The following is a 72,089-nucleotide window of genomic DNA, read 5'->3' on the forward strand; positions in this document are numbered from 1 at the left end:
CTTCCCAGCAACCACATGGTGCCTCGCAACCGTCTGTAATGGGATCTGATGCCCTCTTCTGGTGTATCTGAAGACAGCTACAGTGAACTCACATACATATAATAAATAAATAATTCTTTAAAAAAACAGATACACTAAATCTAATAGAATAGAAAGTGGGGAATAGCCTCGAACTTACTGGTACAGGAGACAACTTCCTGAACAGAAGATCCGTGGCTCAGGCACCATGACTGACAATTGATAAATGGGACCTCTTGGAACTGCAAAGCTTCTGTAAGTCAAAGGACACCGTCAATAGGAAAAACCTCAATGTAAAGATTGGGAAAGATCCCCACCAACCCTTCATGTGACAGAGGGCTGATATCCAAAATACATAAAGAACTTAAACACCAACAACCCAAATAACCCAGTACAAAATGGGGATACAGAGCTCAATAGAATTATCAACAGAGGAATCTCAAATGGCTTAAAGAAATGTCCAATGTCCTTTATTAGGGAAATGGAAATCAAAAGGACCCTAAGATTCCACCTTACATCCATAAGAATGGCTTATCCATAAGATCAAATTTCAGGCAAATGGATGAAACTAGAACATATCACCCTGGGTGATGTAACCCAGATCTGAAAGGACATGCATGGTATGTTCTCACTTATAAGTGGATATTAGCCATAAAATACAGGATAACCACATTGTAATCTATAGAACTGAAGAAGCCTAATAACAAGGATGGCCCAAGGGAGGATGCTTGAATCTTTCTCAAAAGGGAAAATAAAATAGATATCAGAGGTGGAGGGAGGGAGGGAACTCCCTGGATGGGAGAGGGAATGGGGAGGGTGTTAGGAGTGGGGAAGGGTGGCCATCAGATGCAGGGAGAGAAGGGGAGAAAGAACAGAAATCAGAGGTGGGAGACAGTCTCTAGGACATACCAAAGACCTGGGATGGTGGGAGGCCCCAGGCTATCTATGGGGATGACTCTAGCTGAGACTCCTATCAGTGGATCCTAAAGTGGCCACTTCCTATATAGCCAGACAGGACTCCTACTGGATAAGGACAGCAATCCACAAATGTTTGATTCAAAATATGACCTGCCTACAAGATTTGCAGGAACAGAGATAGAGCATAGATGGAGGGAGTAGCCAACTAATGACTGGTCCAAAACTGAGACCCATCCCGTGGGCAAGAACCAATCCCTGCTAGTCATATTCTGTTATGCATGCAGACAGGAGCCTACCATAACTGTCCTCTGAGAGACTCGAATGGAGCCAACGCAAAAAGATGCAGAGACCCATAGCCAAACATTAGATGGAGCTCGGGGAGTCTTATGGAATAGTTGTTGGGAAGATTGAGGGACCTGAAGAGGACAGGGACTCCACAGGAAGACCAACAGGGTCAACTAACCTGAACCCTTGGGGGCTTCCAGAGACTGATCCACCAACCAAAGAGTGAGCACAGACTGGATACATGTAGCAGATAAACAACTTGGTCTTTCTGAGGGTCCCCTAACAATTGAAGTGGGGGCTGTCCCTGAATCTGTTGCTTGCCTGTGGGTCCATTCTCTAACTGGGCATCCTTGCCTGGCCTCAGTGGGAGAGGATGCACCAATCCTGCAGTGACTGGATACGTGTGTGGGGACACACAGAGGGGGTCCTCCCTTCTTAGAAGATAAGGGGAGGGGGTGGGAGAGAATCTACATGAGGGGTGCTGGGAGGAGAGGGGGACTGCTATTGGAATGTAAAGTGAATAAATTAATTAATTAATTAAAAAAAGAAAGAAAAGAGAGTGAGAGAGGTCTCATACTAGTAACTTAACAGCAAAACTGAAAGCTCTAGAACAAAAAAGAAAAAAAAATCACACCCCAAAAACAGTAGACGGCAAGAAACAACCAAACTCAGGCATGAACTCAATAAAATAGAAACAACAGAAACAGTATAAAGAATCAATGAAACAAAGAGCTGGTTCTTTGAGAAAATTAACAAGACTGACAAACCATTATCCAAATTAGTTAAGAGGTGGTGGAGAGAAAAGATCTAAATTTGTGTAATTAGAGATGAAGATGGGTCTATAACAGGCATGGAGGAAATCTCGAAAGCATTCTTTAAAAAACGTGTACTCCACCAAATTGGAAAAATCTAAAAGAAAAGGATTAATTTTCTTGGCACATACTACGTACCAAAGTTAAATCAAGATCAAATAAGTAATTTAAACAGATCTATAACCCCCACTGAAATACAAGCAGTTATTAAAAACCTCACAACAATAACAACAGCAACAACAGCAGCAACAACAACAGCAACAACAGCAGCAACAACAAAAAGAATAAAGCCGAGGGCCAGATGGCTTTACCATAGAACTCTACCAGACTTTCAAGAACAGTCAATGCCTCAAATCATTTCACAAAATGGAAAGAGAAGGAACATTGTTCAATACATTTTAAGAGGCTACAGCTACCTGATACTTCAACCACATAGAGATACAAAAAAAAAAAAAGAAAGAGAATTACAGACCAATTTTCCTTATCAACATAGATGCAATTTTTTTCTATAAAATACTTGCAAGCAGAATCCAAGAACACACACACATACAAAAAAAAAATCATCCCACAGTAATCAAGTAGACTTCATCCCAGAAGTATGTAGGGATGGTTCGATACATGCAAATCGTTAAATGTAATCCACTTCAAACAAACTGAAGGACAAAAACCACATGAACATCTCATAAAAGGCCTTTGGCAAAATCAACCTGCTACTCATGATAAAAGTCCTGGGGAGCTAAGCGACATAAGGGTCATATGCCAACATAGGAGCAGTTTACAGAAAGCCCATAGCAAACATCGACTTATGAGAAACTCAAAGCAACCCCACCTAATCTGGAACCAGACAAGGCTGCTGTAGATGTTTAAATAGAAATGACCCACAGAAACTCGTGCATCTGAATGCTTGGCCCATAGGGAGTGGCACTATTAGGAGGCGTGGCCTTGTTGGAGGAAGTGTGTCACTGTGGAGACAGGCTTTGAGGTCTCCTATGCTCAAGCTGTGCCCAGTGTGGCTCCAGTCTCCTCCTGCTTGTAAATCACAATATAGAGCTCTCAGCCCCTTCTCTAGCACCATATCTGCCTCTGCTGCTATGTTTTCTCTCCATTATGATAATGGACTAAACCTCTAAAACCGTAAACCAACGCCCATTAAATGTTTCTCTTCCTAAGAGTTGCTGTGGTCCTGGTGTCTCTTCACAGCAATAGAAGCCATAACTAAGACCGTTGCTCATTCTCCCCAAACTTAGTCAAATAGAACTTGAAGTGCTAGCTAGAGCAATAAGACAACCAGAGGAGATCAAGGGATACAAATTGGAAGGAAAGAAGCCAAAGCATCTTTATTACAGATGACAGCAGTATGCGATCTTAAAAATTCCACTGGGAAACTCCTGTATTGACATTAAAAACAACTTCAGCCAAGTAACTGGATGAGAAACTAACTCGCAAAATCAGTAGCTTCCTATATGCAAATAAGGAATGGATGGACTAAGAAAGAAACCAAAGAAATAACCCTTCTCAAAAAATAAAAAATGTCTTGGTTAACTCTAAACAAGCAAGTGAATTATTTATATGATAAAAACTTTAAGACATTGAAGAAATGAATTGAAGAAGAAATGAGAATATTGAAAAAAAATCTCCCATGGTCATGGGATTAACATAGTAAAAATGGCCATCCTAGCAAAAGCAGTCAAGAGATTCAATGCAAACGCCCCATCAAAATTCCAACTCACTTCTTCACAAAGTCAATTTTCAAAAGGACAATTTTCAGCTTCATATGGAAAAAAACTAACAAACAAACAAAAACTCAGTACTACTAAAATAATCCTGAATAATACAAGAACTACTTCAGGAATCACCATCCCTGACCTCAAATTGTACTACAGAGTTACAGTAACAATGACCACATGGTATTGGCATAAAAATAGGCACATTCCTCAGTGGAATCAAACTGAAGACCAAGGCATCAATTCACATACCTCTGGACACCCGATTTCTTAAATTAAGAAGCCAGAAATACACACTGGATAAAAAAGACAGTGTCTTCAACAAATGGTGTTGGTCAAACTGGATTTCTGGGTGTACAGGAGTCCAAAATGATCCATATTTACTTAGCACCCTGCACAAAACTTACCTCCAGATGAATCAAGGACCTCAAAATAAAACCAGATACCCTCAATCTGATAGAAGAGAAATGGGGGAGCAGCCTTGAAGTCATTGGCACAGACGATGACGTTATCAACAGACTATTAGCACAGGCAGTGAGAACAACACTCAATAAATGGGACCTCATGAAACAGAAGCGTCTTGGGCATATATCCAAAGGATGCTTCGTACACCTAGAACGTCCTACCAGGACACTTGCTCAACCATGTTCATTGCCGCTCTAGTCATAATAACTGGAAATTGAAAACCTGGCTGTCTCACGAGATGGATGGATGAAGAAAATGGTATATTTACACAACGGAATGTTACTCTTCCGTTAAGCAAATGAAATCATCAAGTTTGCAGGTACGGAACTAGGAAAAAAAGAACCCCATTCCGAGTGCTGTAACTCAGACCCTGAAAGACAAATACGTTGTGTATTTGATGGTATGTGGATATGAACTGTAAGGTAAGTAAGGTATAATACATAGGACCACAGACACTGTGTATAAAGTAAGGGGCTAGGTTGGAGGGACAGGTCTCTTGAAGAAGGGGAGCTGGAATATGTAGTTATGGATGGATGGGGTAAGGGACTGGAACAGATAATCAAATGAGGGTGGGGAGGAAGAGGATGATGGAGGGAATTTGGGGGAGAACAGTTAAAGTTAAGGGCCATTTGAAGGATGGTGTGGCAACCTGGTACAGTAGAAACTTACTAAATTATATACCTATGTGAAGGTGATTTAAATGACATCACCAGATAACCCAGGACACAGAGACTCAAATGGACATCTCTCATCACCAAAGAAGCTTCAGTACCAGGAATGGGTCCCGTCTAAGCGAGTTGTTAGCAAAGTCGTCCCAAGGAAATCCCCAGACAAGCCAGGCTGTTTCAAAGGCTATAGATTGCTCTCAGCAAGCTGACGACAAGGATCCATTGCGGAAAATAACGCCTGCGCAGTTCGCTGAACACAGAGAAGTAGAGGCAGTGCCGGCCTAGAGCTTTCACCCATGCTAGAAAGTGTTCTCGGTTGTGGAAGGTACTCGGTGAGCTACCAGAGGGGAAATATAACTAACACCCTAGCTACAAACCCTTCAATCTATAATGCTGCCCTGCCTGCAAGATAGGCTAGTGCAATGGTGGCCGGGAGCTCGTGGGAGTGACCAACATTGGTTTGATTTAAGGCCCGCTCCATGAGATGGAACCCATGCCTGCTGCTGCTTGGGTGACCAAGAACCTGAGATTAGATAGCCCAGGGACCTACAGAACAACCAGACATTAGCGTTCTACAAAAGGAATGTAGCGATAAAATGAGACATTCTGCTGCACTCATAGATCATTGTCCTGCTCAGTCATCTTCAGAGAAGCTTCCGGCTGCAGCCGATGGGAACAGAGACAGGGACCCACAGCCCAGCATTATGCAGAATGAGTGACCTTGGAACATTCAGCCCTAAATGGGATCAGGGAACCCTGTGAAAGAGTGTGTGAACCAGAGGGGACAGAGGACACTGAGAAATCCAAACCTTCCGAATACAGCAGGACCCTCACGGGTACGAGCTCACAGAGACTGGGGCAGCATGCGCAAGGCCTGCACCGGTCTGTAACAGATGGGGCCCTAGGCAGAAAGAAGTTAACATTCCTAACCCAGAAGCTATCTCCAACTGATAACCACTTGTAAATGAAAAATTAGTTTCCTCCAAGGCAGTCTCACTGGGGAAACAAAGTACGGTCAAGGGTAGACAGCAGCCCGGCAGGAGATGCCGACAAAAAATGAACTCAACGCCCTCTTTGGAGCTGCCTTGTCCCACAATGTCATGTCAGAGAGTTTACGCTTTTTCGTATTCTTCTTCTTCTTCTTTTTTTTAACCCTACAAGCTTTGCGTGCACATTATGGCTTTCAGGTTTGTGTTCTTATGGGATTCCTGAATGTGCAAATGAACATTTTTGGCCGTTTTCCCTTTCCTTCCTCTTGTCCTATTGCGATTTATTCATTTTTGTTATCTTTTTATATTTTTATATCTTAGAAACCTGTTTGTTTTCTAACAGGAGACAGAAGTGGGTGAGGGGCAGGGAGGAGGAGCTGGAAAGAGAGGAAGGAGGAGAAACTGTAACCAGAATTATTATATGAAAAAATTATCTATTTTCAATAAGAGAATCAAAAATCAATCAAAAGAAAAAATACATTTAAGAGCTTTTAAAGTCATTAGTATAAGTTTTTTAAGTGCATAAACAAAGATAGAACTACACTGGCCTACTTGTTTTGAGATTTGGGCAGACATTAGCCTGCATGGACCAGATGTATCAACTTTACAGGGGATCATCTCTCTCTGATTTTATATCCTTAGAATGCCAAATCTCAAGTATGAAGTTTCAGGTGAATACTACATAGGCAAGATGGGGGTTTGGGTCTGGATAGTTTCTATTTTTAGGGGCAAAAACATGACCCCTAAACCCTAGAGGTTTTTTTATTTACATGATACTAAATACCCATGTATTAAAAATATTTTAAGGGCTGGAGAGATGGCTCATTGGTTAAGAGCACTGACTGCTCTTCCAGAGGTCCTGAGTTCAATTCCCAGCAACCACATGGTGGCTCACAGCCATCTGTAATAGGATCCGATGCCCTCTTCTGGTGTGGCTGAAGACAGTGACAGTGTACTCACATATATAAAAATAAATAATCTTAAAAAATTATATTTCGGTTGGGGATTTAGCTCAGTGGTAGAGCGCTTGCCTAGCAAGCGCAAGGCCCTGGGTTCGGTCCCCAGCTCCGGAAAAAAAAAGAAAAAAGAAAAAGAAAAGAAAAAAATTATATTTCAAATATTTTTCTCTTTCCAATGTTACCTGAATACAAAATGCTTCCTTCAGCCTGATGAACTTTAGAGTATGATAAACAATGAATAAAAATCATTTTGGGGGTTGGGGATTTAGCTCAGCGGTAGAGCGCTTGCCTAGCGAGCGCAAGGCCCTGGGTTCGGTCCCCAGCTCCGAAAAAAAAAATCATGTTGATTTGGGGATGTTTTAAGTTCCCTCTGTTTCCCCGTCATGGGTCTTAGACGTTGAGATGCACAAAGTGTATTCTAGTCCTCAGGGAACTAGGAGATCAGTAAAGCCGGAACTTAACCTGACTGGAGACGATGGCTGACTGTAAAGTAGGACCTCTCAGAAGATCATGGAAATTATTGGGGGGCAGTAGGATGAGAGGTTGTTCCTAACCACTTACTGTTTTGTTAATTGTGGTTATGATGATCACACAGCAGTATGATCATCTAATGCATATTTGTGTTTTAAAATATGACAGCCAATAAATATGAAGTAACCTGGGGGGGAGGAATCCCAAAATAAAAGCAGACAAGGAGGTTAGAAGAAGATACAGGCTGCGTCAGGTGGGAAGGGAAGAGAGAACATTCAGGTGGGCGGAGACAGTGTCAGCCAATGGGAGAGGCAGGCTGCTTCTTCCACCAACCGGCTTTGTGGGATTTGACCGTCAGATTCTGAAATAAATCTTTCTGAGGATGCCTGCTCTTCACTTAGATGGGAATATGCCACCCGGAAACATATGACTGCAGGAGATTGCACTACCCTGCTCCAAAATAAGCCGCATTTGCGTAGAGAATATTTTGAGCTAATTATTCTGGGAAACGGTAATCACAACGGATGCTCTTAAAACAGCAGTTATCTCTGTATAAGAGAAATTCACATTAATACAGGAAATATTCGTGTGTAAGAGAGTGTCTGCAGCCAGGAGAAAGGATGCGTAAAGCAACTAACCAGAATCTCTTCCTGACCCACGCCTAGGAAAACATTGCATTTCTTGGGCTTCTTCCCATAGCCAAGTCCTCATAACCAGCCTTCTTGGGATCTAAACTATCTATCTGAGATTTACTCACTTTCCCAGGTACCTCCTTGTACAGAGGGATTAGTGCATAATGTATTAGTGCATTGGTAGTGCTATAACAAAATACCCAGGAACAAGGAAACTAATAAGGAAGGGAAATATTTTTCACACATTGTCTGGCAAGGCCAGCTCTCTGCATTAGCACCTTTACGCTTCTAGAGGTGGGAAGCCCTGCGTCTTTACATGGATGACAGGGCAAGAGACAATTCTCCATGAACCACAAGCCCTTCAGTAAAGAGGCTAATCCAAACCCACCATTTAATACTTTTGTTACATGGATTTTGTTTGAATATGAACTAAGCTGTTCGAATATGAATTTTTAAAAAGTGACACCGTCATTAAAATCATAATGCCATGTCACAAAACTTCGACTTGCTTTTCTTTGGTTGATTTGTCAATCTTTCTTCATAGGTGTCTTTCTGTCCTAACTAGGCGAAATTATTTTTTCTTTTTCCTCTCTTAATTACTTTACTTTGAACCAAAGGTAACTTAGCAAGTTACCTCAAGAACTCAGCAAGTTATACTTTGAACGCAGAAACTTATCATTGATTTACGAGTTAAAATTTTTACATCCTGCAGATTAAAGCCATTTCTTGAAAGCCTTTTGAGTTTTAATATTACAAACATTTATGAAGGAATCCAGTTTAATGTGAATCTTTCTTCCTTTAAGTTGTTTTAGTCGGATACTTTGTCATAGAGACAGGACTGAATCTCACATAACTAGTGGGGTACAATTGTGACTCCATGAGTTCCAGATATGCCAGAAGAACCACTCCCCTTGGAGCCCAATCCATGTAAGGACTGCCCTCAGAGTCCCACCCATGTTGTAAGGCCTGCCCCATGGAGCCTAGCCCATGTTGTAAGGACCGCCCCCTGGAGTCCCAGCTCTTGCTGTAAGGACCGCCCCCTTGGAGCCCAGCCCATACGATAAGGACCGCCCCCTGGAGTCCCACCCATACTGTAAGGACGGCTCCTGGAATCCCAGCCCATGTTGTAAGGACCGCCCCCTGGAGCCCAGCCCAAGTTGCTGACACGATTATTTAGATGGCTTGCTTCTGTTTGTATCAGAAGCTGATACCAGAGCGTGTAGAGTGCAGTTTTTAAAATAATTTGTCTTTATTAGTTATGCTATTAAGGACTTACTCCATTAATGCATACAGAACCTACTTAGTCTCTTAAAGAGCTGCACATGTCAATTAATTTATGATTTTGTCTGTGATGTGCAATTCATCCTCCATGTGATTATCAGGATCTTTGGGAACTCCTAATACTTATATATCTCATGCCTGCCTCACATTAATTATGTAACCCCGATTAATTTTAAGTTTTGCTAAAGAGCAATTTTTCAGAGGTCAGGCAGCTTTAATAAAAGACTCAAGCTGAGTTCCCAGCACCCATGTTGGGCAGCTGAAAAACAAAGTGTAAATCTAACTCCAAGGGATCCAAACCCCTCCTCTGGTCTCCACAGACACAAGTCCAAGGACAATTTCTAGTCAGTTTGCCCTCCAGCCCATGTGAAGCAGGGACCCTCTCACTGTTGGCAGCCATGCTGAGTGCTTCAGCTGGGCTGGCTCATAAACTTCTGAAGGATGCTTTGGTCTCCATCTCCCAAATCACTGTAGGAGCTCATGGATTGAAGACATATGCCTCACACACCACCTTTTTAAAGAAAAAAAATAAAAATGTGACTTCTGAATGCAATTCATCAGTTTTGATCAGCACATCCTTTTTAGCAGCTAAGCATGTCCCTGGTCCCACCCCCATTTTCTAACATAAGATTTTATACATGTGTCCACACATCTCTGTCTTTTCTATTTTCTTTTTCCAGCTCAGGGTTGCGTGCATGCTAGCCAAGCACCACGCCGTTGAGACACACTCGCAGCCTTTATATTCTCTGAAGTGCTAGTCAGTGAGGGAGGCCTCAAGAGACGATAGGACAAAACAAAGGTTACACAAAGTTTTGGGTCAGCAAGATGACTTGGAGGCTAAAGATGCTTGCTGTCAAACCTGATAACCCAAGTTCGATCTTGGGGCCTGCATGGATGAAGGGCAGAAGCTGCAAGTTGTCCTTTGATTTCCCACACATGTGCGTGGCACCTGTGTTCCCACAGGTTTGCACATAGACACAGACTCTCTCTTTCTCTGTCCGTCTCTCTCATAGATACAAAGGGAAAATAATTTAAATAAAGTTTATCTTACAAACAATACCAAACATGACTTTTTTGTTAGTTTATGATCATATAAAAGCAACCCATGTCCAATAGAAACTAACTCTTAGTTTGAGTTTTGATCCTTTCCTGAGCTAGCAGTATGCTGGACACTGATAGACATGACTCCCTGTCACCCTAAAGGGTGTGCAGTTGCCAATCCAGGATGTCTGGTAGGTTGGGTATGCCAAACACATTTTCAACTTATGTGATTTTAACCCCATCCTAGCCAACATATATCTGTACTTACCTGCCCTAGATACAAGAGGCATGCTCTTCCACAAAGGAGCATGTGCAAAGACACCAGCGTGGACAGGAAGCAGAATGTAGAGATGAAGGTAAATCTGAAGCTAATGTCTTCTCTGGGGCCTCTGAGAAAAGGCAAGGCAGAACTGTTGAGAGGCACAGGGCACCAGAGTTTAGGAAATAGTGGTACCTCCTGCATGTCTGCTACATCCCTCTGGAATGCTGAAGACAGAGCATTCTCTGCAGCGTGTTGAGACCAGATGGAGTAGGACCGAATACTTATGAGCTCTAGATTGTTAGTTTGTACATGAAAGGCACTTGTTAGTCAGTTTTCCATTCAGCAACAATGTAGCATGAAGTTTTTGTTACCCTGCTTTAAGCTCCAGGTGGACCAAGCTACCAATCCCGCCAGGTTCCCTCCCATCAGCGGATCACACACATACCCCCCCCACACACACACGCACGCACGCACGCACGCACGCACACACGCACGCACGCACGCTTAGTTTGTTTTTTAACCTGCCTTATTGGTTCAGTTGCTGGGTGCTTCTAATCTCCTCTAATCTCCCACGACTAGCGTGCCATTCCCAATACTCTTAGCTCAGCACCCTAAATCTGCCCTTAACTTTATTTGCTCAGTTTCCTTCTCCTTCTTCAGCAATCCAAAACTGCCCTCAACTTAGTCGCATTTCTAATCTCCCAAGATCTCACATGCCTGGTCACCTTTTCTCCCTCGAAAGCATGGTGAAATCCCCCTTTCTCTTCCTATGTCTCTTAGCCTGCCTGTGGGGACCTGAAAGTCCCTCCTCTTTCCTTCCACCCAATAATTGGCCCATGCCATCTTTATTGTTCGATCAAGAACTAATTAGCATCAGAACTGCCCCCTACACAAAATAGCCAAGATCAACAACCAAAAATAAGACTAGCTTGGCCCCATTCCTTTGAGGGTATGGTATAAGAAAATGTTTACCTCCAAGAGACCAGGATCTAAAAAGACAGGAAAGAGCCTCTGATTTCCTCTTCAAGGACAGACTCCCAATGGCCTGACTTCTTCTTTTTTTTTTTTTTTTTTTGGTTCTTTTTTTTTCGGAGCTGGGGACCGAACCCAGGGCCTTGCGCTTCCTAGGTAAGCGCTCGACCACTGAGCTAAATCCCCAGCCCCTCTGACTTCTTTTTATTAGAGTCCCTCTCCTAAAGTGTCCACCACCTTGCAGTATTGCCATAGGCTAGGAATCAAGCCAACAAGTCATGGGTCCTTGGGAAAGGAGACATTGCAGATCTAAGCTGCAGCAGGCTGGCTCCTGGCTGGGTCCTTGTGACATTTGGGAATTGGGAGCCATGGGAAGAGGGCTCTCCAGACATAACGTTGGGGTTTTAATTTATCTTTTAATTTTTGTTATGCTGGGTAAGTACCTTGTCACGGAGCTGTACCACAACTCCTGAAGAGGTTCTGAATGTATCAGTCAGCATAACGTACAGAAAATAGAGAGGCGTTCACAGTATTTGTGTGTGTATGTGTGCATGCACACAAGCGCATGTCAGGTTTAGTTCATTAATGTGCTGAAATTTATAGCATGCAATAGAAAATGGGGTTTTGTTTTTGGAAAATAATTGGCCACTTGTCCATAACATCATTTACTTTGGCATTACCACAGATTTGGATGGTCACCTTTTCTCCATATTAAACTGATGAATGGTGCTTAAAGAGGCTCTATTCCACTTTATTACCTATTATTCGTGAGTAGAGCAATAACAAAATCACCCACAATGGCACAATTATTGCTACTTTGGAGTGCACTGGGACATTGGTAAAAGGTTGATTCTCCCCTTCCCAGCTCTGCTAAATGTTCATATATTTCTTTCCCAAATTAATTTTAGGAGTTTTAGAATTTGGTGAAACAACATTTTGAATTTTAACTAGGACTATGCTACCTTTCTAGATTACTTGTCATTCATAAAACCTCTGGTAGCATCAAATCTTTTAGAGTAAACACTCCTTCCGTTTTCACTCTCTCTTGCATGCCCTTCCACAAAGCCTTGCAGTTTTGTCAGTGTCCTTTACGTTCATCTTTCCACTTAGGCCTTGGTCTGTTGCTGATTTTAAAGCTATCTGTGGGCACTGGAGAAATGGCTCATTGGTTAAGAGCGCTCTTCTAGGAGATCTGAGTTTATTTCTCACTACCCAACCATCTGATGGCTCTCTGCCTGTAACTGCAGCTCCAGAAGATCCAGTGTCCTCTTCTGGGCTTTTAGGGTACTGCACTCATATCCTCCCTCTCTCTCTCTCTCTCTCTCTCTCTCTCTCTCTCTCTCTCTCTCTCTCCTCTCTCTTTCTCCTCTCTCTCTCTCTCCTCTCTCTCTCTCTCCTCTCTCTCTCTCTCCTCTCTCTCTCCTCTCTCTCCTCTCTCTCCTCTCCTCTCTCTCTCATACACATAGACTTGAAAAAAAAAACTATTTCATTTATTTGAAAGCTTACTTGCTCTCCTAAGAAAATTACACCTGAAAATAGTTTTTTTTTTAAATCTGATCATTTTGATGAGCTTTCAGTAATTTGCCAATTGATTTCTTTTACTTCCAGACAGTCACAATTTGGAAGCAGTATGAGAGTTTCTGATTTTAACTTCTTGATTTTACCCTTTTGTTGATTTAACTAGAAAATCCCTTTGTGTCTGCTTTCTTCTGCTTGAATTGCTATAATAAAACTCCATAGATTGGGGCCTTCAATAGAAGAAATCAATGTTTTCACAGCTACGCATGGTGGGTTTTTGGTAGGCTGCTCTCCTTGGCTTATGGCTGGATGATCTCTCTTCCCACAGTGGGCTCTCATAGCCTTTCCTATGCATGCTTGAAAGACTGAAGAGATCTTTTTTTTACAACTAACTCCATTTAACATTCTAGTGAAGGTTCCAGATCTCTGTACAGTTACACTGTGGCATAGACCAATATAAATCATGGAGGGCACACAGCCCATAGCAGAGTAGCAAGGAATGGTAGAAAAACTGCAATTTTTCTTACAACTTTATATTTCTGACTAACACTACGAGTGATAACTTACATCTTGTCTTGAATATCTGAGAACCAGTGTGGGCCAGATATGCACAGGCAAATCAGCAAAAGTCTGAGAATTAATATGGACAAAACATGTTGGTTTTTAATTATTCATCATAGTGGCTTATTTGGAAAAAAATGGGTATCTTTTAGACACAGACCGGATGTCCAAGGAGCACCTGCTGATAGACAACAGAGCTGCCACAAATGTTTGTTGCTATGTGTGTGTGGAGTCTCAAGTGCTTGGAAGTGGTTTATGCCTAACCAGTACTTCATCATACCTGCCTTTCATTCAGCCAAGACTTTCCTTCAGGCAGTGATCATATTTTAATATAAGTGGCATGGTCCTATAACTCCCATTCTGTTATGAATGGAAACCCATTTGGAAAATGTGCCATTTAAAGACACAAGTAATTTCTTCTGGGCAATTCTCATTCAAAGTTATTTTTAAAAATAATATCTGTATTAAGTTTTTAAAAGAATTTCATAGAATGTATTTGGATTATACTGAACTTCAACGTCTCACTGTAACTCCAGCCAGATCCACACAGTATTAGTCAGGATTCTCTACAGAACAGAACTCACAGAATATCTATCTATCTATCTATCTATCTATCTATCTATCTATCTATCTATCTATCTATCTATCAATCATCTATTATCCCTCTCGTGTGTGTACACACATAATTTATTAGAATGACTTGCAAACTCCGGTCCAGGTGCCAACAATGGAGAGCCCAAGACTCAAGGAGTGTTCAGTCCATAGGGCTGGATATCTCAGCTGGTCTTCAGGTCTGAGTCTTCAGTTCAGTGTGTCTTCCCACTTCACACCATTTAATCAAGAGAAAATACCTTGTAGGTGGGCCCCGTCATTTGGGTTTGGGGTAATTCTAAACATATCCAAGTTGACAATCAAGAATAGCCATCATACATCCCTACCTCCTTACCAACTTTGTGTTTGGTTTCTTTTTAAATAACCCAACAATTCTAATTTGTGCTTTCCACACACTGCTGGGTGTAGGGCCATCCACTGGAGCATACCTACCAGGAGCCACAACCTTAAAGAAAACGGATTCTCTGCCAGAAGTGGTCAACTCTCCATAGCGCCCTCGTGTGGTTGTGAACTAGAGTGCTGACTGGCTTGATCTTGTTTAGGCCTTATACAGGCCATCTCAGCTCATGAGCGCAGTGGTCCCGGATGGCACATTTTCAGCATGCTCCTCCCAACCTCTGGCTCTCACGGTCTTTCCCTCTCTTTCTCTGTGGTTCCTAAGTCTTCGGGGCCAGGAGATGATCCATTTGTGACTGAGCGTTGCACAGATACACATTCTCTGTATTTTGACCAGCCATGAGTGAGTCTCTGTGTTGACTGCCGACCACTGAATACGCTTCTGAGATGAAATCTGAGAACTGCACTGACTAGAATTGTTTTTTCTTTTCTTTTCTTTTCTTTTTCTTTTTCGGAGCTGGGGACCGAACCCAGGGCTAAATCCCCAACCCGAATTTTTTTTTTTAATAAAGCTCATTCTTTTAAAATGAAATTGGGTACATTGAACTTTTAAAACAATTTTTAAAATTTAGAAAATGCATTCAAGAAAGATAAGTGTTAACACATTTGAGGTGTATCATAATGATCAATTGACTATCTTGTAACTTCTAGAAGGGTAAAATTATATATATATATATATAGTGAAAAGACCCTATATATTGAATGACATATGTGTGATCCTGATCCTTCTAGCAAGAAGAAAAGATTTCACTAATTTACTTCTTTCTGTCTCATTTAAATCTCCACAGGATTCATTTTGGAAAAAGCAAATTACCAACCCAAATCCCATTGTCTATAGACTCACACACAGACTCAACTGCCCTTCCGGCCAGTTTCTTGCAGCAGCTGAGTGACCTCTGGTGAGTTCCTTAATAATTTCTAGCTCCAGTTCCCCCATTCATAAAACTAGAATAGCGTCTGCATACTGTGAGTTTTCTCTGTTAATTGTGAACTAACCTTCCTGCTGGTGGGAACCGCTCCCAGCGTGTACACACTCAGCACATAACACCAATTCATCTTCATTATTAAGTAACTGTGTTACCATGGTTTTAAATTATTGACTTAATTTGAAATATTAACTTGTCTGTAGAAATGAATCTAAAAATAATCTTAAAGAGGCAAATTTCTAACCATGACTATTTGTTTTATTTGGTTTTGAGACAAGGTCTCAATGTAGCCCTGGCTGGACTGGAATGCACAAGAGTTCCGCCTGTCTCTTGCCTCCCAAGTGCTGATATTAAAAGAGTGTTCTGTCACACTTGCCTGTGACTGTAGACAGTGGTATTTTGGTTGCTCAATTACTTTTCTTTTCTTTTTTTCAGAGCTGGGGACCGAACCCAGGGCCTTGCGCTTGCTAGGCAAGCACTCTACCACTGAGCTAAATCCCCAACCCTGCTCAATTACTTTTTAAACAATTATTTCTTTTACTTTTTGAATTCATAATACAATCAGACCATTCCCTCCTCTTTCCCACTCATCTGTCCACGCCATCCTTCAAATCCACGGCACCGCTTTTTAACTAAATGTGTATGTATGTATGTATATGTACATATATATATGTGTGTGTTTATATATACATATTTAAACACATAAAGAAAACCTCCTCCATCCATAGGTCATTTGTATGTATGTATTCAGGAGTAACCATTTAATATTGGATAATTAATTGTACTCTTCTCTGGGTCAGACTATTTCTCCCACTCTCCACCTTCCTTAGTTGCCCAGAGATCTTCGTGTAGGGTTGAGGACTCCGTGAGGTTTCCCCATCCGCATTAACATGCCTGTTGGTATCACCCTTGTTCAGCTCATGCTTAGGCAGTCATGTTGATGGACTACTTTTTTTATATAAAAGAGCTTCCCATGAGTCAGACATTTGATAATGAAATATTCTCATTGAACTTTGGCCTCCTGCAATGTTATATCCAGAATTTGTTCTTAGATGCACCGAAAACCACAAGACGGCATTTGTTACTGTGAGAAAATAAACAGCTTCTTAGGAACGCATGTAAGGGTTTACAGCTTTATGTCCAGCTTTATGGTTTAGAAAGAAAGGAGAACAGGTCTTTCCTGAGTCAGAAGTTTTTCTCAGACCATTATAAAATAACAATTATGACTCTCCACTTCTTATTTGTATTGCTGGCTTGAAAAAGATGACTCTACAATGCTTACACTCGGTGGATATTATTCTACAAATAAGGGTCCAGCATGACATTTATGAGAAAGCCAGGGTCCTCCTGCGCAAAGCTGATTGGTGCTTAGCCAATGGGCTCAAGGATTCTGTCAATAAAGGTTCCTACTGCCCTGGGCTGGACAGATGCAGGGCGAGGGTCAGCTCTGCCTCTGGACCCTCGGGAAATGTTCATTACCTCTCTGAACAGTACTCATCTGTGGTCTGCAAAGAGAAGCCAGAGCTCGAAGATGAAACATCCGTTCCCTCAGTTCCCTCCAATCCTGGTCATCTACTGCTTCTGTATGCTACAGATCCCCTCCTCAGGTAAGGGGACTGAGTTCTGTCGAAGACTGAGGCAGATCTTTACCGTCAGGGTAGTTCTCAAAGGAGCTGAGCTTTCTTCCTTTACCTACCTTCACTTCTATCCTCTTGTTTTGAGGAGTGGCACTTGTGTCTAACCTTCTATTTCAGAGATACCGGAGAGGAGAACACAGGGAGGAAATCTGGGTTTAAAGTCCCCCAAACCGAAAGCTGATGGGTAGCTGAAGAGAGTGGAGAGCAACTGTGCAGACCTCGGACGCTGTCCGCGGTGCTGACCGAATGCTTCCTCTCTGATTTCTGGGCAGCAGTTTGTAGGAAGTCAGAAATGGGGGGAGGGTCTGAAGTCCCTGATCAGATCAGCACCTCCAGGGTGTTGCCATAGTGTGCAGAAAAGTAGGCTATTAGTGGAGCGCTTGGTTGGAAACAAGGACTATTTGCATTTTTCCATTAGAATTTTGGTTTAGAGGCATAGAGAACCTTGGGAAAATATAATGTGTTTGTTTTCTCCTAAAGAGTAATTGCAACACTTGGGCATTATGAGACATGATATCAGCTTAACATCCCCAGAGTGCCAGGTCTCCTCTACAGTTTCCCAGCTCGCCTTCTGGATTCTGTCCAGTTACTTTGTCTAACCTTCAGTTCATGGCCAGCCCCCCACAATTAGCGACTGGCCCTCTGGATTCCTAGAAAATCTTGTTTCATAGTTTGCTTTTGAAAAATTGGTTCTGATTTAATATTTATATCCACCTCCCTATTTTTCCTATTTGATTTTGTTTCCTGACGGTAGGGTCCTGTGGTCTTTATCTTTGTATTAACATGGATCTCTAAATAAGACCTCACGGGATTGGTTTGCAGTACCTTGCATTATCAAGAGATCACAATCACAAAAAATATCTTTATACTAAGCTGTAACATCCTAACATCTGACTTCAAATCAGGCGTTCTTGTTGGGATCTGCAGGTGTGGTGATTTCTTACTTGTGGAAGTTCTCAAAATGATTAAAGGGACTTAACATAGACAACCTAATTTGTTTTCCTCAAGAAAACTATATGTACCTTTAATTCTACGTGGTCTGGTATTCTTTCAAGTCAGGTATTACTTATTGAGGCTTGGACACTGTTGTTAAAATATGCCAGAATATTGCTTCAGCTTTCTCTTGACTCATATTTCAGAGACCAAATAGCCAGCCCTGTGTGTGTGTGTGTGTGTGTTTATGCATGCATGTATGTATGTTTGTATATTCTTATTTTTTTTTTTTGGTTCTTTTTTTCGGAGCTGGGGACCAAACCCAGGGCCTTGCGCTTCTTAGGCAAGCGCTCTACTGCTGAGCTAAATCCCCAACCCCTGTATATTCTTATTAAAGTAAATTTCTCTTGAGCCATATAGCCGCTGTCCCTCATTTTAAGATATACAACTTCAGGGCATTATGTGTATTTATTTAATCTTATTTTGTTGGTGTTGACCTACCTCATGGATTCAACTACATAAACGTCTGAGTGTTATATCATGTGTAAATGAAAAGATATGTTTGTTTACGTCAGAAGGGAGCTGGAAGGCTCCAACTCCATGCTAGTAGCAATTCTCTCCAGAACTCGGTTCTTCAGTGTGTGTGTGGGATGGGGGGTGTGGCTAATGGAACAGAGGCAGATCCCTGCATGTCCTTAAAGTCCTGACTAGATGCACATACTTTGTTGGAATTATTTTTTAATACTCAATCCTCACAAATTCCACCAACGTTAAACTTACTTGCCCCCTAAGTGTTTTCCCTTTCTTTCTTGATTTGCTAACAGACGAACTAGAAACTCCCATTTAATTGAACCCATGCAGTTTTAAAATAATGTTGCTACACATCGTGGATCTGAGTGTATTAGGTAGAGGTAGCCTTTCAGTTCCTCTTATGGTAACTTGTGTTATCTTCATTGTTTTTACCTTCTCAATGACTTCTTTTGCTCAGCACTGTGATGGATTCTATTAAAACCTCTGCATATTTTTTTATGGCACGGGCACAGAAGCAAATGCTATGGCCTCTTTCTGGAGCTGATGTGTTGACTATCTTTTGTGATAGGAGCTTCTCCACCTTTAGCTGGTCCTCCTGATGGTTTGGATGCTGTGGACCCAGAGGTATGCTGTTATGCCACACTGTGAGCTCTGCATTTATTTCAAGCTTTGAAAATATCATGTGGTTAATGTTCACTTAAATAGCTTAAGGTCCGATATTTAGCTGCAGCAAAACCTCACTGCGGTTGCTGCATGGCCTCATTTACGCCATCCTGAGAGCCGAATTGAAATTTGCTGTGTTGCATGAGGAGACAATTCAAGGTTCACAAATGGAACAATTTTAGAGTTTTAAATATGCTGTAAGAGAAGTCTATGAATGAAAGAATTTATTCTTGTAATTGGTTTATTTTTCTCATTTTGTCTTTCAGCAACTGGCACACTTTCTGAACCAGAGGGAAACATGTTCTAACCAACCTAAGGTAATATATATATATATATATATATATATATATATATATATATATACACATATATATATCACAACCTATTAATAGGTGATGCTTTAGCTGTCTACTAGAGAATGTTTTGCATGTGTGTTTGTGTGAGTATCAAATACAGTCTTAGGAAAAATCAAGTTTCTCTATTCAAAACAAATTACCACAAAATATTGGCACTTCATATGTATTCTTAAGATTATATTATCTAGGGCTAGAGAGATGGCTCAGTGGTTAACAACACTGACTGTTCTTCCAGAGTTCAAATCCCAGCCACCACATAGTGGCTCACAACCATCTGTAATGGGATCCGATGCCCTCTTCTGGTGTGTCTGAAGACTGGTGCTACAGTGTGCTTATATATAATAAATAAATACATCTTTTTAAAAAGATTATATTATCTATATTATAAATGTAATTATATGCCCATGACATGTATATAATAGATAGACGCATTATGGTGTAACAGTTCTCCAACACAGTGGATCTTGTGTAAAGGGCCATGTCTAACAGTAACTACAGTAATCACAATTAAAGGAGATCAGTGGATACAAAGTCAATGCTGACTAATGGAGGAGAGTGGGATAGCTCACAACTCTCAGTGTAGCCTATCGGTTTTCACTCTGAGCAACAATTCTCCCCAGGACACTTCCCCAAACCGCAGCACCACTCACTCCGGCCACACCCCCTCATCTCAGTGTTTCCCAAACACACCACACCCTTCACATCTTTAGATGGCCTCCTCTTCAGCCTCCCTCAGAGCTTGTAGCCACACCCCGGGCTCTCAGACTAAGATGTTCAACCCTGGCAGTGTCTTGATCGCTCTGCGCCTTAGTTGGCTTGCCTGGTCCGTGGGTATAATTGTTGCAACAACCCCAGTGATCCTGACTGAGTGCTTCAGCACCCGGGACATGCTTTCAGTCCCACAGCAGGGTATGTGATGGCCACTGGGTGCCTGTTGTTGCAGCTACTTCCCACTCGAAATCCAAGTGCCACCTTCTCTCTCATGACGTCTTCGTGAAGATACGAGGCTTGCATCTTGTTTTCAGTTTGCTACTGTGCATATGTTTGGGAATGATTACTAAAGCCATTTTTATTGTCCTGGTATCTAGACCAAGCCTGAAAGCGAGAGCTTGGCGTTCTCCACCTCTTTACTACCTCCCTGCCTCGCACCATCGTGGCTTCCATGTTCTTCACGTGAACACTGTGGTGTCCCCACATAAGCGAGGACAGTGGGCATGTAGCTGTCCCTGCCAGCTGTGGCATTCAAATGATTGTGGGGTTTCCAGATGCAAGGGCCTAGTTGGAAAGGATTGCCTTTTATGGTTTTTCATTTCCCCAACACCTACCTCACCTGTTATTTCTGGTTACAGAACAAGTAGTTTATGAATTAATGAGAATGCCAATATTATCGAATCATGAATAGAAAGGCAATGGCTCTTCTCGGCTTTATTGTTGTCCCAACTGTCCTGTGTCCTGAATGGGTTACTGGAGCTCCTCATGTACTCCCTCTCTGAACCCCCACAGACCAGGGCTGTGTCTTTAGGAGATGGCCATGATCACGCAACCTGGAAGTGGTTCTATTCAACAACAGATGTCACCTGCAGACACTCAGGCTCCACTTTTCTGGTTGCCGTCTGACATCAGGAGGACATTAGGCAGGAAAAGGCTAATAGGTTCTGGCTAGAGAGCCATTTATTCATTGACTCAGAAGAGATGCTTGAAGTCACAGCAGTGTCGGGTCCTGGGGATGGAGTAATGAGCCACACAAAACAAGCCTGCCTCAAGACGTATGTACCTTAGAGTTGGGGGAAATGGGTGAATGAGTAAAACTTGACAGTGATTTTTTCTATGAACAGAAGAAAGTATGAAGGATACATATGAAATGTGGAGAAGGCTGGTTAGCATCTGGAAAAGAGTTGAACAGACTATTAATCTTTATGGAATACAGGAAAGGGTTTTCCTCCCTGAGACTGAAAGGATATAAAGAGATAAGCCGTAAAAGTCAACATCATCCCAAAAGCCTGTGCCAACTACAGTCTCAACTGGACTGTTTTATATTTGAGTAAATCCAGTTGGTCTCATGGCATGGCCTACACCAAAAACTTCATCAGATACCTGCTCGAGTGAAACTCCGTATCACCTTCCTTTCCGTTCTCTTCCAGGAAAGCCGGGATGTATACAAAAGGGTGAGGATCTTGTGGCATCTAAAACATTCTCTGTGTCATGTCTGGGGAAAGTGACACGTGGTGCTAACACACCTTTCCTTTTCCGTTCAGTTTTTATTTCACTACTCCCGAGCTTGGAAGTCGACACATCCAGTTAACTCCGAGGTCTGTGCTTTACGAACTTCCTGTAAAACCCACGTTCTTCTGTACACCTTCCATGCCTTCGGAACTCGTGCATACATAGCTGCATAAAGGCAGGAAACCCCTAGACACAGGTGCTCCCCTTCCCTGCTCAGGGCAGCAAGAGAACTGTCTCTTTCTCATCACATATCTTCACGAAGACATCCTAAGTGTGATGGGTGACAGACAGATCTGAAATGTTAGAGAAGGAACTGCAGAAAAAGGAAATGACCTAAGATACACGTGCCGTGTTTCATCAAAAAGAAAAGGGAGAACTGGGAAGATGTTTGGTAGAGTGAGGTATGGTGTGGGGAGAGTGAGAGAGCAAGAGAGTGAAACAGTAAGTGCAAGAGAGTGACAGAGCAAGAGAGTAAGAGAGTGAGAGAGCAAGAGAGAGGAAGGGGCAAGCAGGACCTTTTATAGTGAGTCAGGCACCTGGCTGTTGCCAGGTAACTGTGGGGCAGAGCCTAGAAGGACCGCTAACAATGTGTACTTGGAGCCAGAAGCACAAGAGCTTGGTAAGTACTACGCCCATTTCCACTGCTCCTTACAGCTTTCCACCTTTGTGTTTTGAAAAGTGCTGTGTGGCCTGTAGAGTGCTGCCTCCCGAGGTGAGCCTCTCCTCACCTGTGGCTGTCAGACACACAATGGGAACAAGAGCAATGATCTCTAACCTGTGCTTTCAGTGCTGGGGCTCAAATCCTAGTGCATGCGGAACGAGCACTGTATCATGATGCTACCTGCAAACCCTTTTTTTGACACAAGTTCTTACTATGTAGTCCAGGCTGGCCTTCCCCCTACCTCTGCTGCAAAAATCACAGATGGGCACCACCATACCCAACTAACTTGTTTAAAACTCTGAGTGACCCTCAGGAGCAGCTTGCCAGGGCAGATTTATGTAGGGCAGCATTTGAGAAACACTAGGAGAACTTTTTTGGGGGGGATCAGATGCACTATCACAATCTCCTGTGGGAATTCCACCATGAGAAACCCACATATTTATATACTTAGGGTTGCCCAAGTCTTCAGCAGGATTCTTTTTTCCTTTCTTTTTTCCGGAGCTGAGGACCGAACCCAGGGCCTCGCGCTTTCTAGGCAAGCGCTCTACCACTGAGCTAGATCCCCAACCCTTCAGCAGGATTCTTAAAACTGTCAAATACTCAGAAAAATATGTTTCTCCCAAGAGGCAGAGTCATCCATGGTCTAGGTCTAGGGATAGAATTAGATAAGGAGGGGCCGGCTACCACAAAGCATCAAAGAAGCCAAAAACAAGGAAGGGAAGAGGCCATAGTTTTTCCACTTTAAACGAACTCACCTGGGGAACCCATGAGGGCCAGGAAAGATGTCCTTGCCTGAGTGTGTGCGGCAGGTGCAACCAAGAGTGTAGGATGCCCCCGAGTGGGTGGGCCGCTTCCCACCCCAGCACTTCCTCTCTAGAACAGAACAGCACACATGAAGAAAGAGAAAGGATCCAGAGCAAGGCTACTTCAGGGATAGGACGGAGTGCTTAGGGTTAATGCCAGGAAGCAAACGACTTATCCTAAGGGGAGATTTCTAAGTGGTGTTAGAATTGAAACCAGCAAGCTTTTTATTAAAAACATAAACATTTCGAGCTGGGGTTCCTGAACTGATTTTAGTCTGAAAATTAAACCCATTTGTAAGAGAGAGGAGTCAAAAAGCATGAGCATGGTCCCGGGGCTCTGAAAGATTCCGCGGCAGTCAACAGCTTACGGCCAGCGCCTTCCTGAGACTCACAGCACCTCTCTGTTGCAGTTTGCTCCCGTCCATCCATTGATGCGCCTGGCCGCCAAGCTTCCCAGCAGAAGGATGAAAAGACTACCGCGATTGCTGCACACAGTAGGTGCTTCTTTCCTTCTGCCATAGTTCTACGTAGGAACATTACACACCGTGGCAAATGTGTGCTAGCGCCCCATGCGGCTCATTTGAGTTCTCTCCTTAAACCTCAGTCTCCAGATCTGGGGGCAGAACACTGGCCACTTAACCTTGCCAATCTCTAACCCCACCCTGTTGCAACCGGAAGGACCAAGGAGGGACCGTGTGGCCCAGTGCGGTCCCTTTCCTCTCAGCTCATCGTATGCTTTGTATCTGTTTTGTGTTATATTCCAATTTCGTCCCTTCGTTCCAACGTGAAATTTGCCTTAGTGGTATCTCTGTTTCCTGTGGCCTTATCTCAGTACGGACAGTCATAGCTGGTCCTTTTCAAACTATTATTTAAGAGATTATCAATCAAGGTTTTGCTGCACAACATTAAAAAAAAAAGACAAAAATGTCTTTTGGCTATCTTGAGCCCAGTCACAGTGACCAACATGGCCTGTTTTATCTAAAACCTTCCTAGCTTTAGACCTACAAGTCCGTAGACTTCAGGAAATTGCTTGGCCTCTAGAACACTGCCTGAGCTAGCCTGCTGCCTGCACAAAGGGTTCCAGGTCTATCCTAATTCCATTCTTAAATCAAGTTATAACCAGAAACACGTTAAAAATGCTAAAATGGCTTGACATGGAGAATTGTCTTAAAGCAGAAGTGCACTTCAAAGTTGGGGTTATTTGTAAGCAAATTAAACTACTTGGATCCCAAACTGCAACTCTGGTTGAGTGAACAAGCTTCCCTTCCTGACCTTGTAACCGGCTCTGATATCTGCTATCGTGCTCACTGCCTCTGGGCAGCTGTCTTCTGACATTCTTAGAATGAACCAGGAAGGACATCACCACACAGTCTTGAGGTTATGGGTGTGGTTCCTGATTAATTAATTTATACTTCATTCCTTCCCAGGATTCCAGGATGGCTACTATAGACTTCCCTAAGAAGGTATGTGAGCAAGAATGTTGACTTCTAGAATTCTCTAGAAAGAAGGGCAGGGAAGTGTCTGGAACCTGCAGTCCTTCCAGCTCCATTTGGATAGAACAGATCTCCCCAGAGGCCCTTGACTATCTTCTCTAAACAATGAAGTTGATTATTCCCTGGGCTTAGCCTGAGGTAGAAAGAGATCATTGAAAGATGGCTAATGCCTTGCATGGTTAATATTTCCATTTCTTCTCTCCTGGATGAGTTGCATGAGCCATCTGTTATGTGGGACTTGCTCTCTAGTTCAGGGCCTCACGTACAATTGCACAAACTTAGAGAAAGGAAAAATTCTTCTGCCAGTGCCAACCTCAGAGACCAGTGAATCTCAGACTTGAGCATGCATTAGAATACGGTTAAAATTGGGATAGCTGGGTTCTACCCTGAGATTTAATAAGTCTGAGGCAGGTTCTGAGAATTTTCATTAATAACAAGTGCTCTGGATCTCTCTCTGCCGCTGCTCTGGGACCATTCTTTTTGAAACCTTCTCATGGACTTTGAAGAACCTTTGACTTAGAATGTAACTATGTAACAGTTTGTGGTTTTGCGTTGTAGAATTTAACTATGTAACAGTCTGTGTTTTTGTGTTACAGGATCCTACCACCAGCTTGGGGCGGCCATTTTTCCTTTTCAGGGTATAGCAAATTTCCTTGTTTCTATTTCTAACTGTCACTGTTATCCCAACTGCCAGGACCAGATGGGCACTGCTCACCTCCAGGGAGGGTGTGGTGCAGTGAAAATTTCTTACCAACTTGCAGGAGAAAAAGACATAAGCATATGACATAAGACATAAGCATAAAGCAATAAGACATAGGCTGAGCATGCCTTTATTCTAGGAGCTTGGAGGGCAAAGGGTTGGGACTTCAGTTGATGGAAAGATACTCGGTAAGCCAGAGTCCACGTCCCAAACATTGCATTTCAGGATGTGTGACCTCCAACCACACTGCACAAGGCGTCCAGGTTCCATCTTTCTTCCCAAATGACAGAGAGGTCCTTGCCAAGGACATAGTGTTTTCAGTTTTGCTCTATTCATTAACTGCAAGAAGGTCTTAGCTTTTCCATGTTGCATCCCAAATGTGAGAGGATCTAACTAAATCCATGACAACCTGAGCTGTATGCTGTGGATCCCTGGTTCTAGTATCTTGGAGGAGGATGATGGTGGTGGTGGTGGTGGTGGTGGTGGTGGTGGTGGTGGTGGTGGTGGTGATGGTGATGATGATGATGATGATGATGATGATGATGATGATGATGATGGTGATGGTGATGATGATGATGATGGAGATGATGGTGGTGGTGATGATGATGATGATGATGATGATGATGATGATGGAGATGATGGTGGTGGTGGTGATGGTGGTGGTGATGGTGGTGGTGATGGTGATGATGATGGTGGTGGTGATGGTGATGATGATGATGGTGGTGGTGATGGTGATGATGATGATGATGGTGGTGATGGTGATGATGGTGGTGGTGATATGAGATTAGAAGACATAGCTCTCAGCCTTCCTGACAATCCACAGCACACCTGGCTCATCGAGGGCTCTGGAGAATGTCATGGAAAATCCCACTGATCTTTATTTCCCTAACTTCTCTGACCTGGGGAGTCCTTATCAGTTCTCCCCAGTTTCTGCCTTTTTGATCTTCCTGATCGGGTAACGTGTTGGTTTCTGGAAAGAGCTCTGAGAAGCAGTTGGTCACTATTGTGTCTCCACCTGAGAAGTCTGGAGAACAGATCCTCTCACCTGAGCTGAGTCTAAAGGGGAAGGTGAGGTAGGAAATGGGTGTCAGGTTCCAGGCAGCAGTGAGGGCCTAGATTATTGCCCAACAGGATGTAGGAGAACTTGCCAGGTAAGTGTCCAAGGATGGGAGTGAAAGCTCAGTTGGGAAAGCAAGGCCTTCATGTTTAGTGGAGAGAAAGCCCAAGCAGTTGTATCTCAACATTTATAAGACTTTCTCCCTCACGTTTGTTTTTCAGCCTAGGAATGGAAGATACACTGACAAAGTCCAGTAGACGGCAAGGTTTGCTCCATTTCCTCTTTGTTATTCTATGCAAATATTCTGTGTCTGACTTGGAGGTGTTGGGGCAGAAGGTGGGGCTGCTATTGTTCAAAGGAAGGGCGCTGCTTCTCTATAGCACCGTAGAACCTTAACCTGATCAGGCAGAAGCAGGCTGCTCCAGAACTGTTACAAGCCTTTGCTTTCACACTGGCCCCTAGGGCGAAGGCGGCAGGAGCAGCAAGCAGGGTTTCGCTGTCTGACTAAAGAACCTCCAGGAGTGAGCACCAGAGACGCAGCTCATTTTATTGTTCCATGGGGTCATGAATTTATATACCAGGGGAAAGGTATATAAGGGTTCTTGGGGTTACAGGCAGGAAGGACAGATTGGTCATAACATGGTACCTAATTATCATGTGGATGGGAAGGGCTGATTGGTCATAACAACACCTAATTATCATATGGGTGGGAAGGGTTAATTGATCATAACCTGGCATCTAATAATCATATAGGCAGGAAGGGCTGCTAATTATCATATGGTGGGAAAGGCTGAGCGGGACTTATGTGCTGAAGCAGGCAGAATTGCAGGAAGCTCTGTGTGTGGTCATCCTCTAGATAAGGTCAGGCGCCTGTGCACAGAGATACTCTAGATGAGGTCAGTGGAGACAGGGAGGCCCTGCTGAGAAAAGGGGTCCTGTGGTTTGTGCCGAGGTCAGAGAACTATCCAGATGTGGAGGACTGTGATTTAATAGCGGAGTCCTCCAACACTGGTTTTTAGAAGTATGTTGTTTCTAGATAGAGTTGTGATAGAAATGAAGGTACAGCCTCATGCGGTCCGAGTTAACCTTCCACACCTCCCACCCCTGCCATTTGACTCTTACTGTGAGGAAAACAGTACCCTGGTATGTTGAGGTGGTACCTTCAAGGAGGCCCTCAGACAAGGAAGTCCATGCATAGAAGTGATTCTAGTTTGCCGTCTCTCCAGAGGATCTAGTCCCAGGAAGGTATGAGCATTGTCTGCTGCCAGCATCAGAGTCCAAGGAGCCCAAGGAAGCTGTCCTCATCCTGGCAAAGACAGGAGTAAGGCATTCTTAGAGGCCAAAAGACTAATACAAATGCAATGACCTAATAAAACACCAAACATAAATATCATAAGTCCGATGTAGGAATCTGTGGCACGTCACACCAGTGGGTAGCTGTGGAATGTGCCCACAATTGCTTGCATTTGGCCCTCATCTTGACCCTGAGGGGGAAACTGCACTTACATTGAACACATCTTTTGTTTTGCAGAATCCTATGTCACAAGACAGTGTGCATCTTTGGAGGAAACGTCAAGCTAATTTATGTGTACATTTGACCATATTTCTGCTGTCCCACGCTCTCCAAAATACTTAGTCGTAGAAAGGACAAGGAGGCACCATTGTATCATCTTCATTTTCCTTGGAAGACTGTGGGAATGGGTACGTTCCCTGAACAGGTTCCTAAGAATTTACTGATTTGGGCGTGGAACAATCTACCTAACTTGTTGACAACCAAACGCATAGATTGAGGACAGGCTGAATGCTGACATCAGATCCTAACTCTGTTTGCTTTCTAGATGGGTGGCTTTGATTATCAGTCAACTTCCATTTCTGTAGTAAATACCTAGTGTATTAATTAATATCAGTTTAATATTAATTAAAAGTATGGATGGCTTGTTTGGGGCGTGGCTTCTTTCCTTGTGGTCTTCTTGGCCTGCGGCTTTGACTCTATGGCCTCAGCGTACACCATGGAGAAAGCATGTAAGGGAAGGGATTGTTAACCTACCTCATGGCAGATGGGAATCAACAAGAGGGAGGAGATGGGGGTTCCACTAATTCCTTAGAGGACAGGGTTCCAATGCCCTAAGTTCTGCCCCTAGGCTTCCCTTCTTAAGGTTCCACTATTGTAGCACCACAGACTGGTAACCAAGGTTTGAACGGGAATCTCTGGGTAAGGGACACTCCAGGGCTAAACCAGCGCACTTGCTTCTGCTTCCCGCTTGGCAAGACGGGGTTTGTAAAAGTAACATCTTCTTGAGATCCATTTTCTGAGAACTTAAGAGACGGTGCACACAAGGGCGTGGACTCACGTTGGTATCGATGCGTTGGCTGTAATTTTACTTGAAAGGCTCTTCATTCCACAGTACACACAAGGAACTTGCTCCATCCACTAGACACACAAGTCAGCTGGCCCCCACACAGCCACTTCCCTATTGTTAACATCAAGAGGTTAAGGAACAGCAGCTCCAGATTGCTGGGGAACCGTGGGACCTAGGCCTTTACTCCTCAGGCATCTTCTCTGGGAACATTCTGGAGAGCAAGCCCAGCAGAGGGTGGTGCAGGAGATGGGTGCGCAGCATGAAGAGTGGTCATCGCACCAGCCACCCTCTTTTAGTTTCTCCTGTTCTTCTTCACATATTAAAGTCTTCCCTTGAGACATCTTAGTTAGGGTTCTGATCTTATTCTTAGCATTCCTAGGCCTCTTTCCTGAGTCTGAGCCCTGCATTCTGAAGTCTCCCAGTAGATCTCAAGTCCTAAGACAGCATGGTTGGAAGAGATGAGCAAACCAACCTCTGCCTGGCATTGGCCAGTGAAGGGACACAGTCACGTTTCTGAGGTGTAGCATCTGAGTTGAAAGCTCTCTTGCCAAGCCCTCTCTGGTGATGTGGAGTAGAGTGGACTTGTGCTTGGGTTCAGCCTGGAAACGAGTCATCAAGGACTATGGATAACTGGCAGGCAAATAAAAAACACACAATTGAGATACTGACAGACGCTCTTTTTTGCCAAGGGAGACCTTGAACTCAGGAGTCAGGGTGCTCACCTAGATTTGACTCAGACCCAGTCTTTTATTGAAATCATACAAGGAAGTTGGGTTGCAAAGTTCATAGGGGGGTGGATAAATGCTTCTCTATTTTCCTGTGCCAACATTTTCTTGTGACACAGAATAATACCGATTTAGAACAGGAAAAAAAGGGAACTATACAATCTCAAACATAAAAGTTTTACAGCAAGCACATTTTTATATATCTCCCTGCCACCAGTCTCTGGTGAGGTCAGGGGCAGCAGTATTGCAGTTGGCTTCATTAAAGGGCAAACATGAGGCCATACTGCTGACCCTGCAGTCTTTGTAATTTTTGGACCCCATCTGTCTGTTTACAAAACCATCCTAAGTTTACCTGTAAGGAGACTGCCTAGGGGGTTGCCACCATCGTTCCTAAACTCAAGGAACCCAACCATCCTGTTTTTAATATACAGAATTGAAAATAAGATTGGAGAAACAACTACAAATTTGCTCATCTCTGCCCGTGTCTCTAGGTTACTTTCATTTCCACCCTGAGGGAGTCACTGTAACATACGTTACTCTTGAATTCATGAACAGCCTTCACTTTAATATTATTAGGAACATCTAGTCCCTGGATAGCAAACAGGTTCCTACTAGGTCTTGCCAGGTCACCAAATAACAGTTTAATCAGGAAGGGAAGAGGAAGAACAGTAAATAGATAAGGAGGGTGGTAACTACTAAGGACCATCACAGAATGACATCATGAGGTGCTTGTGCCAAAGAAGAAAGCCTTGGGGCCTCTCAGTACTCATACTGGGGCCCACAAGAGGCCATAGCCTCAGGCTCTGAAACATGGTACCCTCGGCAGGTGTTTCTTCCTTGTCATCAGGGGTCCCAGGCATCTCGAGCTTAATGTGAGGTGCCTCCAACAGACTGGGTCTTCACACACAGTCATTTGTCCACAGCAGTCCAGCAAGGACCCATCAGTGGGCCCCCCAAACAGTCTTAAAAACTAAACCAACCAGCAACTTCTTCCCTCTAAGGTGAGACCTCTGGCCTGTTCCCTGACAAACAATTCCTTATGAAGTCACTTTAAGCAAGTGCCCCTTCTAAGTAGTTTGAGTGCTAGGCCCAGATGAAGTCTCTATGTGGATAACGCTCATCTTCTAAGCACAGAAAGTCGTTGACTGCAGCCCTCCACAGAACGAAAGCAAGGGTGCTCTCAGCTACCATGTAGGCTCAAGCAAGGTCAGTGAGAGAGGCAGAGAGAGCTAACTGGGAATTGTGAGAGCTTTTGGAACCTCAAAGGTCACCCCAGTGACACAGCTCCTCCAACAAGGCCACACCGCCTAATCCTTCCTAGACAGTTCAACCAACTTGGGATCAAGCATTCAAACATTTGTGCCTGTGGAGCCCATTCTCACTCAAACAATCACATCAATCATTGTCCCAAACCTTCAAGTTCCTTTGGGTTCCAGAAATTGCAGAGCTTCATGATGGGGTCTTCCCTATGATGACATCATCCAAACAGGAGTAATCATCTTGTAAGAATCAACTTGTCACCTCACGCAGCAATGTCTTCTTCAAGCCGCCTTGCAGATCCAGACCTGAGATAATGATCAACAGGCCACACTGTGAGCAGTGCCATTTAACCAGATGCCTCCTGTTCCCTGCCCAAATTCTTCTATTTAAGCCTAAATCTCATATCAGTATCCCAAGGATGAACTCAGGGTCACTGAACTCTTTTATCTGTTTATGATGCTTTCAGTTGTCGGCTTGCAGGGTCTATAATCAACAGGGAGATATGTAGTGGGTTGGCCTAATATTGCTTGTAGTCTAATGCTAATTTTGGGCCCCCAAGAGTGGTTGCCCCAGGGATGAGATAATCTGCATGGAGACACTGAGTGACCCTGCCCCCAAGTTTTTTCTGATTGGTAAATAAAGATGCCAACAGCCAATAGGTGGGCAGAAGAGACATAAGTTTTTGGGGCTTGGGGTTGGAGGAAAGCAAAGAGGAGAAGAAGGTGGATGGAGGAGAGAGAAGCCGCCATGGGTTATGAGGAGGAAGGAGGAGCCATCATGGGTTATGAGGAAGAAGGAGGAGCCATCATGGGTTATGAAGAGGAAAGAGAAGCCACCATGGTTTAGGTGAGTCATAAAACATGGCCCTCGGGGGGCTGGGGATTTAGCTCAGTGGTAGAGCGCTTACCTAGGAAGCGCAAGGCCCTGGGTTCGGTCCCCAGCTCCGAAAAAAAGAACCAAAAAAAAAAAAAAAAAAAAAAAAAAAAAACCATGGCCCTCGGGCTGGCCAATTGTAGTTAAGAGCATCCCAGATGGAACGCAGTAAATAGGAAGTAATAACTCAGGGTTATTGATAGGAGAGCAGATTCTAACAGCACAGAGGGCAGGCAGGTGCCCAGCTATTGTGCTGTTTAGGACTTATAGTAAACACAAAGGTTGTGTGTGCCTTTTATCCTGGAACTTAAATGGTCTAAGGTGGGGTAGAAACTTCATGCCAAGATTTAAAGACAACACAGATTGGCCTCTGGGCAGGTCAGTGTCAGACTGTCTTGATTATGTTGAATGACGTGGAAAGATCCACCCAGTGTGGGAGGCACCCTCGCCCAGGCAGGGCATCCTGACTGTATAAGAGAAGCACACTGAGCATCAGGATGTATGTACTCGATGTTCTAGTCTTACGACTGACGATGTAATATTACTAACCTCACTGAGTCAAGCTCCAGATGCCTTGATACAAGTGTTTACAGTGAAAGGGTATGACCACTGACCCCCAAGTCAGGATGTCTAGGCTTGAATTCTGACTTGAGATCTTGCTCAAGTTACTTAATCGCTCTCCTCACTCTGTCCCTAGCTTAATCTCACCTTTGGAATGGGGCTAGTGCTAATTCAGACACTCATTTAGCGCCTGCTTTCAGTAATATAGATAAGGTAATGTATTCAAAGGGATTGAGTCATAAAAATTTGTAAATACAGTTAATGAGATAATAATAATGTCTAAACCATCCCTTCTTAATAGAACTGTGAAATACAAATATGTATATATATACACACACACATATATACAAACACACACACACATATATACAAACACACACACACACACACACACACACACACGTGTGCATGGTATCTGTGCTGCCCAATATAATTAAGGTATGGAGTTTTTTTTTTACTTTTTTGTTATTTTATGAGTATGGATGTTTTGCCTACATGTGTATCTGGGTGCCATGTGTGTACATTGCTCATGGAGGTCAGGAGAGGACACCAGATCTCTTGGAACTGGAGTTACACATGACTTTGAGCCACTGTGTGGTTGCTAGGAATTGAACCAGGGTCCTCTAGAAAAGTAGCCAGTGTTCTTAACCATTGAGCCGTCTCTCCAGCCCCAACAGAGATTAACACAAGAAAAACAGAGAAGTGGGACTGTGCAAGGAAAGTTTCAATAGACAGAATGGCATGATTATGTCTTCATACCTTCTTTTGGCTTGGCCTCCTCTACCCCCACCCACACGATATGCTCCTGTGACCCCTGCCTCTGTCCATTTCTCTCTGTGTGTCTGTCTTTGTCTCTGTCTTTGTCTCTCTGTCTCTCTCTGTCTCTCTCTGTCTCTCTCTCTCTCTCTCTCACACACACACACACACACACACACACCCCAAACAGACCTGTGTCCAAATTCCTTTACATGTGTCATGTTGAAATATATACCTTTTGTGCTTTGGTTTCCTTACCATTACTATGAACCCAATAGCAGAAACCACCTAATTGGAGTGTGTGCATGTGTGCATGTGTGTGCATGCATGAATATACACAAACACACACATGCATGTGAAAACCAGTAGTAATCTTGAGCACCATTTCTCAAGTTTCTGCTTTGTTTTTATTTCTTATATATAAGTGCACTGTAGCTGTCTTCAGACACACCAGAAGAGGGCATCAGATCCCATTACAGATGGTTGTGAGCCACTATGTGGTTGCTGGGACTCAGGACCTCCGTAAGAGCAGTCAGTGCTCTTAACCACTGAGCCATTTCTCCAGCCCTCTACTTTGGTTTTTGAGACAAGTTCTCTCACAGGCCTGGAACTTGCCAATTTAGCTAAGCCAGCTGGTTGGCAAGCCTAAGGACCCCATTGTCTTTACCCCCTGTTTTAAAAGCAGTAGTCACCATATAGAGCTCCCCTACCTTGGTTCTAGGGAATCTGCCTCAGTTCCTTCGGCTTACACAGCAGATACTTCACTATCTCTTCATAGCATGTTAATCCTTTATGGAGAATCTGACTGTGGCTGACACCTTCTGTGCACGAAGTGTTTGTTAGTTACCTTCATTGTTGTTTTATGTTGAGCCCACTAGCTCAAAGAGAGTCCGAGGCCATGCTGATGGAGTCCCACGACTGGGCTTTGAATATCTTCCTATCTGATACCAAGTTATTAATCAGCCTTCAGGCACACTACAATTTTCTGTTTTGTTGACATTTTTTTAATATAGTGTGGTTCAGATCCAAGCCAGGGTTCAGCTCGATCATCATTCATTAGCTGAGGGTCTTTTGCAAAACTCATCTATCTTCTCTGAGCCTCTTTTTCTCATGCATGAGCCTTGGAAGACAACTGTCAAATGGGTGCTGCTGGGATTAAGCTCAGAAGCTGTCAGTGAGTGTGCTGCACACATGATCACAGACACACATCTGCATAAGCTGTTGCTCTATCATTGAAAATTTACCATGGGTTTCCACACCTGGAAACCTGCAATAGTTCTACTTTCTAAGTACACGCTCTTCTGGGCACCAGAGGGAGTGCATTTATTTAGGCCCCGCGGTTCTGGAAGTAGCATGTTAGAATCATGCTGATTTCTGCAGCACACAAACCATAGACCGTCAGGAAATTAGAATTTTCAACTCTTCTATTTCCCATGGCAATGGCTTTGTCATATAGGTTCTTCCCAAGATAGGATAAATAGCCCCCATGTACCCACCAATGGGGAATGACAAAAGATGAGAGGGAGAAGTGTGAGGTCGGGTCACGTGATGAGAACTCAGTCACATGACCACGTCCACTGCGAAGGAGCCTAGAAATGGAAAATGGATGTGTGGCCTGGAGGAGGACCTGCAGGGCTTTGTAAGAAGGTGGCTGCTCTCTGCTGTGCTGGGACTATTACCTCTGGGAAGGCGAGAAAATAGACGTGGGAGTTAAGCCCTCTTGTGACGTCTTTCACTATATGGCAGACATATAATTAAAATCCAGGTCCCACTGGCTCTGGTGTCTTTAGTTCTCACAACTGAGACTATTGGTCACAGACATGGTATTGTCCCTGGGCTAAGTACAGCAGTGGTATAAAGTGAGGGCATGAAATGTTGGGCATGAAGTTGCACAGTTACAATCCCTATCATCATATCCCATGATTCATTGTGTGTATAGACTATATCCTGCGTAAGCATGAGGCAGGAGTTGACTATGCCAAGTAGTAGTGCTGGGCTATGTCTGATGTAAGACAGAGGGGGAATGGGGTGGACAGAAAAATGGGGACAATTGAGCTGGCAACAGTTGAGCTAGCATTCCACATTTTTTCTACTCAACATGTTGAGTAACTCTGGCTTCCTTGGTCTTTATAGATGTATTTATCTTGAGTAGAAATTTTTCATTTCTCGACAATTTTTGTTTTTGTTCAAATCTATGATCTCTTTTCCAACTCCTGGTGTTTTTGTTTAATATTAAAGCCATCCATTTGCTTCAAGAAATGAAGTCAGGATCAATAGCATCCTTGAAGAAGGACACAGCGGGGCTTCTTGATTCTGTTAGTATTTGTTTTCTGGAAGCTTGTACAAGGGAATGCAGGGGAATGTTCTAACCAAACAGTCTTGGTGAGAAGCAATTTCTGGGGCATGAGAGCTATCAGGATTTTGGGGGTGCTAGGTGGTACTATGGTAGACGATGAAGCTGTAGAACCGCATGTGGATGTGGCTATGGTTTGTTTTACCTTCAATAACCTTGATTTCAAACAGCTGACAAAGAAGGGGGCATGTTTGGTGGAAGGGAAATCACAAGAGAGTGATTTTATGGGTATTTTTTTTTGACACGAGCAATAAGGCAGGATATGGCTTTTGTATAAAAAAAAAATCAGTGTAGGGTCCCCACTCAGGTAGAATATAGGATATGTTGGTAATGAGACTCATATTACATAGATTGAAAGGACCAACACGATGTTTTAAGAAACACAGGTTTGTCTCTGTAGTTCACCATGTGAATGTGGATGACCTGGGTCTCCAGAGTGACTCAGTTTCCACTTGTTGTCCTATTCTTCTCTTCCTGTCAAATCCAGTTGACAAGAGCTTGTTCTGCCTTGGTGACATGCATGCCCTGGACCCAGGACTCGAAAATGGAAACTATCACTTGCCTGCTTTGGAGAAGAATGGAAGAATGGTAAATAGATTGGTAAGTGATAAAACACAGTCTACGTATGAGTGTTCATGTTCAACAACAACCTTAGACTAAGAAGAGGAGAAGGGCCTTGGTGGGCAGTCACCTGATTTACTAGACTGCAGTTTGGGAAGGGTGAAAGGATTCTTCTAATCCCCTGATAGTGATGCTCTGATATGAGGGGGCCAAAGAAGGATGTGAATAGTGGGAATGCCAGTCAAGAATTTGGCAGATGATCTGCTATCAAGAGTCAGAATCCCTTTCCACGCATTGTACCTGAGAAGACTGTGACAACTGTCTATTGAACCCTAGAGGCATGGAGAAGAGACCCCATCCTCTCAACCAGACACTCAGCAGAGGAAGGAAAGGGGGGATGAGGAGAAGGGCCCATTGTCCAGTGACTGCAGGGATGGGTGGGGAATTGGAGCTGCCAGAATGAAAGACCTGTGCCTATGGAAGAGATCCTGGGTGAGAGAGGGCTGGACAAACAGTCAAGAGCCTCTATCCTGGAACTCTCTGTGACTGTCCTCTGAAGGAATATGAGGGTTTGACTACAACCTCCAACAATGACCTGCTTTGACGAGATTTAGGATATTCAGTGCATGGGTGAAAATTTTAAGAATGAGCTGGTTTGTTTCCTTCCATTGCGATGAGGGGCCATGGTACTAGGTTACTCATCTCAGTTTCAGCTTAGTGAGGGTTCTCTGTGGAGATCAGATAAGGTAGGTTTCTCTTGACACTTTCCTTCTCATAGTTTTTACCCTCGAGACTCTACCATTATTCTTTTAATTCCTGATTTGTCTTCTTCTATCTCACATATAATGAGATCAGGAGGACTGTGTAAGTCAGTGCTATGTGAAGTGGAAACTTCTGGGTTCTTTGGAAAGTTAGTTGTGTCAAACGATGTTTTGCTGGGGCACACAGGTGAAAGGAGGTTTTTGCTGAAGTAGACACGTGGAAGAATCCTTTGCTGAAGCAGACACAGGTGAAAGGATGTTTGAATGGAGCAGACACATAAAAGGATGTGTGGTGAAGAAATATAAATATGACCCCACAAAGAGTGGGAGCTACAGTATTGGTTTGGTTTGCTCCACCTCACTATCCTTTGCTAGCCACAGGCAGGCACCAGTTCACCTTACATTGTGTTGCTGAGCTCTGCTTGTGGTGACTCCAGAGAAAAACTCGCCAAAGAACTTCTGAGGTTCCCGTGGCTTCTTGCCACCTCTGTGGACTCACCTTGGGCCATTTGACGAGCCTTGCGGTTTCTTCAGGATTGGCCTACAGTTGCTGATTCATGCATGGTGTCTGCCTGCTGAGAGGACTGACAGGCAGCTGCTGACCCATATTTGATGTTTGCTATAGGACTGAACTGCTGGTATCCTGACAACCAAGATTGGACTCATCCCCAGAGAAATATTTCTAAGCAGGTCCAACGTCCCCTGTGCCCTAATATCTTTTCTCTTCCTTTACCTTTGGTGGGTGGTGGGCTAGAGGTTCTTAAAGGAGGTTGGAAAAGTTATGCCTATAGCTCTGCATAAAATTCTTAATAGATGCTCAACACACAGTATGTGGTCAACTTAATTTAAATTCATTAAATAGAATTCCTATATGTCCCTGTGGTTGCTGCCAATCAGAAAGGCTTGAGGTGGCACTTAAGGAGAGGCTGACATTTAATGAGGCTGCTATCCTGACCTGGAGCGTCCAGAATGCTCCAGGGTGGACAACATCGCCTCTTGCCTCTGCCTGGGTGAACATAAGGCATTTAAAAAAGGCTTGGTCCAAACTTGAGCCTTGGAACCACAGGTAGGACCAACTTTTCCCCTGCAAGAAACCTGCCTGGTGAACTCAAGACACAGGCCCACAGGAACAGCTGAAGACCTGTAGAGAGGAAAAACTACACGCCCGAAAGCAGAACACTCTGTCCCCATAACTGGCTGAAAGAAAACAGGAAAACAGGTCTACAGCACTCCTGACACACAGGCTTATAGGACAGTCTAGCCACTGTCAGAAATAGCAGAACAAAGTAACACTAGAGATAATCTGATGGCGAGAGGCAAGCACAGGAACCCAAGCAACAGAAACCAAGACTACATGGCATCATCGGAGCCCAATTCTCCCACCAAAGCAAACACGGAATATCCAAACACACCAGAAAAGCAAGATCTAGTTTCAAAATCATATTTGATCATGATGCTGGAGGACTTCAAGAAAGACATAAAGAACTCCCTTAGAGAACAAGTAGAAGCCTACAGAGAGGAATCGCAAAAATCCCTGAAAGAATTCCAGGAAAACACAATCAAACAGTTGAAGGAATTAAAAATGGAAATAGAAGCAATCAAGAAAGAACACATGGAAACAACCCTGAACATAGAAAATCAAAAGAAAAGACAAGGAGCTGTAGATACAAGCTTCACCAACAGAATACAAGAGATGGAAGAGAGAATCTCGGGAGCAGAAGATTCCATAGAAATCATTGACTCAACTGTCAAAGATAATGTAAAGCAGAAAAAGCTACTGGTCCAAAACATACAGGAAATCCAGGACTCAATGAGAAGATCAAACCTAAGGATAATAGGTATAGAAGAGAGTGAAGACTCCCAGCTCAAAGGACCAGTAAATATCTTCAACAAAATCATAGAAGAAAACTTCCCTAACCTAAAAAAAGAGATACCCATAGGCATACAAGAAGCCTACAGAACTCCAAATAGATTGGACCAGAAAAGAAACACCTCCCGTCACATAATTGTCAAAACACCAAACGCACAAAATAAAGAAAGAATATTAAAAGCAGTAAGGGAAAAAGGTCAAGTAACATATAAAGGCAGACCTATCAGAATCACACCAGACTTTTCACCAGAAACTATGAAGGCCAGAAGATCCTGGACAGATGTCATACAGACCCTAAGAGAACACAAATGCCAGCCCAGGTTACTGTATCCTGCAAAACTCTCAATTAACATAGATGGAGAAACCAAGATATTCCATGACAAAACCAAATTTATACAATATCTTTCTACAAATCCAGCACTACAAAGGATATTAAATGGTAAAGCCCAACATAAGGAGGCAAGCTATATCCTAGAAGAAGCAAGAAACTAATCGTCTTGGCAACAAAACAAAGAGAAGAAAAGCACACAAACATAACCTCACATCCAAATATGAATACAACAGGAAGCAATAATCACTATTCCTTAATATCTTTCAACATCAATGGCCTCAACTCCCCAATAAAAAGACATAGATTAACAAACTGGATACACAATGAGGACCCTGCATTCTGCTGCCTACAGGAAACACACCTCAGAGACAAAGACAGACACTACCTCAGAGTGAAAGGCTGGAAAACAACTTTCCAAGCAAATGGTCAGAAGAAGCAAGCTGGAGTAACCATTCTAATATCAAATAAAATCAATTTTCAATTAAAAGTCATCAAAAAAAGATAAGGAAGGACACTTCATATTCATCAAAGGAAAAATCCACCAAGATGAACTCTCAATCCTCATCTTCGATTGGTTTATATACAAGTGTGCAATTTCTAGGCTTGAAAGTAAAATGATGCTATCTGGTGCTGGATAGAGGAGCCTTATTTTTTATTATGGCAGCTTGCTATTTTTGTAACATGGTGATTTGGTTGAACACAATAAAGTACAGTAGTAACTGATCTCCCCCTCTTCCTGGATGAGTGAGGAGATGATTAAATGTTGATGTCAGCATCCATGAGCATATTCAGATGAGCTTCTGCTTCTGTTGAAAAGGATGCTGTGTTTGATTGTGGTCCGAAGCTTTGAAGCACTACTTGGCATCTTCTTCCTTGGAGGTCTCACTGTTTAAACATAACAGATTTGATAGTTTGTTGGTAAGGTGAGGTCCAGCTTGTCTCCACTAGGTCATCTTCATGTGAATCCGGTGGTTATACGGTTTTGTTCTAGGGATATTTCATTTTTTTAATAACGGTTTTAGCTGACATTCATGGAGAGAATGAATCCTTAGAACTGTGCCACTAGTGAAAGGAAATCCTGTCTAGAGTATGTTTCTTTACAAAGCTGTGTCACACCATCCTTTGGGCCCTCTGCTGGAAAAGTAGAATCAAGTCTCAAATAATGCCTTTTAAATTGTATCTTCTAGTATTATAGATGTAGGACAGTACTGTATCATACCTCTGTGGATGTAAAATAGCTTGTACCTGCTTTATGATACGTAGTAGTGACCGTGCTTTATCAGAGCTGTTTTTAATGATGTTGCTCAGAATGTTTTCTTTCCAGATGATGATTGCGAAGCTAATTTAAAAAAAATGGTGCCAGGTACCACAAGAGTAACAGAACTGTGCTGTTTTCTCGGGTTTTGTTTTTTTACTTTTTTTTTTTTAATGGAGTGTGCTGGATGTCTCTACAGTTTTGTTCAGATGACTGCAGAACCTGGAAAAGCTGTTGCTGCTGTTGATGCATAACACACTGCTATTATTGGTCTTTTCATATAAATATAAATATATATATATATATACAGATATATAATTTGAATTTTTTGAAACTTTACCTGTGCTGTCAACTTTTGAAAAAAGTATCCCCGTTTACTGTGTTGAGTTGGCACTGTACAGAAATTAACAGCCATATTGGTCTAGAAATGTTGAACTTAAGTTTTTTCCATTTGTACAGGGGTAACACACTGTATTAAATATGTAAGGTCTTATATACATGGGTTTGATTACAAAAACTAATAAAGTATTCTCTAAATTAAAAAAAAGGGGAAATACAAATCAAAACAACCCTGAGATTTCACCTCACACCAGTGAGAATGGCTAAGATCAAAAACTCAGGTGACAGCAGATGCTGGCGAGGATGTGGAGAAAGAGGAACACTCCTCCATTGTTGGTGGGATTGCAGACTGGTAAAACCATTCTGGAAATCAGTCTGGAGGTTCCTCAGAAAATTGGACATTGAACTGCCTGAGGATCCAGCTATACCTCTCTTGGGCATATACCCAAAAGATGCCTCAACATATAAAAGAGACACGTGCTCCACTATGTTCATCGCAGCCTTATTTATAATAGCCAGAAAATGGAAAGAACCCAGATGCCCTTCAACAGAGGAATGGATACAGAAAATGTGGTACATCTACACAATGGAATATTACTCAGCTATCAAAAACAACGAGTTTATGAAATTCGTAGGCAAATGGTTGGAACTGGAAAATATCATCCTGAGTGAGCTAACCCAATCACAGAAAGACATACATGGTATGCACTCATTGATAAGTGGCTATTAGCCCAAATGCTTGAATTACCCTAGATCCCTAGAACAAACGAAACTCAAGACGGATGATCAAAATGTGAATGCTTCACTCCTTCTTTAAATGAGGAAAAAGAATACCCTTGGCAGGGAAGGGAGAGGCAAAGATTAAAACAGAGACTGAAGGAACACCCATTCAGAGCCTGCCCCACATGTGGCCCATACATATACAGCCACCCAATTAGACAAGATGGATGAAGCAAAGAAGTGCAGACCGACAGGAGCCGGATGTAGATCGCTCCTGAGAGACACAGCCAGAATACAGCAAATACAGAGGCGAATGCCAGCAGCAAACCACTGAACTGAGAATAGGTCCCCTGTTGAAGGAATCAGAGAAAGAACTGGAAGAGCTTGAAGGGGCTCGAGACCCCAAAAGTACAACAATGCCAAGCAACCAGAGCTTCCAGGGACTAAGCCACTACCTAAAGACTATACATGGACTGACCCTGGACTCTGACCCCATAGGTAGCAATGAATATCCTAGTAAGAGCACCAGTGGAAGGGGAAGCCCTGGGTCCTGCTAAGACTGAACCCCCAGTGAACTAGTCTATGGGGGGAGGGCGGCAATGGGGGGAGGGTTGGGAGGGGAACACCCATAAGGAAGGTGAGGGGGGAGGGGGATGTTTGCCCGGAAACCGGGAAAGGGAATAACACTCGAAATGTATATAAGAAATACTCAAGTTAATAAAAAAAAAATGAACTGAAACAAAAATAGAGGAAAAGAAAGATGTTAAAGTTTTTTCAAAAGGACAATCTGTCCTATTATTCTTCGGAGCACACTGTAATCTAAGTTTAAATATGAATGAAAATTTCTGAGTGTATCAAAGATTACTTTAGGGTTAAAATCAAGACTTGTGTTTTCACAGGGCAAGTTCATTATTTTTTGCTGGAAAGGAAATATTTTAAACAGTAGCACAATAAATACTCTATTAAATATAAAAAAAAGGCTTGGTCCACCACAATTTTTCATATCTAGCAACCTGGTTATGCAGATCAGTCATGACTGAGGGTTCAGAATGACAACTTAGCTTAGTGCATTAGCCATTGTGACTCCTCCAAACTGACCAACTTGGTAGACTGTGGACCGACTCACGCCTTACCCTCACGGTGACCACATATCTTACTAGCAGTCTAGTAGAAGAGGGGATGGCCACTTGCCTTTTCTCCAATTTTAGTCTCACAGCTCTGCTCTCCTCTGGTGTGACTTCCTTGGCTTCTAGGTCATTTAAAACTGGTTTCTAGCACTATCTACTACTTTGCTTTTCCCTGAGAAGGGGTAGTAAGATAGGAGGCTGTTGAGTATCTAGTCTACCAGATATTTTAGGATACCTCGCAGAGACATATTTCCAGGCCAGTTGCCATCCAGCTGTCCCAGGAGCACCACATTCCTTAGGAGCTCTTTTCATCCCCTAAGCTGCCCTATACCCCATCAGTTCTACTATCTACACATGTCCAAGCTGACCTTAGTCTCTCCTTAGCAAATGTGGCAATGAATCCAGTCTTCCTGTGCTGCCCTGATTGATCTCAGTGTGCCTGAAGACACCTGTCACACTTTCAGTGTTCAAGCACTTGGTTTCCTTGACAGTTTCCCTCACTTTCTTTCAGCTGCTCACAAGATGTTTTCCCCCAGGCTCATGTGAAATGGTTTGAGTGTCTCCAATAGCTTTCTAAGTACTGAGTCCCCAGGATAGCGTTTGCTTTCACAGGGCTCTGAATAAACATTTGAGTCGATGATTGAATGAGTGGACTCTGGGCAGGGGAGATGAGGGCTTAGTCTACAGTTGTGGTCAGCCATAATAATCTGATTTAATCATTTGGACAAACTACATTGCCCAAGTAGCAAAGCTCCGAACTCTATCTTGCTGCAATTGCCTGTGTAGGTTTGATACATGGCAAAGGCTAGCGTCGCTTGTATCTTTAGACGTGGTCGTTTGATTCAATATGGCTCCACAGACCTGATCTTACTGTTCTTGATATATAATGACACTACTGGATCGCTGCATCTTATAAGAAAATACATAGTGAAATGGGAAGCAGGAGGAAGGACCTAAATTGATATTTAATAGGAATCAAGCATGGACCAGTTGATTCATAGAGAAGATCAGAAAATTACCTTCATATCTGAAAGCTTGAGAATAGGTTGTCATATTTCATAGGTAACTACTTCTACAGAAATGGCCTTTGGGTTCCTTTTCTGAGACAGAATATCTAAGTAGTTTTAAAATTTTAAATGTATTTCAAATAAACAAATCCATTATCCTATCCCATCCCTCCAAATACAGGCCCAAGGGACCCTCTTCTGTCTGATAAATATTAGAAAGGCAGAGACCACCATGCCTTATGAGCCTACAGTCCAACAGATATCACTTATGACTAAAATGAGCACAGGCTTCTGAAGGTGCTGCGAAGTGTTGTTCTACAAGAGTGAGGTTTTTAAGCCTCGACTTCCCTGAAGATTCTGGGGTGGGGAGCTGACTCACTTTCCAGATACTGTTTCTGAGACAGGTTATGTAAAGATCGGTACTGCCCTGAGGCAGGATGGCTCAGTATTTGGACATCTGTAGAATAAATGAGTGTAGCAAAAGAGCTCTGGTAAGTGATAAGAAAGCAGTGATCACATAAAGGTGACTACAGCCGCGTTTTCCAACTGTACCACCATCTTGAGAGATGGATTTTCTCTGGATATCGAAGCTGAGTTTATTGAAGTCTGTTTTCCAAGCTGGAACTACCACAAGGCCTATACCTTGGTTTCACTGATGCGGAAGCCACACCTTCAACAACGCCTGGCTTCTCTGTAATTATGAGCAGCATGCGCACACACGGGATCCATGGCCTGCCAAACCTAAGTCATGCACAGAGGAACTACAGGATGGCTCGTTAAAGCAATTGCAACCATTTTCAATGCAGGATAACGCACAGTGTGTGTGTGTGTGTGTGTGTGTGTGTGTGTGTGTGTGTGTGTGTGTGTGTGAGATTCATTTCTCAGAAAAGCAGAATTCGTGTGATCCTCGGTGTGAGCAGTGTCTTAGGACCAATGTTGGGAAACTGCTCTCTCCATCACAAGCCTAGCATTCATTGAAAGAATTTGTCTTTTTTTCTTCACTCCCATTTATTAAGAAATAAAGCAGGGTTGGGGATTTAGCTCAGTGGTAGAGCGCTTGCCTAGGAAGCACAAGGCCCTGGGTTCAGTCCCCAGCTCCGAAAAAAAGAACCAAAAAAATAAAAAAAAAAAGAAAGAAAAGAAATAAAGCGGTGGGTACTGCTTAGCATTTGAGCACACTCAGATCCTCATTGGATTAAACATCCCCCCTGACACAGTGGCTCTCAAACTTCAGCGTGCTTCTGAAGCATTTGCTGAGACTCAGCTGCCACAATCCTAGATACATGAGTCAGGAGGCCTGGGATGGGGACCAGGAGTCTGTATCATGAACAGGTTCCCTGGCTATTCTGTTGATGCTAAACCGTGCTTCTCGAGCAAACTTTCAGTGCTGGGCATTCAAAACAGGCCTTGTGCTGGGCCAGAACTCTATATCTCTAGCCCTTATTGTCTTTTATAAAATTGCTTTTCTAATGGTGTGTGTGTGTGTGTGTGTGTGTGTGTGTGTGTGTGTGTGAGAGAGAGAGAGAGAGAGAGAGAGAGTGTGTGTGTGTGTGAGAGAGAGAGAGTGTGTGTGTGTGTGTGTGTGTGAGAGTGTGTGTGAGCATGTGCATGTGCATCTATGTATTGCACACGATACAGATTTCTATCACAGAGGTCAGAGGAAGGTGAAAAGAACAGAAGTCCGTGTATGTCCGTTTATGGTTAGACACTGTGGCACTAATCTAGATATCTGATGCAGAACAGATAAGCAAACGACTTCAGGACATCAATAGCTTGATTTGCTACAGCAGCTCTCTACAGTCCAGTTTTCAAACAGTTCTAAGAAAAGTACAGAAACAAGGAAGTGTGATCATTGGGCTGGAGAGATGACTCAGTAGTTAAGAGCACTGACTGCTCTTCCAGAGGTTCTGAGTTCAAATCCCAGCAACCACATGGTGGCTCGCAACCATCTGTAATGAGATCCGATGCCCTCTTCTGGTGTGTCTGAAGACAGCATACTCACATAAAATAAATAAATTAAGAAAGAAAGTGTGATCACACACACACACACACACACACACACAAAGCAACAGAAACTCTGCCTCTGAGGTTTAGGGGCTGAGGTGACGCAATGGGTAAGCACAGACTACAAAGTAGCTATTACAGATCTTGTCAGATATACAGCGGGGCTAGAGAGATGGCTGAGCAAATCTGAGAGTTTGTGTGAAAGCATGAGGACCTGAGTTCAAATGTCCAGACCTCACATAAAAATCTGGGTGTGTCTGTGTGCCTGTGAGCCCAGCATGGGGGTAAACAGAAAGAGGGGGACCCCAAGGCATTCTAAACACTGACTTAGCTCCGGGTTCAGTGAGAGAGAGCCTCTCTCAAAGGAATATGGTGGAGAATAATGGAGCAGAATACTAGACTCTTCTGGATTCTGTGCAATCACAGGCATACATGTCCCTAAATATGCATGTCACAGACACACAGACACACACACATGCATACACATTAACACTCATACATACACGCGTGTGTGCACACACATACACACACATGCATGTGCACATGCATACAAACATACATACACACAGATACACACACACATACTCTCTCACACACATACACACAGAGATACTTAAAGGTAAGAGAGATATAAGGGAGAGTATTCTTAAAGATTAAAGGGTAGTAAGATAGCAGTGCCTTATCAAAAATAATATCAATTAGATGATAGGAATTACTTTCTTATATCACAAATTGTAATGCTAAGACTGAAAGATATGCATGAACGGGCTCCCGGTATGTGAGGTGAGGAAAAATGCGGTTCATGGCTGGAGAAATTTATGGAGGGGAAAAGCATGGTGAGAAATAAGTGGGGACACTCAGGCGCTTGCTATGAAACATGCCAGTGTACAGAAGATGAGGGCACCCAGAGAAGGGACTAAAAAATGAACTGAAAGATGCGCTCAGAAATAACATCCACAAAATCCCCAAATCTGATGATATTAAGCTAATATGCCAGAAGCTCCACAGACTTCAAGGAAGACAAAGAAAATAAAGAGCCCACACTCAATTGGTAAGTTGAACTAGTAAATGTTAAAGAAGAAAACCTTGGAGTCGGGAAGAAAAAGTGAATCTTCAGGTAGATTGAATCCCGAAACCATTGTCCATTTATTCTCTCCAGAAACAGCAGTGACAAGAGAGAGGATGCAGCCAGAACGATGAAGGGGAAACCCCATAATCACATCCAGAAGAGGAGGAGTTCCAAACAGAGGGGAAGAGCAGGCAACACACAGAGGATTCTGAGGGCAAGGAAGCGTCTGGAAGACGCCACAGTGATGGGAACTTGTTCATCAGAGCCATCGAATGAACTGTACCAACACTGAACTCCAACATAAAAGTGGGCTTTGGAAAATAATGACCTGCATGTGCCAATTTGCCAATGGTGACGATTGTAGCAATATGATGTCATATAGCCTGTGCACCATGATGTCAGATATAGCCTGTAGCACCATGATGTCGGATATAGACTGTGACACCATGATGTCAGATATAGCCTGTGACACCATGATGTCATATAACCTGTAGCACCATGGTGCCCTGTGTGGGAGGCTGTGAATATGTGGGGACAAGGGGTTCGCAGGAACCCTTTCTGGTTGTTTTCCTCTTTACTTTGCTGTGAGCATAAAGCTGGCCTAAAACTTGGGTTTTGAAAACTTTAAAAAAAATCCTCTGAAACTTGAAATCACTAGAGGAAAACACTACAAAACATAGTCATAGGCCAGTGTTTCCGAAAATCTCTCCAGTAGACCAGGAGACAATAGCAAGACCTGGAAACGGGATTGTATGAAAATTAAAGTTCTCTGTGGACAAGCCTGAGCACTTGAGTGAGGGCCATGATAGACAGAGCTTGCCAACTCCCTCAAGTTGTCCTCTGACCTTCACCCGCTGCAGGTGTATGTGCAAGCACACGCGATCACACATGTAAGTAAATAAATAAATAAAATCTAATTTAAAAAATTAAAGCATAAAAATGTTTAGGACTAGCAAAACAAGTACAAAATAGAGCAGAGAGGCAGCAAACAGAAGGAGAGAGGAGTCTCCAGCTACTTATACAGTAGGTATTTTAAAAAACACAATACACATGGAACTTAAAAAAAAAATCAAGCACCCACACCCATCCCCAAATAACCCAGGCAAATGAACTGTGAATGTTTTTCCAAAAAGTTCAGATGGCCAATAATTACATGTTCAATGCCCTTAGCCATCAGGGAGACACATATGAAAACTATATTGAGACCCTCTCTAACTCTGGTCAGAATGACTACCATCAAGACCAAACAGGGTACTGGTGAGGACTGAGGGAAGCTAGGGATCTGGCTACATTGTTTTGAGAAAGCAAATCAATCCAGATGCTGTGGAAATGAACATGGAGACCCCAGGATGCAAACCCAAAAGTATCAAAGTCAACATGCTTGGATACCCGCCACATGCCCATATCTGTCATGGCCTGGGTTGTGGGGTGTTCCCCAGAGAGGACTGCTCAGACATGGGTCAAGCCAATAGAAAGTTTTCATTAGCCTGCCAGCAACTACATCAGGGGTTCAGGATCTCAGTGTAGCTCGCAGGCCTTTCTCGGGGTGAGCTTTTAAGCACTAAAACCATGTTCTGGGTTGACATACTTCAATGAACAAGAAGAATTAGCCAGAAGTGAAACTATAGAAGCCCAAGAAAATGAGGTTAGCAGTACATTTAGAGATCTTCCCCGAGCTACGGGCTTCGATGGATTAGGTCTTTGCTTTAGCAGATGGTGCTGTCTACATGCTGAACTGTGTAGCCTGAATGGCGCTTCCATTATGAAACAAGCTGTGCTAAGGTCGGGGCCCTGCTATAGCTGTTCCAGTCAGCATGTTAGAGATATTATAATATCAAAGAAAAAAGAATTAATTAAACAAACCTCTGATAATCATCTGATCATCAGCATCTCTGTAGATTTCTTGTGGCTGTAGAAGGTTGTGGTGGCTGTGACAGTTTTTCTGTTTTTGTTTTGTTTTTGTTTTTTTTTTTTTTTTCCGGAGCTGGGGACCGAACCCAGGCCCTTAGCGTTTGCTAGGCAAGCGCTCTACCACTGAGCTAAATCCCCAACCCCTGTTTTTGTTTTGTTTTGTTTTAAGTCAGACCATGAAGGTTTGCTAAATGGGTTGACTCTTGGTTTCATAGGAGCTTTCTCCAGTGAAGGCTTCCAGTTAATGACCTAAGTTCCTACTTCAAGAAATTAGACAAAGAGAAAGACTAGCCCAATCAAGAGCAGGAAGGAAATACCAAGGGTCATAAACACATGGAATTGTGAACAAGAAGAGCAAAGAAAAACCAAGAAACAAAAGTTGGGGCTTTAAAAAAAATATTGAAATGAATGTTTCTCTAGCAACAATGAAAAAGTTTTAGGCTGGGAGCCACAGTCCTTAACTCCCCAGGGCAAAGAGGTATGAATAAATGAATCTGCTTCCACTCTTTGACCTGAGTGCAGAGGAAACACCCCCTGTGTCCTACCTCTGCTATCATACTGAGCCTTCACTTGGACTTGATGACGTTCATTTCTCTCATGAGCGCCTTGCAATCTGCCTCTTGGAGTCTTCCCTCTTTACTGTAAGTGCTCAGGGCACCCTTACCTCCCAGGACTGCTGAGACGATTAAATCACCCGATGGGTACCTGTGTCCAGCTCAGTGGTTAACATAGAAATGATTTGCTTGTGCATTAGCAGAAAACAGTCGAGCTCATGGAAGAGCAGTCCTAAAGGTTACCTTCAGAGACAAAGGATCTCCCCAGTGTGGGATCTTTAATGTGCTTGGATTCTCCTCCTGAGCATACACTGTGGGTGGGGTCTGGAGTTGGAGAACCTTCCTCACCTGCTCAGCTAACACTGAAATCTCGTCCCCCAAATACTCGGCATTCTGTACCACAATGCTATGAGACTTTTAAAAATAAAATAGTGCCCAAGATCCAGCACTAGCGACTTTCCTCCCCCCACCCCTCTGGTGGGCAACCAGAGCCAGTAACAATAGTCTGTAATCATTTGGGAGTCTCTTCGACATTCATGACCAACAACTCAAAAAAAGGCTTCTCGTGCCTGGTGTTGAGGTTTTTGTTAGATGGCCTATGGCCTTTGGGGGTGAGAGGAGGGAGCATTGTAGCAGAAAGAGTATCAGAGCCAGAGGAATAGAAAGTTTGGGGTGGGAGTGTGTCTCATAGAAATTCGAAAAGCTACACTCATGAAGTCTCACCAACATGGCTGGAGCCAAGGGATGATACAGTTAATCTTCATTGTCAACATGACTTAGAATCACCTAGGACAGAGGTTCTCAACCTGTAGGTCACAAACCCATTGGGGATTGAATGATCCTTTCACAGGGTCAGTTAAGACGATTGGAAAACACAGATGTTTACATTATAATTTATAACAGTAGCAAAATTATGATTGGGGATCACCACATCATGAGGAACTGTATCAAAGGTTGTAGCTTTAGCAAGGTTGAGAACCACTGATCTATGATCTAGAGAGAGGTTCCACTGGGTGTATTTATGGTACATTTCTAAAGAGAATTAGCTGATGGAGGAGATCTATCCTGTCAGTGGCATCGACCCGTTGGCTGGGCCTGGGTGGAAAGTTATTTGAGGGTCAGCCTCCCCTTCTCTGCTTCTTAGTCCACCATGACACAAGCTGTTATCTTCTGCTGTGACCCTGCCTAACCCTGTAATGGAGAGATCCTTCTGAAACCATGAGCCAAAAGATTAACATTGTCCCTCCTTGAGATTTAAGACACCAAATAAGATGGTGGAGTAGGTTTAGCAGGACTGTGTTGAAGCCCAATAAGGACAGTCTACCTATTCCTCCCAACGAAATGAGTAATGGATGTTCCTACTAGAAAAGCCACACCCGTATGACAAATTATACAAATTCATTGATTATTCATTGGACTTCACCATTGTGGAGAATTAGAATATTACAGATCTGGAGCCAAATTACCCTTTGTTCCCTGGATAGTCATTTATTGCCCACCTCTGAGTTTGATCTATCATCCTTGTAACTATTAGGTAAAACCTGTTGGAGTGTTCTAACAGACACTGTCACCAAACCCAAAACTAAGAATACCACAATATTTGAAGCCATAGCAGAGGTGATTTTCTATAACCTGCATATAAATTTTATTATATCTAATTATGTATATATCTGTGTTGTCAAGGGGCATCAGAGGTAGGTGTGGTGTGGTGTGTGTGTGTGTGTGTGTGTGTGTGTGTGTGTGGTATGTGTGTAGGGGTATGAGGTGTGTGTGTATGTATGTGTGTGTGTGTGTGTGTGTGTGTGTGTGTGTGTGTGTGTGTAGTATATGTGTGTGGAGGGAGTAGTGACAATGCCAGTAGAGGCCAGAGGATCCCTTGATGCTTGAGTTACAGGTGGTTGTGAACCACTTGGTGTAAATTTTGAGAAAATCTAGGTTCTCTGTAAGAGTGTTACATTCTCTTAACTGCTGATCTGTCTCTCCACTTCTTGCTTTGTGAGACAAGATCTCATGTATCTCAGGTTAGCCTCAGACCTGCTATGTACTGGAGACCAGCTTTGGTTCTCTTGTCTCTATCTCAGACACCAGGCTCACAGGTGCGGGCCACTGTGCCAACCTCTTTTCTGTCTGCTCTGTCACATGATTTTTGGTTGATAGTATGTAGTCTGAATTATACCTGTTGCTTTCGGTTGAAATCATGACTTTTGGAATTACTAGGAAAAATATAGGTTACTCTCTTGTGGGAGACCTAAAAAAGGACAAATACAGACTGTTGTCACTCAGCCCAAAGAAACCAGGTCATACCCTCTGGGATCCAATGGGACTGAGTGTTAAAACATCATGCTACACAATATACTCACTGATTCTTCTGCTTAAATCTGCAAGAACAAATTGTGGTCGAGTAGATTAACTGGTTCCATGCATAAAGTCACATAGGTAGACTAAATCACATCGTGTGGAACTTCCTGTCAGGATACTTCCCAACAGGTCTCTTTTTCCTTCAGGTTCTTGGCCTTCTTAGCCTTGCTGTCCATGGGCCTCTCTTACTCCTTTATGACATCTCTCAATAAAACTCTTTTAAGAAGGATGGTCTTTTCTCATGCCATCTGTGATGTGATGTACTATTCCCAATAATCTGTATTTCCTTGGGGTCTATTGTAAAATCTCTCATTTTTGTCTCCAATTTCATTTATTTTGGTTCTCTCTCTCTCTCTCTCTCTCTCTCTCTCTCTCTCTCTCTCTCTCTCTCTCTCTCTCTCTCTCTCGGTTTGTTTGGCTCAGCATCAGCCGTGTGAACCTTATCAAAGAACCAGCTCCTTCTGATTGATTCTGCACAAAGTTCTTTGACTCTTTAGTTCATTAATTGCTGCAGTAACCTTTATTATTTCTTCCCATCTACCGACTAGGGGTTGGCTTCTTGTTTTTCTAGAGCCTAAAAGTTCATTGCTGGATTGTTTCTTTGTGAACTCTCTCCTTTTTATGTCTGAGTGCTTTTCCCTACAATTTTTGTCTGCCTTCGCAGCACCAGGGGAGGCTGGTAGTTTATTACATATTCATCTTTCCTCATTTCTAAGAATGTACTCATTTCCTCTCTGACTTCTGAAAGGAAACATGGAGCACACAGTAGCAAGAGCCCATGTGTACCCTCAGACTCAGAGTAAAACACAGGCGTGCTTCACCAGGTGAGGCTTGAGATGCGTCGTGTGACACTCTGCCTTTGTTCCTTCAGAGGCCAAGAAGGGGCACCATCATTTGGTCTTTAGACTAAGTGCAACATGTGAGAAGGTTATAAAATAAGGAGTAATATTTGCCAGGAGACTTCTGTCTCTCACCCTGTGGCCACCGAGTGGAGTCTAAGTTAGACATGGTAAAGGACTTACTGCCTTGCTGAACTCGTTCTGTGGGATTCAGAAGTAAAGAGGGTTGGAAGAACAAGAGGCCTGTGGTTTGAATACTTGCTCCCTCACTGGTGGCCCCATTTGGGGAGGCTTAGGGCATGAGGCCTTGCTGGAGTAAGTGCGTCACTGGGAGCAGGCTTCAAGCATTTAGAGCCATATCCCATTCCCAGTTAGCTCCCAGGTTCACCCACATGGCTTGAGATGTAAGCCCTCATCCCCCAGCCTCCAGCTGCAGCCACCACACCTGAGCCCGCTGTCCAGGTTACCTCAGACCCAAACTTTCTAGAACCAGAAAACCAAAATAAAGTCTTTCTTCTATAAATCACCTTGCTACTTGCTCACAGCAATAGAAACCCTCAGACTTTAAGATCGTAAAAGAAGCTACAGGGGCTGGGGATTTAGCTCAGTGGTAGAGCGCTTGCCTAGGAAGTGCAAGGCCCTGGGTTCGGTCCCCAGCTCCGAAAAAAAGAAAAAAAAAAAAAAAGAAGAAGCTACAGCAGTATATTCCTATATACTGTATATTTGGTCACAGTATAATTTTTTTTAAACGGAGAAATAGAAGAAGAGGGAAAGTGCCACACCCACTCCAGTGGAGTCTGTGTGACAGGAAGCTCTTGTGCTTCGTTTCTATCCAGAACAGAGGCCTGTGCCTGGAATGGCTTGGCCTCCTGGAGGTCCCTGGCCGTCTCCCTACAAATAGATGATGACCAGGGTCTATGCTTGCGGTGGAGGTGCCTTCTGTGTTCTAGACTTGGTGATTTTAGCAACTTTAAGCCTGTCAACAATATCTGACTTTAAGAATAGAGCAGTGTGGGAAGATGGTCATGTACCTTTAGATGTCTCAGGAGCTGAAAGTTCAGAGACGGAAACGTCTCACACCGTCATGATCCTGATGAACTCAACAGCTGCGATGAATTCAACTGCTGCACCCATTAGCTCCCAATAAATAGGAGAGAAATTAATTACAGTTACTAACAACATGATTGTTCCAGAAAAGCCATTCCCCCCTTTTGAATAAGTTTTGTTTAGCATGATTCAAAACAGTTACGATTCTTTTAGAAAGATCATAGACAAGTTCCAACAAGTTGAACAAACTTATCAAGAGTTAACGATGGTTACAAAAGTTTCATTACTATTCTGGGGGGCCATAAATATAGAGTTTAAACTTTATTAAAACAAAGGTAAATGATGAATACATACCTGGTGCCCACAAATCTGGCAGTATAACTGCATTTTTCTAAACTATTGTTTGAGACTGAGAATTGTTTCCTAGACTGTACGTTCTGCTTTCCTCCTCACAAGGGACATTTGGTGGGGTGATGAATAAGAGCTGGATGACTGCCAATTATGATGTACCTGTTCTAACTGCTTAAATCTATGCCAAGAAGTAAAGCTTTTTGCAGCAGCACACACCTCGAGTTTGTGTCTGTCTGTCACGCCGAATCCGTTCTCTACCTGAAATCCAAGCCTTGGTCCCTCTGCTGACACACTCCCCTTGGTGGTCTGCATCAGGAAAGGATAGAAAACACAGGCAACTGTGGCATTGCAGTATTATGAAAATGTCTCTCACGTTGGAGGAGTTGGGAACGCTTGCTGGACCTCATAACCAGAGTTAATAGCACACCTTGAGGTTATGTAAGACCGCCCTTCCACTGTGTACACAGCCTGCTTGCTTAACCTAAAACGATCCACTGACTTGCTTTTGATTGTCCTTGCAATCAACTTTTACAGGCCAAGCTGATCCACAGGCACAACCTTAAATTATGAACTTGGCCATGCCCCGGACCCATAGCGAAGTACATGTGTTATTTATTGAACCCATCATAAATTATGAATGTGGAATCTAGACATTGCTCGATCATTTTAATAATGTTTGTTTTGGGGGTGAGTTGGGGTCATTTGGGCTCTCGTAAGGGTCATTTGTGATTTAATCCCTTGGCAAGCTGTTAGACATTTCTGTAAGCTATCTTCCATTCTTTCTCCAGGGAGCGCCTTCTGCGCTGTTCAGTAATTACAGAGCAGAGCCCTTTGTCAGGGACAGACACATGGACAGGGACAGATTCCCAAGACAGCCTTCAGCCAGGCACAGATGCAAACTCATAAAATTGACAGAGGACAGAAGACACGGGAAGCTGAGCTGGAAGTAGAGAATTCGATTACGTGCTCAGTCTTGTTAAGGGACACAGAAGAGAAGTGCTTTGATTCCATTCCTTAATACAATACTGACACATTAATGGTGACTCTGAGTTTATTACAGTTTTTACTCAATTATTTATATACATCCCGATTGATGCTTCCCCTCCCTACCCTCCTCCCAGTTCCTCCCCCTTACTTCCCTCCCCCCCACCTCCACTTCTCACCTTCTCCTCAATAAAGAAGAGGCCTCCCACGGATCTCAACCAGCCTTGGCATATCAGGTTGCAGTTAGATTAGACATCTTCTTCTATTGAGGCGAGACAGGGCAGCCCAGTTAGGGCACAGGGATACAAAGGCAGGCAACAGAGTCAGAAACAGCCCCTGCTCCTGCTGTTAGGAGTCCCACATGAAGACCCAGCTGCACAGCTGTTACATGTGTGCATAGAGTCCCCTGCATGCTCTCTGGTTGGCAGTTCAGTCTCTCTAAGCCTCTATGGGCCCAGGCTAGTCAATTCTGCAGGTTTTCTTGGGGTGTTCTTCACCCCTCTGACTCCTTCAATCCTTCCTCCCCTCTTCTACAGGATTCCCCAAGCTCCACTTAATGTTTAACTGTGTCCTTACATCAGTCTCTATCAGCTGCTGGGTGAAGCTTCTCTAGTGAGAGTTATACTAGGCTCCTGCCTACAAGTATAGCAGAATATTATTAACAGTGGGCTGTCTCTCACAGCACGGGTCTCAGGCTGAGTCAGTCATTGGTTAACCCTTCTCTCAAACCCTGCTTCATCATTTACCCCTGAATATCTTGTAGGCAGATCAAATTGTGGGTCTAAGGTTTTGTGGCTACGTTGGTGTCCCAATCCCTCCATTGGAAGTCTTGCCTGGTTATAACCTAGATGTCCCTCAACAGAAGAATGAAGAAAATGTGGTACACTTGCATTAAAAAGAGCTACATCATGAAATTTTCAGGCAAATGGAGGGAACTCAGAAATAACATCCTGAGTGAGGTAACCCGGAGAAGGAGAAGGAGAAGGAGAAGGAGGAGGAGAAGGAGAAAGAGAAGGAGGAGGAGAAGGAGAAGGAGAAGGAGGAGAAGGAGAAGGAGAAGGAGAAGGAGAAGGAGAAGGAGAAGGAGAAGGAGAAGGAGAAGAATGAGAAGGACGCACACCGTATGCACTCATAAGTGGACATTGCTGTAAAGAAACCATGCCACAGTCCACAGACCCAAAGAAGCTAAGTAGCAAGGATGGCCCAAAAAGAGAACCTTATTTCCCACTGAGAAGGGGAAATAGGTAAGACATTGGTGGGAGGGGGACTTGAGGGTTGTACTGCCTGGTTTTATGTGTCAGTTTGACACAAACTGGAGTTATCACAGAGAAAGGAGCCTCCCTTGAGGAAATACCTCCATGAAGTCCAGCTGTAAGCTATTTTCTCAATTACTGGTCCAGGCTGAGAGGCCCATTGTGGGTGGTGCCATCCCTAGGCTGGTGGTCCTAGGTTCTATAAGAAAGAAAGCTGAGCAAGGCAGGGGAAGCAAACAAGTGAGCAGTTCCCCTCCACGGCCTCTGCATCAGCTCCTGCTTCCTGACCTGCTTGAGTTCCAGTCCTGACTTCCTTTGGTGATGAACAGCAATATGGAAGTGTAAGCTGAATAAACCCTTTCCTCTCCAACTTACTTTTCGTTCATGACGTTTTGTGTAGAAATAGAAACCCTGATTAAGACAGGGATGAAAGGGCTGGGGATGAGAACAGGAGGATAAGGTTGGGGGAGGATGGAGGGAGAGAGTACTGAAAAGGACAACTAGATTGGGACAAGCTAGAATCCCAGGCCAGTGCAAACTCCCAGGAATCTATTAGGGTGACCTTAGCTAAGACTCCTGGCCATGGGGGATATGGAGCCTGAACCTGCCGTCTCCTATAACCAAGTTTATTATTAATGAGTCCAAACCCGGTAGAATTGTGCAATGACCAGAAAACAATCACAGACACAGAAGTTGTTTATCTAATTGTCCTAATAATCATGTCAGCAGAGATCATATAGAAGACAATTAAAAGACAGATTATCATAGGAAGTAAAGAGCAAGACCAAACTCTATGTTCTCTGTAGGGCACCCACTTTAAGTATGTAGATTCAAGCAGCTGAAAAGAAAAGACATAAGGAAAGGTATACCAGGCAAACGCCAGTCAAATAAATTATGTTATGTTAACTTCAAACAGTGCAGATGTCATAGAAAGTCAAAATACCAAAAAATAAAGGTGGTATGAACTAAGGATTTCACCATGATAGACATTCCTGACAACATCACTGATGAGGAATTTAATCATGTCGTATGGAAAGTAACTGGGAGAACTGCAGGAAGTCTCTTCACTCTTACGCTTGAAGATTCTGACACCTGTGTTAAGTCGGTAGCCAACGCTGGGGCTGGGACATGAACTCACGTGGTAGCATCCTTGCTGTGGATGAATGCATGACCACTCACAACCCCTGGACAAACGCTGGGTGTGCTGGCATGTGTTTGTATTGAAAAGGCTGAGACAAGAGGCTCTAAGATGCTGCCTGACCAGCCCAGTCAGATGAAAAAGTTTTAGGTAAAAATGTGAGGCCCCCTCTCAGCAAAGAAGATGGGGAGCAACTGAGGAAGACACCTGATGTTGGCCTCTGGCTCCATACATGCACACGTACACACTGCCACCAAAAATAAATAAATAAACAGTTACAGATAGAGTAGGTTAAAAATCTGTGAAGATGTAGCCGAAACGAAGAATAAATTGCAAAGATTTGTATCGCACAGCTAAAGCGGTGCTTAGGGGATGTATTAGTCAGCTTTCTGTCCCTGTGACAAATTGTCCGAGACAAACCATTTAAAAGGGAAAAAGTGTATATGCTGACTCATGGATTCTCCATCCAGCTGCTCTGAGTCTGTATTAGTACAGCACATCATGGTGGGAACACACAGCAGAACAAGCAATTCCTCACTTTCCGTGACACAAAGAGAGGAGTACTTGAAGTCCCAAAGAGCATGCCTGTGATGGTTTGTATATGCTCGGACCAGGGAGTGGCACTATTAGAAAGTGTGGCCCTGTTGGAGTAGGTATGTCACTGTGGGCGTGGACCATAAGACTCTCCTCCTAGCTGACTGGAAGTCAGTATTCTGCTAGCAGCCTTCAGATGAAGATGTAGAACTCTCAGCTCCTCCTGCACCATGCCTGTCTGGATGCTACTATGCTCCTGCCTTGATGATAATGGACTGAACCACTGAACCTGTAAGCCAGCCCTGATTAAATGCTGTCCTTATAAGAGTTGCCTTGGTCATGGTGTCTGTTCACAGTAGTAAAACCCTAACTAAGACAATGCCTCCTGTGACATAACAAGACTTCTCCGACTAGGCTACCTCCTAAGACTCCTCCCACTGGGGGGCATCTCCTAAGACTCCTCCCACTAGGCCACCTCCTAAGATTCTTCCACCTCCCATAAACACCGGGGGCTGAAGACAAAGCTGTAATAAGTAAGCCTTTGGGAGATATTATAGATAAAAAACAGCAGAGGAAAACCTAGATCCTTAAATATTCTTACATTTACAATGAGATCTATAATCAATAATCCAAATTTCTGCCTTAGAAAGTGAAGAAAATAAAAACAGTATAAACCTAAGTGAAAAGGAGGAGGGGAATAGATAGATAAATGATAGATAGATAGATAGATAGATAGATAGATAGATAGATAGATAGATATTAGTCTAGAAATCAATGACACCAAAAAGGAAATTAGAACCAACAAACTCCAAAACTAACACTTTGGGGAGGCTGTCCATGTCTTCTGATGTCCTCCAACTACCTAGCAGCTCGTTAAACTTCTGATCAAGCTAGCCAAGGAAGGAGAGTGAGAACGCAGTGCCAACATTAGAGATGGACAGTTGGCCGCCATGATTGGTTCCTTGAGCCCCCAAAAGATAATGGGGATGTTATGAAGAATTCCACCCTTACAAATTTGCTGTTTCTGATTAAATGAGCTGCTTTTCTAAATGATAAGAACAGTCAGAATCCCCGAGGAGACGCAAACCAACTGGTAGGTTTATGCCTGTTAACAGAGCTGAGTCAGCAGCTAAAAACATTTCCAAAGGGAGGACGCACATATGGTTTCATTGATGAGTTAGACCAAACATTTGAAGAAGAAATGTGATGATTCTCCAAAATATCACCCAGCTACCAAAGCCTGTGGAACACTTCTTCATGGGGCCCCTGACACCAATACGAGCCCAACATCACAGTCAGCTGAAAGAACAGCATCTCATGTTACATATATATATACATATATATACATATACTTAAATATATTTATACATATCTATACATATACATACAAGTATGCATATATACATATACTACATATACATGCATATATTAAATTTGCTCATATGTACCTCATTGAGAATATATACATATATACATATCTGTATACATATACAAACATATATGCATGTTGCTTCTATTAGATGGCACACTGGAAATAGTAGGGTAGAGACCAAGCTGTCTTTAGTTGCAGGTAGCCTGTCATTTTAAAAATATATGTATGTGCATATATATACATATACATATATAGTGTGTGTATAAATATATATATATGTTGATAAGGTAAGTATTAGCAATTTCAATTCAATAACATATACAAATAATTATATACAACAAGAAGTGGGATTTGTTCTATGGAGGCCACAACTGTTTCAACACTGGGTAATCAATGTAATCAGTCCTGGTTAGTATTTTGTCAACCAGGCACAGCTAGAATCATTTGAGAAGAAGGAAGGAACCCCAATTGAATAAATATCCCCACCAGATGGACCTGCAGGCAAAACAGTGGGGCATATCCTTGATTGATGATTAATGCAGGAGGGCCCAGCTCTCTGTGGGCAGTGTCTCCCCTGAGCAGATGTTCCTCAGTTGTATATCAAAGCAGGCTGAGCAAACCAAGAAGAACAAGCCAGTTAGTGGCGCTCCTCCATGGCTTGTGACTTAGTTACTACCTCTAGGTTTCTGCCCAAACTTCCTTTGATGGAAGACTGTGATGTGAACGTATAAGTCAAACAAACCCTTTCTTCTCCAAGGTGCTTCTGGTCTGTGTTTTATCGCAGTGACATAAACCCTTCGACAACACCTTTAGAGTAAAGAAGAAAAACCCACAGATCCTATCAACAGAGGGAAACAATTATCAGAATCCAATACCCACTCTTGAAAAAGACTCCACAAACTAGGAATAGAGGCTGACTTCCAACTTCATACATAGTGTACCTCAAGTTAGTGTTACGTTTAATGGTGAGAAGCTGGGTGGATGCTGCGGGGGTTTGAATGAGAATGTCTCCCATAGGCTCATCTATTTGAATACTTGATCCTGATTAGTTAAGCTGTTTGGGAAGAAATAGCGGATGTGGTCTTGTTGGAGGAGGCAGGTCACTAGGGTGGGCTTTAAGGTTTCAAAAGCCCATCCGTGCCTTTCCAAGTTACCTTCCTGTCTCAGCCTGGTGCTTGTGGGTCAGAGTACCATGCCTGTCTGTCACCACCATGCACCCTCCAATGATAGTTATGGCCTCGAATACCGTGGAGCCCCCAAATTAAGTGCTTTTTTTAATACGTTACCTTGGCCATGGTGTTTAGTCGTGGTGTTAGAAAAATAACTAAGACACATTTCATCCTTAACAAAGAGCAAGGATGAGGAATGTCCTCATCTGTTGCTTCTGTTAGACGGCACGCTGGAGATAATAGTTACTGCCATAAAAATAAAACAAAATAAAAGTAGACAGAGACAGAGCTGTCTTTAGTTACAGGTAGTCTGCCCTTGTTAAAACTATAATCCCCCAAATTGATACAAACGGAATTATAAATGAACACGAAAGGTCACAGGATAAATGGCTAAGGTAGCAAAGCGGCTTTGTTTTCTGACTGTCACTAGGGAATAGTCAGAATTTAAAGTCAGCAAAGTAACTCACTTGAAATAGAGAAATAAACAAAAGCCAGTACAGATATAATAAAATGTATAGAATCTATATGTTAAAAAGCAGACAGGAAACATAGATAAATCACCATGGAAGCAAACTCTGGACAGGCCTGTGGGGCATTATATAGGTTGGTTAGGTTAGATTAACTGAGGGTGGGTGTGGCTGGTAGGTACTGTCCAATGGACTCAATCCTGGAGTGAATAAAAGGAGAACATGTCTGGGTACAGGTATTTTTGGCTCCTGCTTCCTGACTGTGGTCTTTAATTTTCCCCGTGCTCTTTAGACTTTGAGAACAAAGCTCTAGGCAACAGGAAATGCTGAACCCTTCCCATTACCCTCAAATAATCACAGCAGTTTGGTGCTGCTTGCTTTTTGTGAGAACGGGGGCCCTGGGGAGGCTGGGGGTTGATTAGTAAGAGAGCAGGCTGGGTGTGGGCAGTGGAACACTGTCAGGTCCTCACTGTACCTCAAAAGCAGAGTGTGAGGCTGACTTACTGTAGCAATTTCTGATTCACCTGTACCTTTCAATTCTGCTATGACTAATCTCAGGACTTCACAGACTCACAGGGCTTCCATGTCCCCTTCCCAGGCTCAACCGTGGATGACTAACAATTCTGGAGGCTTTCAGAACCATTTAATGTGAAAAGGCTGCCTGTGCTCATTGCTATAAAAATAGATTCTAGACTCTCAAAGGTCCTGTTCCTAAAGCCTACTTCCTGGAGGCCTGTGACGGCAGCATCCTCTAGAGGGGCTGTGTGAATAAGCAGGTTGAGTAGCCAGCATGAATCACCATGACTTCATAGGTCAAGGTGTGGATATATTCTTAGTTCTTCCTGCATATCTCAAGCTGCCTTTCTGCTCGGAAAGAAACACAGATTCACAAGGGAAAACATCCTACTTGATGCTTCACAGGTGCCTTCTACGTACTGCCCTAGGATCAACTCTAAAAGTACCAGCAATTCAAACACATTTTAATATCCGGTAATGCTCATTAATAGCATAACATATAACTTATATTCAGACAGTCCCTGTGCAGCACTGAACATGGGAGTACTCTCAGGTCTTCGTGGGAGCCTTGGGGTTTCCCACCATGATGCTGGACATGAGCTCTAGAGATGTGAAAGTGTGGTTGTTAGGTATCTTCCAGCACAGTGATTCTCAACCTTCCTAATGCTGAGACCCTTTAATACACTTCTTCATGTTGTGCTGACCCCTAACTATAAAACCATTTCCTTTTCTACTTTATAACTGTAAATTTGCTACTGTTATTAATTACAATGTAAACATCAAATATTTCCAATGGTCTTAGGCAACCCCTGTGAAAAGGTCTTTTGACCCCCAAAGGGGTCACAACCCATAGGTTGAGAAATGTTACCCTAAAGGTATACATGAAAAAGATGTTCTCCCAAGGCAGTGGTGTTCTTGAGTGTTATAAAACCATTGAGAAATGGTTTTAAGTGGGAGGTTTCTAGGTTATTAAAGATATTCCATCTGTCGTACTCAAGCGGAAGACAAAAGGAATGGATTCATTTGATCATAGATAGATTTTCTAAAACTTCGACCTAAAGTTTAGGTCTTTACAAGTTGATTATACCAGGTATCTGTTCTAGTCACAGGAAGTTGAATGGACCTAGAAAAGTGTTTTATGGTTACTGGTAAGTATAACTTGTTGAGTACCCCATTGATGGGTACGGTCAAGGTGATTGGACAGGACTTCATTTTAGTGTGCTGGATGGATGGTTTTATATCAGATTGACATAAACTAAAGTCATCTGAGAGGAGGGACCCTGTCAGAAAATGACTCCATAAGATTAGATTGTAGGCAAGCCTGTAGGGCATTTTCTTAATTGGTGGTTGGTGGTGTGTGGTCTACTGTGGGTGTGGCCACACCTAGCTAGTGGTCTTGGGTTCTATAAGAAAGCAGCAGGCTGAGCAAGCCACGAGAAGTAAGCCAGCAAGCAGCACCTCTCCACGGCCTCTGCGTCAGTTCCTGCCTCCAAGTCCCTGCCCTGCTTGAGTTCCTCTCCCTTTGATGATGAACAACAATGTAGAAGTGTAAGACAAGTAAGCCCTCCTCCCCAAGCTTTTTTGGTCATGTTGTTTCTTCACAGCAATAGTGACCCAATCTAAGACACTTGGGTATGATCACTCTGCTCTTCTTGGATGGCAGAGCCTCACTCCTGACCAGCTCCTGCACTTGGGTCAAGAGCTACTAAAGCTGGCAGATACCTCTAAGTCTGCTTCTTGAGTGTAGATGCCCCTCTTTGGGTAGCTATGAATATCACAGGGGGAGGAATACAAGGATGTATAGAAGACTTTGTTCCACACTTTTGGCTCCTGGATCCTTCTGGACATCAAAAGGCACAGCCTGTAGACAGATGACTAGAGAAGAGCAGATTAAACCAACAAGGTCTCCTTCTACAAATACTTGACCTTTCTGTGGATATAATGGAAAATAATCTGCCCCTAAGGGGCTGTCACACCAAGGGGAGACACAAAGAGACGGATGTTGCTTAACGCTGCAGCTACAAGGAGGAAGTATGCAAAGTCACCCATGGGAGAACCCAACAGATTCCTGTAAGAAACAGGCACCAGCACACCCCGTATCCCATAACCTATCCTTCTACATGTCCTGCTGATTTTCCTCTAAGTGGCTCAGGTCACCATCAAGGGCAAGGTTCTGGGGTTATTTTTTAAAGCTTGGTCTCCTCAAAAGCTAAGTCTGTTCCTTCAGGTGCCCAGGAATGTGTAGCAACACCAGGGAAGAGAAAACTTAATCCTCCCTGGCAAACTGATGCTTTTAAGTACACGCCTTATTCTGTTTCAAACAAAAATAAGCAAATAGGGAGATACCCCAGGGAGGCCAGCCATCAAGAGATCACCTTCTCTGAGATCCTCATCTTGATAGAATGCTATTTCTCCTCACCCGACTCTCACCATATTCCGGGCACCAGTGATCTCTTTATTCTGGGGAGAGTAATAGGCTTGGAGCACGACTGAGAAACACTAAGCAGAACTTTCTTGTATCTCCTGCCGGAAGTGTACAGAGTTGCTCGGAGCATTCAGTAGGAAGCCAGCCTAGGGCAAGAGCCACTTTATTAGACACAGGACAGAGAAGAGGAGACTGGGCAGTGGGATTGTGCTCACTGAAGCAAAAGTAGGGATGAAGACCTTAGAACAATTATATCGTTCAATGGATCTACTCTGGCTGGGGTCTTGAGCGAGGGGAGGATCTGACAGACCTCCACCGTTTGACTCCACTGTTTATGTAATTTATCTTCTACTCACCAAGTTGGGGGTTGACATAGGAAAGGAAGGTCTTGACACTTTTTGAAGAACTTTGAAAGAGCTTGTGCTGGAGACTACCTCTTCCCAGCCATGCTGTTTTGGGGGTTTGTTGCTCCGTGGTACTCTGCCTGTGTAAAGCAGGATGCTGTAATCTCTTGGACCCTGAGATGAGTGCACGCTGGGAAGTCTGACTGACAGCAGAAGCCATGAGCTTCAAAGTGTTTGTTAGGACTCTCCTCCTGACCAACAGATACATCCTCTAAGTTGTCAAGACATACCTCCCATTTTTGGCTTACATAAGTTCTTTGGCTCAAGGAGGGAATGCCCCCATCCTCTTCCTACAACTGTAACACGACTTTTACAGTGTGCAGTGTCATTCCAGCCCCACCAACTGCATGCAGTTATTTAAAGCCAAGTTTGAGTTAAATAAAACAAACCATTTAGTTTTTCAGACACGTGGGTTGCATCCAAGTGTTTAACAGCCATTAGTGGCTGTAGCTTCTGGAATGGACATTCTAGATTCGATGACTGAGTGGCAATTTGTCAGAATACAGAATCACCAAACAAGCCAAGCCTCTGGGCATGCCTGAGAGGTCTTCTAGTCTAGATTAATTGATGTGGGAAGACTCATCCCAATTGTGGGTGATACCATCATTCTGTGGCTGATGCTGGCTGAAGCTAGCATTCTTTTCTCTCTGCTTTCTAGCTGTAGATGCAGTATGACCAGCTGCTCCAATCCCCTACCATCATGATGCCCTACTATGTGGCACTGTACCCTCACAGTGTGAGCCAAAAGAGACTGGAGAAGATAGCCAGTTCTTCCAACAGAGACAGAAGCAACACCAGAAGGACAAGGGTTTTCCTATTCTGTGCTCCCAGAATACAGTCAGCACCTAGCTGTAAAGGGAGGTCCGGGAGGATAGTTTTCTATCTTCCAGCCACAAGGAAGCCAGATTCTTAGGAGCACAGGTAGGAGCCTGTGATGGTTTATATATGCATGGTCCAGGGAGTAGCATTAATAAGAGGTGTGGTCTTGTTGGAGTGGGTGTGTCTAAGACCCTCATCCTAGCTGCCTGGAAGTCAGTCTTCTGCTAGCAGCCTCCAGATGAAGATGTAGAACTCCTGCTCCATGCCTGTCTGGATGCTGCCATGCTCCCACCTTGATGATAGTGGACTGAATCTCTGAACCTGTAAGCCAGCCCCAATTAAATGTTGTCCTTATACCAGTTGCCTTGGTCATGGTGTCTGTTCACAGCAGTAAAACCCTAAGACAGAGCCTCTGCCCATAACTTACTACACTCGGTGTGTGTGGATTTCGCCTTGCTTACCTGGACTAGGACTCAATCCGTTTCCAAATGTAGAGTCTCATTTGGCCAAACCGTTTTACGTCTTGGGATATTTTTTTCCTCCTTCGCAGTATAGATCATAAGTCCATTTTTGGTTTTGTGGGCTATTTTTCTTTTAAGCCCCACACTGGGGCTAGCTTGATATGAAAGCTTCTTCAGAGCCCTGTTAGCATGAAGACCTATGCTCAGGATCCTTACTACAGCATCCTCTCACTCCCGCAACACCCCAGCCAGGTCCTATTTGCTGTTTTCACGTCAGACGACTCAATCGCCTCATCTTGCCTTCCTTTCAAACTTAAAATCCTTATGTCAGAACCCTAAAGATGGAGTTGGGGGTCGCTAGACCTCTTTATTCCTGTTCCCAATGTGGTCAAATAGAATAAATCTCCCTTTGCAGGTCCTCAGGGATCCACGGGGATCCAAGGGGACCCACAGGTTCTGGCTGAACAGGAACAGCCAAAGAGCTGTAGCTTACCGAAAGGAATCGGAGCAAGTTGGGCTGCTGGGCCTCTCTGCTGCAGCTGCAGCTGTCCTGGAGTCAGTGGCAGGCAGTGAGACAGTGGGCAGCTAGGGGCCAAGGTTGGGGGCCACCGAGCAGGAAATGGCTGGACTCAGGCTCACATATCCAACTGGTTAAGCCAGGTCGAGGTCCAGCAATGAAAGCTTCAGGAGAGAAAGCTCTTCTCTGGAGTGTTGCAGCTCAATAAGACAGGCACTCTCAGACGATCCTTAGTGAAATAACTCATGCATTTTAACCCTCGTGGATAGGACCTTATAAACATTTGGAGGTGGGATCTAGAAGTAGATGCTATCTATTGGTTTGGTCTGAGATATTAGGAATGCCTCAACTGCATGTGGAAGGACTTCAGGTGTTGTCCCTATGTGACTAATTGTCACAGTCCTCCCAATGGGGTGTCAAGGCCACATGTTCCGGGACAGGACCCTAGTCCAGTGTAGATTTAAACTCCTGCCATTCTCAATTATGAGAATTGTTGGGGTTCCTGAACCTGCTCGAACTCACCAGGTTTTCTGTCTGGTGGCACCGTCCATTGCTCCATATCCTCTCTCTGCTTGTCTATTGCTGCGGACAGCCTTACCTGAGGGGTCAGGTGACACTTTGCGTCTAAGAGCATCTGACCCTCAGCACACTGAGGCCATGATTTTTACAACAGACTTTCTATTTTGGAAGCCTGGAATGTGGTTTTCTGGAGATGTGTGGGCTTGCTCTGTTCCCATACATTTCTGGCTTTATGCTTGTTCTCCCTGGCTATCTAGTTAGCAGAACCTTCTATACCTTATAACCATGGTTTAATGATCGCATTGTATCTTTGCATGTATTGTTCCTGATGAACGCTCAGTGCAGGAGGCACTCTGCATCCTTAGGGCTTCTCTCATGCTCTTTTTGTCCCCAGCTTCCTAAATCTTTAGCTTGGTAAAGATTCACATTTTAGCCTCCAAGTCTCATTTCATGAACTGAGCTCCGATCCCCACAGTGATTGTTTACCTGTTTAATTGGCCTATCTAGGACAGGTAGCTGAGCATAGCTCGTTAGGGCTGCCAAGAGCAAGGCTTTGACCCTAAATACTCCAATAAGAATTTTGGTTTGTTGAGCCGGAAGAAAATAAACATTTGGGCATCAGCCACTTGCAACACCTTGACCCCAGATGTGGAGCTGCAGGAATCGTCTTATTTCATGGCCTTTATTGTCTTTACTTCACAGGGCTTCAGCCGTTTTAACCTCTACCTGGTGAAGCAGAGAAACCAATGTTGGAACGTTTGTTTTAGACTTTCAAGAGTCTGACACTTGGTAAATTCTCCCTAGTTGGGGGACCTTGGCTTTGATGTCCTGTTGGTTTGAAGACCTTCGAGCCATTCGGATGTATGGTAGTTAATGTCAATTTAACAGATTAGAGTCACCTAGAAGAAAAGCCTCTGGGACTAGCTGTGAGAATTATTAAAAACAGGTTAATCCAAGTGGGGAGACTTACCCAACTATGGGTGATTTCACTTCATGCACTGGGATCTTGGACTGAAAAGAAAGGGCAAAGTGAGCTGAGAATTAGTGTTGGCAGTTTCCTAACTGTGGATACAATGTAACTGCTGCCTCCCTCTCCTGCCTCTACGCTCTCTGCTCCTGCCAGCCACCACCAAGCCTTCCCCACCACAGCTGAAAACTGCCCCTCACTAGCAACTCTTCCTCTCTAAAATGGCGTCTTGTCAGGTGTTTTGTCATAGCAATCAGATGAACAACCAATGCGGGGTTCTTTTAGCAGCATTTTGGCAACAGGTTGCCCTCTAAGCTTTTCCAGGATCCTGGGTTTCTGTTGCACCATCTGGGCTGTTTGCCACTTGTTTGCCAATAACTGAAGTTCTGTTGAGCAGTTGAAATATCTGCCGTGTGTCAGGGAATATGTAAGTGTGCTGGTTTTCAATGTTCTTGTGAGCCATTGGGTTGCTCTTAAGCCATGTGGGGCACAGAGAAACAAGATGTTGAAGGTCTCTACTTTGATCTGTGAAGAATATTCAGTGTGTACTATCTTGGTTCCCCTCAGGAAGAATGCTAGCTAATTGATCTTTTGTAAACTCATGATGAGTTATCTAATAGTACACTCTTGAGTGATGGCATGGAAATATTTTAGCTGCCCCTAGAGTTCCTGAAAATAGTTTCAGTAGTGACTATGGATTTTTTTTCCATGTTTTGTTTTCTTTGGCATGGCACTAGGACTTCTATTCCTGGCATGGCTAAGTAACAGTGTGTGCACATGTGTATCTTTCTGTCTGGCCTTTAGCATTTCTTTATTGGATTCCATTTTCATATATTGAACTGACTTCCTTATTCAGCTGTCTTTTTATTCTCTTAGACGTCATTCAGCAGTTTAGCTATGTCTGTTTGATTATTTATTTTTTGAGCATACTCATCATCCTTACTTTGAATTCTCTGTCAGAAATTTCATAAGCATCACTAGGACCTGTTGCTGGGGGCTGGCAGCCCTTGAAGAGACATACATCACTTTCCATGTTCCTTGTGCTTTTGCACTAGGATTTGCGCATCAGGAGCTAACAGGTTCACTGGTTCAATTTTTAATTTAAAAAGTCATTTTTTAGTCCTTCAGTCAAGAGCGTGCAGCGCTTAGGAGGACGGGTTGTAGTAGCACTACGGCGTACTTTTCCTGGTTAGTTTAAACTGTCAGGCTTCACCCTCCTGAGTGCCCCGAAGCAATGGGCACTACCCAGATGGAATTAAAGCGCAGCAGGGTACTGGAACCAGTGAGGTGACTCCTGGGTAAAGACACTTGCAGTTAAGCCTGATGACCTGAGTTCTGTTCCTGGAAGTCACGTGGTGAAAGAAGATAGTTGACTTTCTCAGGTTGACCTCCAAACATGGACTGCAACTCGGGGTTCCTTCCCTCTCTTCCTCCCTTTCTTCCTCCCTTCCTTCTTAACCTCCTTCCAATCCCCTTTCCTCCCTCCCTTACTACCCCACCCCCCCCGTTCCTACCTATGTACACAAGAGTAAAAGTACAGCAATAGTCAATTAAGAAACAAGTACCATTTAAGGGCCAGTAATCTTAGGGAGTAAATAGCCACAGATAGAAAGAACTGTGTGCAGTAATACATTACTGTGCGGTATGAATCTGAAGGAAGAGTAAAAGGGGGAAGGAAAACTCTTAACTAGTATTGTGTTGCTAGAGAGGAAGTAGAGGAATGGGGTTCAAATAAAAGGGGGTTGTAGAGGCTAAACAGAGGGGGAGGGGAATGAAGGAGTTGGTGAGAAAGGCGGAGTGAAAAGAGACATCATTATCAGATGGCAAAGAACAGCAGTTTCATCTTGTAGGAGGCTGAGCTGCAGAAACCTCATAAACCAGAGCAGCCTGTGTTCTTTGGGAGTTATCTTAGTTGGTGTTCTGCTACTGTGAAGAGATATTGTAACCATGGCAACTCTCATATAGGAAAACATTTAATCTGGGGTGGCTTACAGCTTCAGAGGGTTAGTCCAGTATCATCATGGTGGGAAACATGACCGCAGATAGGCAGCTGTCACGCTAGAGAAGGACCTGAGAGTTCTACATTTTAACTTGCAGACAGGCGACTGATCCATACTGAGACCCCAGAGTGACGCACTTCCTCCAACAAGGCCACACCTCCAACAAGATCACACCCACCCCAACAAGGCCACACCTCCTAATAGCTTCGTTCCCTTTGGGCCAAACATTCAAACACTTGAGTCTACTGGGGGCCATTTCTATTCAAAAATATCACAAGAGAGGAAACTTTTTTTTTTTTTAAGGAAGAAAACGAGTAAGAGACATAGAAAAGAGAGAGAGCAGTTCAGGAGGTAGACTGAAAAACGACTGGTCTGTTGACGGGATTTGGTGTCTCCTGATGTTCCTTCCCTGGTACTATTTCTAAGATTCTAAAAATCACTTTTATTCAGGTGAAACAATGGCGGCTGCGCTAAGCTCTGCTGCATGGGCACTCCTGCTGTGTGAAGCCTTCCGGGCATCTATTTACCTAGAGCAAACAAGTACCTGCTACAGCGTTCTGTGATGGACTCCAGCATCAGAAATGAGAGCCTGGCTGCAGTCACTACTATCACTCCCTGAGCTTTTAAGAGGCCAAACGTTTTAGATTTTGACAGTGCTGTAAACCCCTTATCCACTTGAGCCAGGGATGCTAAGTTTTGCTTCAATACTGAGTATGTTCATATAAAGAACTTCTGTGTAATGTCTCCTGGCTTCATCAGAGGACCCATATCCCAAAGCCATCAAGGCAAATGGAGTCACTTGGGACACCCCTTCTGAAAGTTACTAAAGCTGAGAGGATGTGGAGAGGTCATTCCTATGCAAGGCCACTTGACACTAAGTGGATGTCTTCCAACCTTGGCTCCTACTTGCAGATCCACGCGGAATAGAAACTCGCGGGAACCGGTGGTGCACGTAATTATACTGCAACAAGACCTGGGACAAGGAGCTGAGATGCATATTTAACATTCAAAAATAGAACTGGCCTCCAGGTTCTCCCAGCATCCCTCAGTTCCTACCTTTACAGGCCATGACTGGTGTACCACACCCTACCCTCTATGCTGAACTTTATCTACAGCCCAGAGCTGGGCTTCCTCTCACCCAGTAGCTCTTTACTACATAATATTTGGATATTCTCTCTCTCCTCTCTTCTCCTCTCCTCTCCTCTCCTCTCCTCTCCTCTCCTCTCCTCTCCTCTCCTCTCCTCTCCTCTCCTCTCCTCCTCCCTCTCTCTTTCTCCTCTTCTTGCTTTCCCCTCCCCCACGCCCCATTTCTCTGTGCAGGAGCTTTCTCTCTTTCTCTTCCCCCTCTCCTCTGTCTCCCTCTGCAGGGTGACTTCATTGACTCCTCTGAACCTCTCCTGTGTAGTCAGAACTCCCCCCTATAAACCTTCCTTTATACTTTAATTTTGGCTTCAACTGGCTTATTTTGTCTGAGGAGATAACTTATCACCTTTAGCTACTAGACTATTGGAACAGTGGACTTCAAGGAATTAGAGTTTCTGATATCACGATAGGGGAAGGGAAAGATTAGAGTTTCAGTGGCAACAGAAACAATTTCACAGTTCTGACAACTTGAGAGACAACCTTCCCTGAGAGCCTAGCACTGAGAGAATGCTGGTCAATGGTGGGTGGGACCACACCTCCAGCCTTGACTATTTAGTTACCATTCCTCACTTCACTGCATTTAACTCTTTAATTGGCCTGGATGACTATCAGGTTAGGGCTAACAGGTTTCCACCTTAAAAAGTCCTGTAAAGACTGTGTTTCTTATTTTAAAACTGTTCTGTTAAAAAATTTTGTTTCTTATAAACTTTATTTTTTGGGATGTTAGAGAGAATGTGCATGGTGCTTTCTAGGATCCAAGACTCTGTGTGGTACATAAGGACAGCATGGTGGACACCATGTCATGTGGTTGAAATGGTAATTGTCCCGGGAGTCTGTTTGCATGGAGAGAACCTAAGAATTGGCAAAAACTGCACACAGAACCTAGCGAAGAAAGAGTAAGCTAGGTGGCTGGAAGGCAATAAAACCCTAACTAAGTCCTAGACAAAGAACCACAAGCAACTAATGACTCCTGAGAGCTACCATTAGGAAGAATCCCCTAATTGGTTATCCACAGCAAAGTGACTAGCCCTGAAATTATATGCACATGAGCAATAAAAACAGACCGAGTAGGTTGTGTGTACTTTTTCTGCTCGGCATTGCTTTGGGTGTTTGAGGTCTTCTGTGCTTCCGTATACACTTTAGGACCCCTCTATTTATTTCTGTGAAGAATGTCATTGGGAGCTTGAGAGAGACCGTATTGAATCTATAGATGAATACTTTTGATAACATTCTCATTTTCTCAATATTGATTTTGCTAATCCATAAAGAAGATGGGTCTTCCCATCATCTGGTGTTTTTTTTTTTTTTCCAATTTCTTTCTTAGTGTTTTAAAGCACCCATTCTATTCATTCAGGCTGTTATTACTATATAGAAAAGCTATGGCTTCCTGTGTGCTGACTTCATAGCCTGCTGCTTTGCTGGAAGTATTCTTTTAGAACTACAAGTGTAGGTTGGTGTCATTATGCAGTTGAAAGCAGGTTCAAGATAGAACAAGGCCTGTCATTGGACGAGAAGGAAGGATGGGCAGGAGAAAAGTTTTAGAGAGTGATGAGACCGAGAGGGGAGAGCAGCTGAGAGAACATGGAGGTGGATGTTAAGATTTCTCTCTACACATTTACAGGTTGTTATGACTATTTTTAGGAGATGGATGTGTATAAGATTTTGTTTGTCTAGATGAATAAATTATATTTTATCTAGGTGGGTGGTTTATATCCCTATCAAATGATTGTTAATTGTATAGATGTACTGGTTTTTTTTTTTTTTTTTGGTTCTTTTTTTTCGGAGCTGGGGACCGAACCCAGGGCCTTGCGCTTCCTAGGCAAGCGCTCTACCACTGAGCTA

The 72,089-nt window shown here is 43.4% G+C and overlaps 1 protein-coding gene across 1 annotated transcript; it reads left to right on the plus strand.

The window, feature by feature from the left end:
* The first annotated feature begins 17,025 nt into the window (after positions 1-17,025).
* Nms (neuromedin S) lies at positions 17,026-28,111 on the plus strand. The gene is given in 10 exon segments (NM_001012233.1): positions 17,026-17,117; positions 19,180-19,235; positions 19,541-19,591; positions 21,772-21,795; positions 21,886-21,939; positions 23,728-23,811; positions 24,745-24,780; positions 25,407-25,448; positions 26,789-26,832; positions 28,099-28,111. Coding segments are annotated over 9 exon segments (459 nt in total). The 5' UTR covers positions 17,026-17,041; the 3' UTR covers positions 26,825-26,832; positions 28,099-28,111.
* The last annotated feature ends 43,978 nt before the right edge of the window (positions 28,112-72,089 follow it).

The sequence above is a fragment of the Rattus norvegicus genome, chromosome 9 (assembly GCF_021556685.1).
Source record: "Rattus norvegicus strain SHRSP/BbbUtx chromosome 9, alternate assembly SHRSP_T2T, whole genome shotgun sequence".
NCBI lineage: Eukaryota > Metazoa > Chordata > Mammalia > Rodentia > Muridae > Rattus > Rattus norvegicus.